At 50.5% G+C, this 59,618-nt stretch overlaps 2 protein-coding genes and 1 long non-coding RNA gene across 7 annotated transcripts; 2 read left to right on the top strand and 1 right to left on the bottom strand.

The window, feature by feature from the left end:
* Positions 1-8,271: 8,271 nt before the first annotated feature.
* rusf1 (RUS family member 1) lies at positions 8,272-21,866 on the top strand. 3 transcript variants are annotated; one of them, XM_088637294.1, is made up of 15 exons: positions 8,272-8,293; positions 11,957-12,118; positions 12,525-12,602; positions 13,645-13,759; positions 13,865-13,910; positions 15,612-15,644; positions 15,765-15,870; positions 16,442-16,543; positions 16,630-16,700; positions 19,399-19,583; positions 19,756-19,813; positions 20,175-20,239; positions 20,776-20,934; positions 21,019-21,084; positions 21,767-21,866. In XM_088637294.1, the coding sequence occupies exons 2-15, from the start codon at positions 11,978-11,980 to the stop codon at positions 21,850-21,852; spliced, it is 1,311 nt and encodes a 436-aa protein (XP_088493420.1). In that variant the 5' UTR covers positions 8,272-8,293; positions 11,957-11,977; the 3' UTR covers positions 21,853-21,866. The 3 variants fall into 3 exon arrangements, with proteins under 3 accessions (XP_088493420.1, XP_088493421.1, XP_088493419.1); XM_088637293.1 differs by lacking the exon at positions 8,272-8,293 and adding an exon at positions 9,389-9,622; XM_088637295.1 differs by lacking the exons at positions 8,272-8,293; positions 15,612-15,644 and adding an exon at positions 9,388-9,622.
* Positions 21,867-22,629: 763 nt separating this feature from the next.
* On the bottom strand, positions 22,630-47,172 carry LOC148659519 (protein NLRC3-like). 3 transcript variants are annotated; one of them, XR_015939709.1, is made up of 11 exons: positions 47,030-47,172; positions 40,936-41,184; positions 40,061-40,111; positions 36,189-37,950; positions 33,563-33,736; positions 30,071-30,244; positions 29,125-29,298; positions 28,709-28,887; positions 27,118-27,238; positions 26,053-26,103; positions 22,630-25,891 (listed from the first exon to the last, which is right to left on the bottom strand). XR_015939709.1 is itself a non-coding variant. In XM_088637270.1 (9 exons), coding segments are annotated over exons 1-9 (2,772 nt in total). In that variant the 5' UTR covers positions 47,037-47,172; the 3' UTR covers positions 26,959-27,236. The 3 variants fall into 3 exon arrangements, 2 of the variants coding, with proteins under 2 accessions (XP_088493396.1, XP_088493397.1); XM_088637270.1 differs by lacking the exons at positions 22,630-25,891; positions 26,053-26,103 and having other exon boundaries at positions 26,959-27,238; XM_088637271.1 differs by lacking the exons at positions 22,630-25,891; positions 26,053-26,103; positions 27,118-27,238; ... (1 more) ...; positions 29,125-29,298; positions 30,071-30,244 and adding an exon at positions 31,839-31,946.
* LOC148659520 (uncharacterized) lies at positions 33,131-33,980 on the top strand. The gene is made up of 2 exons (XR_015939725.1): positions 33,131-33,223; positions 33,260-33,980. It is a non-coding gene; the product is annotated as an uncharacterized LOC148659520 (long non-coding RNA).
* Positions 47,173-59,618: the final 12,446 nt, after the last annotated feature.

The raw sequence follows: 59,618 nt of genomic DNA, 5'->3' as shown, positions 1-59,618 counted from the left end.
GTCAGTGTGTGTGTGTATGTGTTTATTGTGTGCACTGTGTGTCAGTGTGGGAGGTATCGCTCTCACTGTGAGAACAATAGTGAAGAAAACAGGGAGGAGGGGGTGACAGGAGCAGGAGGAGGGGGTGAGAGGAGCCCCAGGAGCAGGAGCAGGAGGAGGAGCAGGAGGAGGGGGTGACAGGAGCAGGAGGAGGGGGTGACAGGAGCAGGAGCAGGAGGAGGGGGTGACAGGAGCAGGAGCAGGAGGAGGGGGTGACAGGAGCAGGAGGAGGAGGAGGGGGTGAGAGGAGGAGGGGGTGACAGGAGCCCCAGGAGCAGGAGGAGGGGGTGACAGGAGCAGGAGCAGGAGGAGGAGCAGGAGGAGGGGGTGACAGGAGCAGGAGGAGGAGGAGGGGGTGACAGGAGCAGGAGGAGGGGGTGACAGGAGCAGGAGCAGGGGGAGGGGGTGACAGGAGCCCCAGGAGCAGGAGGAGGGGGTGACAGGAGCCCCAGGAGCAGGAGGAGGGGGTGAAAGGAGCAGGAGCAGGGGGAGGGGGTGACAGGAGCAGGAGGAGGGGGTGACAGGAGCCCCAGGAGCAGGAGGAGGGGGTGAAAGGAGCAGGAGCAGGGGGAGGGGGTGACAGGAGCAGGGGGAGGGGGTGACAGGAGCAGGAGGAGGAGCAGGAGGAGGAGGAGGGGGTGACAGGAGCCCCAGGAGCAGGAGGAGGGGGTGACAGGAGCAGGAACAGGAGCAGGAGGAGGAGGAGGGGGTGACAGGAGCAGGAGCAGGAGCAGGAGGAGGGGGTGACAGGAGCCCCAGGAGCAGGAGCAGGAGGAGGAGCAGGAGGAGGGGGTGACAGGAGCAGGAGCAGGAGCAGGGGGAGGGGGTGACAGGAGCAGGAGCAGGAGGAGGAGGAGGGGGTGACAGGAGCCCCAGGAGCAGGGGGAGGGGGTGACAGGAGCAGGAGGAGCAGGAGCAGGAGGAGCAGGAGGAGGGGGTGACAGGAGCAGGAGCAGGAGGAGGAGCAGGAGGAGGGGGTGACAGGAGCAGGAGCAGGGGGAGGGGGTGACAGGAGCAGGAGCAGGAGCAGGAGCAGGGGGAGGGGGTGACAGGAGCCCCAGGAGCAGGAGGAGGAGCAGGAGGAGGGGGTGACAGGAGCAGGAGGAGGGGGTGACAGGAGCAGGAGCAGGAGGAGGGGGAGGGGGTGACAGGAGCAGGAGCAGGAGCAGGAGGGGGTGACAGGAGCCCCAGGAGCAGGAGGAGGAGGAGGGGGAGGGGGTGACAGGAGCAGGAGGAGGAGGAGGGGGTGACAGGAGCAGGAGGAGCAGGAGGGGGTGACAGGAGCCCCAGGAGCAGGAGGAGGAGCAGGAGGAGGGGGTGACAGGAGCAGGAGGAGGAGCGGGTGACAGGAGCAGGAGGAGGGGGTGACAGGAGCAGGAGAAGGGGGTGACAGGAGCAGGAGCAGGAGCAGGAGGAGGGGGTGACAGGAGCAGGAGCAGGAGGAGGGGGTGACAGGAGCAGGAGCAGGAGGAGCGGGTGACAGGAGCAGGAGCAGGAGGAGGGGGTGACAGGAGCCCCAGGAGCAGGAGCAGGAGCAGGAGGAGGGGGTGACAGGAGTAGGAGCAGGAGGAGGAGGAGGGGGTGACAGGAGCAGGAGGAGGAGCAGGAGGAGGGGGTGACAGGAGCAGGAGCAGGAGCAGGGGGAGGGGGTGACAGGAGCAGGAGCAGGAGCAGGAGGAGGGGGTGACAGGAGCAGGAGGAGGAGCAGGAGCAGGAGGAGGGGGTGACAGGAGCAGGAGCAGGAGCAGGAGGAGGGGGTGACAGGAGCAGGAGCAGGAGCAGGAGCAGGAGGAGGGGGTGACAGGAGCAGGAGCAGGAGGAGGGGGTGACAGGAGCAGGAGCAGGAGCAGGAGGAGGGGGTGACAGGAGCAGGAGCAGGAGGAGGAGGAGGGGGTGACAGGAGCAGGAGGAGGAGCAGGAGGAGGGGGTGACAGGAGCAGGAGCAGGAGCAGGAGGAGGGGGTGACAGGAGCAGGAGCAGGAGCAGGAGGAGGGGGTGACAGGAGCAGGAGGAGCAGGAGGAGGGGGTGACAGGAGCAGGAGCAGGAGCAGGAGGAGGGGGTGACAGGAGCAGGAGCAGGAGGAGGAGCAGGAGCAGGAGGAGGGGGTGACAGGAGCAGGAGCAGGAGCAGGAGGAGGGGGTGACAGGAGCAGGAGCAGGAGCAGGAGCAGGAGCAGGAGGAGGGGGTGACAGGAGCAGGAGCAGGAGGAGGGGGTGACAGGAGCAGGAGCAGGAGGAGGGGGAGGGGGTGACAGGAGCAGGAGGAGGAGCAGGAGGAGGGGGTGACAGGAGCAGGAGGAGGAGCAGGAGGAGGGGGTGACAGGAGCAGGAGCAGGAGCAGGAGGAGGGGGTGACAGGAGCAGGAGGAGGAGCGGGTGACAGGAGCAGGAGCAGGAGCAGGAGGAGGGGGTGACAGGAGCCCCAGGAGCAGGAGGAGGGGGTGACAGGAGCAGGAGGAGCAGGGGGAGGGGGTGACAGGAGCCCCAGGAGCAGGAGGAGGGGGTGACAGGAGCCCCAGGAGCAGGAGGAGGGGGTGACAGGAGCAGGAGCAGGAGGAGGAGGTGGAGCAGGAGCAGGAGGAGCAGGAGGAGCGGGTGACAGGAGCAGGAGGAGGAGGAGGGGGTGACAGGAGCAGGAGCAGGAGGAGGGGCAGGAGGAGGGGGTGACAGGAGCAGGAGCAGGGGGAGGGGGTGACAGGAGCAGGAGCAGGAGGAGGGGCAGGAGGAGGGGGTGACAGGAGCAGGAGGAGGAGCAGGAGGAGGGGGTGACAGGAGCCCCAGGAGCAGGAGCAGGAGGAGGGGCAGGAGGAGGGGGTGACAGGAGCAGGAGCAGGAGGAGGAGGAGGGGGTGACAGGAGCAGGAGCAGGAGCAGGAGGAGGGGGTGACAGGAGCAGGAGCAGGAGCAGGAGGAGGGGGTGACAGGAGCAGGAGGAGGAGCAGGAGGAGGAGCAGGAGCCCCAGGAGCAGGAGGAGGGGGTGACAGGAGCAGGAGCAGGGGGAGGGGGTGACAGGAGCAGGAGCAGGAGGAGGAGGAGGGGGTGACAGGAGCAGGAGCAGGAGCAGGAGGAGGGGGTGACAGGAGCAGGAGGAGGAGCAGGAGGAGGAGCAGGAGCCCCAGGAGCAGGAGGAGGGGGTGACAGGAGCAGGAGCAGGAGGAGGGGGTGACAGGAGCAGGAGCAGGAGGAGGGGGTGACAGGAGCAGGAGGAGGAGCAGGAGGAGGGGGTGACAGGAGCAGGAGGAGGGGGTGACAGGAGCAGGAGGAGCAGGAGGAGGGGGTGACAGGAGCAGGAGCAGGAGGAGGAGGAGGGGGTGACAGGAGCAGGAGCAGGAGGAGGAGGAGGGGGTGACAGGAGCAGGAGCAGGAGGAGGGGGTGACAGGAGCAGGAGGAGGAGCAGGAGGAGGGGGTGACAGGAGCAGGAGGAGGGGGTGACAGGAGCAGGAGGAGCAGGAGGAGGGGGTGACAGGAGCAGGAGCAGGAGGAGGAGGAGGGGGTGACAGGAGCAGGAGCAGGAGGAGGAGGAGGGGGTGACAGGAGCAGGAGCAGGAGGAGGGGGTGACAGGAGCAGGAGGAGGAGCAGGAGGAGGGGGTGACAGGAGCAGGGGGAGGGGGTGACAGGAGCAGGAGCAGGAGCAGGAGGAGGGGGTGACAGGAGCAGGAGCAGGAGCAGGAGGAGGGGGTGACAGGAGCAGGAGCAGGAGCAGGAGGAGGGGGTGACAGGAGCAGGAGGAGGAGCAGGAGGAGGAGCAGGAGCCCCAGGAGCAGGAGGAGGGGGTGACAGGAGCAGGAGGAGGGGGTGACAGGAGCAGGAGGAGCAGGAGGAGGGGGTGACAGGAGCAGGAGCAGGAGGAGGAGGAGGGGGTGACAGGAGCAGGAGCAGGAGGAGGAGGAGGGGGTGACAGGAGCAGGAGCAGGAGGAGGGGGTGACAGGAGCAGGAGGAGGAGCAGGAGGAGGGGGTGACAGGAGCAGGGGGAGGGGGTGACAGGAGCAGGAGCAGGAGCAGGAGGAGGGGGTGACAGGAGCAGGAGCAGGAGCAGGAGGAGGGGGTGACAGGAGCAGGAGCAGGAGCAGGAGGAGGGGGTGACAGGAGCAGGAGGAGGAGCAGGAGGAGGAGCAGGAGCCCCAGGAGCAGGAGGAGGGGGTGACAGGAGCAGGAGCAGGAGGAGGGGGTGACAGGAGCAGGAGCAGGAGGAGGGGGTGACAGGAGCAGGAGGAGGAGCAGGAGGAGGGGGTGACAGGAGCAGGAGGAGGGGGTGACAGGAGCAGGAGGAGCAGGAGGAGGGGGTGACAGGAGCAGGAGCAGGAGGAGGAGGAGGGGGTGACAGGAGCAGGAGCAGGAGGAGGAGGAGGGGGTGACAGGAGCAGGAGCAGGAGGAGGGGGTGACAGGAGCAGGAGGAGGAGCAGGAGGAGGGGGTGACAGGAGCAGGGGGAGGGGGTGACAGGAGCAGGAGCAGGAGGAGGAGCAGGAGGAGGGGGTGACAGGAGCAGGAGGAGGGGGTGACAGGAGCCCCAGGAGCAGGAGCAGGAGGAGGAGGAGGGGGTGACAGGAGCAGGAGCAGGAGGAGGGGGTGACAGGAGCCCCAGGAGCAGGAGGAGGGGGTGACAGGAGCCCCAGGAGCAGGAGCAGGAGCAGGAGCAGGAGGAGGGGGTGACAGGAGCCCCAGGAGCAGGAGCAGGAGGAGGAGCAGGAGGAGGGGGTGACAGGAGCAGGAGGAGGAGGAGGGGGTGACAGGAGCCCCAGGAGCAGGAGGAGGAGGAGGAGCAGGAGGAGGGGGTGACAGGAGCAGGAGGAGGAGGAGGGGGTGACAGGAGCAGGAGCAGGAGCAGGAGGAGGGGGTGACAGGAGCCCCAGGAGCAGGAGGAGGAGGAGGAGCAGGAGGAGGGGGTGACAGGAGCAGGAGGAGGAGGAGGGGGTGACAGGAGCCCCAGGAGCAGGAGCAGGAGCAGGAGGAGGAGGAGGGGGTGACAGGAGCCCCAGGAGCAGGAGCAGGAGGGGGTGACAGGAGCAGGAGCAGGAGCAGGAGGAGGGGGTGACAGGAGCAGGAGCAGGAGGAGGGGGTGACAGGAGCAGGAGCAGGAGCAGGAGGGGGTGACAGGAGCCCCAGGAGCAGGAGCAGGAGGAGGGGGTGACAGGAGCCCCAGGAGCAGGAGGAGGAGCAGGGGGAGGGGGTGACAGGAGCAGGAGGAGGGGGTGACAGGAGCAGGAGCAGGAGGAGGGGGTGACAGGAGCCCCAGGAGCAGGAGGAGGAGCAGGAGGAGGGGGTGACAGGAGCAGGAGCAGGAGGGGGTGACAGGAGCCCCAGGAGCAGGAGGAGGAGGGGGAGGGGGTGACAGGAGCAGGAGGAGGAGGAGGGGGTGACAGGAGCAGGAGGAGCAGGAGGGGGTGACAGGAGCCCCAGGAGCAGGAGCAGGAGCAGGAGGAGGAGGAGGGGGTGACAGGAGCCCCAGGAGCAGGAGGAGGGGGTGACAGGAGCCCCAGGAGCAGGAGGAGGAGCAGGAGGAGGGGGTGACAGGAGCCCCAGGAGCAGGAGGAGGAGGAGGGGGTGACAGGAGCAGGAGGAGGAGGGGGTGACAGGAGCAGGAGCAGGAGGAGGAGCGGGTGACAGGAGCCCCAGGAGCAGGAGCAGGAGGAGGGGGTGACAGGAGCAGGAGCAGGAGGAGGGGGTGACAGGAGCAGGAGCAGGAGGAGGGGGTGACAGGAGCAGGAGCAGGAGGAGCAGGAGGAGGGGGTGACAGGAGCAGGAGCAGGAGCAGGAGGAGGGGGTGACAGGAGCCCCAGGAGCAGGGGGAGGGGGTGACAGGAGCAGGAGCAGGAGCAGGAGGAGGGGGAGGGGGTGACAGGAGCAGGAGGAGGAGGAGGGGGTGACAGGAGCCCCAGGAGGAGCAGGAGGAGGGGGTGACAGGAGCCCCAGGAGCAGGAGCAGGAGGAGGGGGTGACAGGAGCCCCAGGAGCAGGAGCAGGAGCAGGAGGAGGGGGTGACAGGAGCAGGAGCAGGAGCAGGAGGGGGTGACAGGAGCCCCAGGAGCAGGAGGAGGAGGAGGGGGAGGGGGTGACAGGAGCAGGAGGAGGAGGAGGGGGTGACAGGAGCAGGAGGAGCAGGAGGGGGTGACAGGAGCCCCAGGAGCAGGAGGAGGGGGTGACAGGAGCAGGAGGAGGAGCGGGTGACAGGAGCAGGAGGAGGAGCGGGTGACAGGAGCAGGAGCAGGAGGAGGAGCAGGAGGAGGGGGTGACAGGAGCAGGAGGAGGAGGAGGGGGTGACAGGAGCAGGAGGAGCAGGAGGGGGTGACAGGAGCCCCAGGAGCAGGAGGAGGGGGTGACAGGAGCAGGAGGAGGAGCGGGTGACAGGAGCAGGAGCAGGAGGAGCAGGAGGGGGCTTGGCCTCAGGGCTGGTCACACAGAGGGGTCTCCTCATGTGGTAGAACAGAACGTTTTCACCCAGCAGCACCCAGCTCCACCCAGCTCCATCCCCACTGCACATCCACACCCGGGTCACATACAGGGGTGTGAGAAACTGTTTGGCCCCTTCCTGATTTCTTTTCTTTTTTTTTGCTTGTTTGTCACACTGAAATGTTTCAGATCATCAAACAAATTGAAATATTAGACAAAGATAACACAAGTAAACACAAAATGCAGTTTTTAAATGAAGGTTTTTATTATTAAGGGAAAAAACAATCCAAACCTACATGGCCCTGTGTGAAAAAATGATTGCCCCCTAAACCTAATAACTGGTTGGGCCACCCTTAGCAACAACTGCAATAAAGCATTTGCAATAACTGGCACGGAGTCTTTTACAGTGCTGTGGAGGAATTTTGGCCTACTCATCTTCGCAGAATTGTTGTTATTCAGCCACATTGGAGGGTTTTCAAGCCTTAACTGCTTTTTTAAGGTCAAGCCACAACATCTCAATCGGATTCAGGTCAGGACTTTGACTAGGCCACTCCAAAGTCTTCATTTTGTTTTACTTAAGCCATTCAGAGGTGGACTTGCTGGTGTGTTTTGGATCACTGTCCTGCTGCAGAACCCAAGTGCGCTTCAGCTCTGAGGTCACGAACAGATGGCCGGACATTCTCCTTCAGGATTTTTTGGTAGACAGCAGAATTCATGGTTCCATTTACCACAGCAAGTCTTCCAGGTCCTGAAGCAGCAAAACAGCTGCTTCCACCACCATATTTTACTGTTGGTATGATGTTCCTTTTCTGAAATGCTGTGTTACTTTTACGCTAGATGTAATGGGACACACACCTTCCAAAAAGTTCAACTTTTGTCTCATCAGTCCACAGAGCATTTTCCCAAAAGTCTTGGGGATCATCAAGATGTTTTCTGGCAAAACTGAGACGAGCCTTTATGGTCTTTTTGCTCAGCAGTGGTTTTCGTCTTGGAACTCTGCCATGCCCAGTCTCTTTCTTATGGTGGAGTCATGAACACTGACCTTAACTGAGGCAAGTGAAGCCTGCAGTTCTTTGGATGTTGTGGGGTTTTTTGTGACCTCTTGGATGAGTCGTCGCTGCGCTCTTGGGGTAATTTTGGTCGACCGGCCACTCCTGGGAAGGTTCACCACTGTTTCATGTTTTCGCCATTTCTGGATAATGGCTCTCACTGTACACACTCTCAAGCTTTAGAAATGGCTTTATAACCTTTTCCAGACTGATAAATCTCAATTACTCTGTTTCTCATTTGTTCCTGAATTTCTTTGGATCGCAGCATGATGTCTAGCTTTTGAGGATCTTTTGGTCTACTTCACTTTGTCAGGCAGGTCCTATTTAAGTGATTTCTTGATTGAGAACAGGTGTGGCAGTAATCAGGCCTGGGTGTGGCTAGAGAAATTGAACTCAGCTTTCCAAAGATGTGATAAACCACAGTTGATTTGTTTTAACAGGGGGGGACAATCACTTTTTCACACAGGGCCATGTAGGTTTGGATTTCTTTTCCCCTTAATAATACAAAAATTCATTTAAAAACTGCATTTTGTGTTTACTTGTGTTATCTTTGTCTAATATTTCAATTTGTTTGATGATCTGAAACATTTCAGTGTGACAAACAAGCAAAAAAATAAGAAATCAGGAAGAGGGCCAAACACTTTTTCACACTACTGTATTTTTATATGGGATTATAGATATAGATTATATACATATAGATGGGATTCCGACATAAACAAACTCTGCTTTTCATCAACGAGTACTGTGACTGTATACTGGAAACTTTTAGATAACCGGAACGATCATCTGGAAGAAACGATGTTGACAAGGCGAAGGTACTGTACCTGTCCAGTCGGGCAGGCATCCCTGTTTCCTGTCCTCCTCCCCCCTGAGCGCTGCTGGGAAGAGCTCCGACTGGAGAGTCCAGACAGGCGCTATATAAGTCTAAGCAATTATTAATTATTATTATTAATAATAAAGGACAACCACCTCATTCGGAAAGTTTTTAATCGATTAGCGTGTGATGTGTTACTAGGATGTGTACCGATCGTGAGAGGCGCTCTGTGACAAAGTTGATTCTGACCGGAAAGAAAACGGGCCGGTCGTGCCCGTGAGAGGGGGGGGCTAGACGAGAAGCTGATCAATATCGTGATTTTGTTAAGAACTGTGACACCTGAAGAGGTTACAGGTGCAATCACACCTGCTCTTCTGTCTTGGGCAAAAACTTCCACACCTAGTAATAGAATTCCCCTGCTGCCCGAGATCAAACTGTACAGTATTGGAGACATAAGGCCATAATCAATACATCCGAGCAACGATGGCCGAGAGATTCTGCCCCGTCATCAAGGAGCAAGTCAGATTAATGATCCCCTGAGTCCATTACTCTCCAGCACAAACTGAAGACATTCACTTTAAACCCCTGAGCAGCGGCGACGTCTGAGCAATCGGCTGGACCTGGACCGCGCCGGCGCCTCTCGTGAATCCGAGACTGAAGCGGGTCAGCAGCCGCCTCTTGTCGCGGTCCGGTCGGAGGGCGCTCTGTGCGAGTCCGCCCTGACCGGACACTGTGCTGCGTGTGCGAGTCCAGAGGGGTCATGATGTTGTTATGTTATTCCCATGCTGGCCAAATGACAGACCTGCCGGCAGAGTCCAGAACAAACACTCCTCTGAGCCTGGAAGAATTCTCTAATGAATTGCAGCTGTACTCGGATTCATCGAAAACATAAAACCTGCGCTCGGTTAGTTGGTTTACAGAGATCTTTTAGCGTTCAAACGACGCGCAACACCACCCAGCGCCTGTGCCGCGTCTAGTGTGTGTGTGTGTACACCCCTGTGGGTTACATTTGTAAATGAAGACTCCGCGAGGGCACAGCCCCCGTAGTGACGCAACACGGCGCGCCGCGCGGAGAAGTGACGCAATGCTTGACGTCATCAGTTCTTTCTCTCTCCCCCCCCCTGCATCGTTTCTCGCCGAAGCCGCGCGGATCGCTTGAGTGCTCGTGCTTGCAGTGGCCTTGCTGTCGGTCACTGGTCACTGGTCACTGGTCACTGGTCACTGGTCACTGGTCACTGGTCACTGGTCACTGGTCACTGGTCAGCGGCCGGACAGCGGCGGGGCCCCCGGCGGCCGAGCAGTGACGTGGCGCTCGCAGACCCGGAAGCAGGTCAGACAGCTGTCGTGCGCGAGTTCAGCATCCGCCGAGTCCTGGACTGGGCGCACTGGTGTAAATTTAAACTTTCTCCATCTGGACTGGGCGCACTGGTGTAAATGTAAAGGTTCTCCCTCTGGGCTGGACGCACTGGTCTGGAATCGAACAGGACTCTGTCCAGACGGGACGCCGAGGCTGGACAGCTGGACACGATAGTGACCCCCTGAGCTACAGCTGTCTGTCTGTCTGTCTGTCTGTCTGTCTGTCTGTCTGTCTGTCTGTCTGTCTGTCTGTCTGTCTGTCTGTGCGTTTACTGACCGTCACATCTGTCTTGAACAGTCTTCATGCATTGATGTCATAAACAGTGTACTGGGACTGTAGCTCCTATTGTAACAGACTGGTCTACTGTACTGGGACTGTAGCTCCTATTGTAACAGACTGGTCTCCTGTACTGGGACTGTAGCTCCTATTGTAACAGACTGTTCTACTGTACTGGGACTGGAGCTCCTATTGTAACAGACTGGTCTACTGCACTGGGACTGGAGCTCCTATTGTAACAGGACTGTCCTACTGTACTGGGACTGTAGCTCCTATTGTAACAGACTGGTCTACTGTACTGGGACTGTAGCTCCTATTGTAACAGACTGGTCTCCTGTACTGGGACTGTAGCTCCTATTGTAACAGACTGTTCTACTGTACTGGGACTGGAGCTCCTATTGTAACAGACTGGTCTACTGCACTGGGACTGGAGCTCCTATTGTAACAGGACTGTCCTACTGTACTGGGACTGTAGCTCCTATTGTAACAGACTGGTCTACTGTACTGGGACTGTAGCTCCTATTGTAACAGACTGGTCTACTGTACTGGGACTGTAGCTCCTATTGTAACGGGACTGGTCTACTGTACTGGGACTGTAGCTCCTATTGTAACAGACTGTCCTACTGTACTGGGACTGTAGCTCCTATTGTAACAGGACTGGTCTACTGTACTGGGACTGTAGCTCCTATTGTAACAGGACTGGTCTGCTGTACTGGGACTGTAGCTCCTATTGTAACAGGACTGGTCTACTGTACTGGGACTGTAGCTCCTATTGTAACAGACTGGTCTACTGTACTGGGACTGTAGCTTCTATTGTAAAAGACTGTTCTACTGTACTGGGACTGTAGCTCCTATTGTAACTGGACTGGTCTACTGTACTGGGACTGGAGCTCCTATTGTAACAGACTGGTCTACTGTACTGGGACTGTAGCTCCTATTGTAACAGACTGGTCTACTGTACTGGGACTGTAGCTCCTATTGTAACAGGACTGGCCTACTTTACTGGGACTGTAGCCCCTATTGTAACAGGACTGGTCTACTGTACTGGGACTGTAGCTCCTATTGTAACAGACTGGTCTACTGTACTGGGACTGTAGCTCCCCTTGTAACAGGACTGTCCTACTGTACTGGGACTGTAGCCCCTATTGTAACAGACTGTTCTACTGTACTGGGACTGTAGCTCCTATTGTAACAGACTGGTCTACTGTACTGGGACTGTAGCTCCTATTGTAACAGACTGGTCTACTGTACTGGGACTGTAGCTCCTATTGTAACAGGACTGGTCTACTGTACTGGGACTGTAGCCCCTATTGTAACAGGACTGGTCTACTGTACTGGGACTGTAGCTCCTATTGTAAGAGACTGGTCTACTGTACTGGGACTGTAGCTCCTATTGTAACAGACTGTCCTACTGTATTGGGACTGTAGCCCCTATTGTAACAGGACTGGTCTACTGTACTGGGACTGTAGCTCCTATTGTAAGAGACTGGTCTACTGTACTGGGACTGTAGCTCCTATTGTAACAGACTGTCCTACTGTACTGGGACTGTAGCTCCTATTGTAACAGGACTGGTCTACTTTACTGGGACTGTAGCCCCTATTGTAACAGGACTGGTCTACTGTACTGGGACTGTAGCTCCTATTGTAACAGGACTGGTCTACTTTACTGGGACTGTAGCCCCTATTGTAACAGGACTGGTCTACTGTATTGGGACTGTAGCTCCTATTGTAACAGGACTGTTCTACTGCACTGGGACTGTAGCCCCTATTGTAACAGGACTGTCCTACTGCACTGGGACTGTAGCCCCTATTGTAACAGGACTGTCCTACTGCACTGGGACTGTAGCTCCTATTGTAACAGGACTGGTCTACTGTACTGGGACTGTAGCTCCTATTGTAACAGGACTGTCCTACTGTACTGGGACTGTAGCTCGTACTGTAACAGACTGGTGTACTGTACTGGGACTGTAGCTCCTATTGTAATAGACTGGTGTACTGTACTGGGAGTGAAGTAGGACTGTGTTGTAACAGGTCTCAGCCCCAGCAGGAGGGATGGATGAGGACCGGGAGGTCGTCGTGGCGACAGAGAGCTATGGCTCTCAGGAGAGGTGGAGGTACCAGCTGAAGGGTGGAAGGATAGCGAAGCAGAGACAGAGGAGCAGAGTCACAAACCCTCTGGTCAGCAGTTTCAAAGTAAGTCTGTGTTTGTGAGTCTGTCCATCAGTGGCTCAGTGTGAGTCAGTCAGTCTGTGAGTCTGTCCATCAGTGGCTCAGTGTGAGTCTGTCCATCCGTGGGTCAGTGTGAGTCTGTCCATCCGTGGGTCAGTGTGAGTCTGTCCATCAGTGGTCAGTGTGAGTCAGTCTGACTGTGAGTCTGTCCATCAGTGGCTCAGTGTGAGTCTGTCCATCAGTGGTCAGTGTGAGTCAGCGTGACTGTGAGTCTGTCCATCAGTGGGTCAGTGTGAGTCTGTCCATCAGTGGGTCAGTGTGAGTCAGTCTGACTGTTGTGTATCAGTTGTTTATGGATATTAACCTGTCTGTCTTTGAATGTTTGTGTACAGAGATAGTATTTTTTATCTGTTATCCTGTCTGCCCCCAGAGTGTGTTCCTGCCACAGGGCTATCCTGACAGTGTCAGTGAGGACTATCTACAGTACCAGTGCTGGGATACACTGCAGGTCAGTGTTAATGTACTGGAGTGTCCAGTCAGTCTGTCTGTATTAACCCCTCTCTCTCTCAGTGCAGTGTTAATGTACTGGAGTGTCCAGTCAGTGTGTCTGTATTAACCCCTCTCTCTCTCAGTGCAGTATTAATGTACTGGAGTGTCCAGTCAGTGTGTGTGTATTAACCCCTCTCTCTCTCAGTGCAGTGTTAATGTACTGGAGTGTCCAGTCAGTGTCTGTATTAACCCCTCTCTCTCTCAGTGCAGTGTTAATGTACTGGAGTGTCCAGTCAGTGTGTGTGTATTAACCCCTCTCTCTCAGTGCAGTGTTAATGTACTGGAGTGTCCAGTCAGTGTGTCTGTATTAACCCCTCTCTCTCTCTCAGTGCAGTGTTAATGTACTGGAGTGTCCAGTCAGTGTGTGTGTATTAACCCCTCTCTCTCTCAGTGCAGTGTTAATGTACTGGAGTGTCCAGTCAGTGTCTGTATTAACCCCTCTCTCTCTCAGTGCAGTGTTAATGTACTGGAGTGTCCAGTCAGTGTGTGTGTATTAACCCCTCTCTCTCAGTGCAGTGTTAATGTACTGGAGTGTCCAGTCAGTGTGTCTGTATTAACCCCTCTCTCTCTCAGTGCAGTGTTAATGTACTGGAGTGTCCTGTCAGTGTGTGTGTATTAACCCCTCTCTCTCTCAGTGCAGTGTTAATGTACTGGAGTGTCCAGTCAGTGTGTGTGTGTATGAACCCCTCTCTCTCTCAGTGCAGTGTTAATGTACTGGAGTGTCAGTCAGTGTGTCTGTATTAACCCCTCTCTCTCTCTCAGTGCAGTGTTAATGTACTGGAGTGTCAGTCAGTGTGTATTAACCCCTCTCTCTCAGTGCAGTGTTAATGTACTGGAGTGTCCAGTCAGTGTGTCTGTATGAACCCCTCTCTCTCTCAGTGCAGTGTTAATGTACTGGAGTGTCCAGTCAGTGTGTCTGTATTAACCCCTCTCTCTCTCAGTGCAGTGTTAATGTACTGGAGTGTCCAATCAGTGTGTGTATTAACCCCTCTCTCTCTCAGGCCTTCTCCAGCTCTCTCTCTGGGACTCTGGCTACACAGGCCTCCCTGCGGGGGGTTGGTGTTGGAAACAGTGATGCCACAGTCGCTGCAGCGACAGTGACCTGGTTACTGAGAGGTGCGTGGCCGTGTTTCTGGAGCAATCTCTCTGTGTGTTTAAACATGTGATAACGAGCTCATGTTTGCTCTCTCCATCTCTGCTGTGTCTCTGCCTCTGTGACAGATGGTACGGGCATGCTGGGCCGGATCCTCTTCGCCTGGATGAAAGGGTGAGTGTCCTCGCAGTGGCACTGCCACCCTGTGGACAGGCGTGAAACTGCAGGGCGGGAATCGGATTCCAGTTCATAGGGAGAAAAGCTCAGCTGATCTGAGTGGGGCTGGAGCTGGGCTGGAGCTGGGCTGGGGCTATGTTGGAGCTGAGCTGGGTTGATCTGAGCTGAGCTGAGCTGGAGCTGAGCTGGGCTGAACTGAGCTGAGCTGAGTGGGGCTGGAGCTGGGCTGGAGCTGGGCTGGAGCTGGGCTGGGGCTGGGGCTGGGCTGGGACTATGTTGGAGCTGGAGCTGGGTTGATCTGAGCTGAGTGGGGCTGGAGCTGAGCTGGGCTGAACTGAGCTGGGCTGAGTTGAGCTGATCTGAGCTGAGCTGGGCTGGAGCTGATCTGAGTGGGGCTGGACTGTACTGGACTTACCTGAACTGAGCTGAGCGGGGTTGGAGCTGGGCTGGGCTTGACTGAACTGTGCTGAACTGTGCTGAACTGTGCTGGGCTGAGCTGGGCTGAGCTGGGCTGGGCTGGAGCTGGGATTGATCTGATCTGAGCTGATCTGAGCTGATCTGAGCTGATCTGGGCTGGAGCAGAGCTGAGCTGAGCGGGGTTGGAGCTGGGCTTGAGTGAACTGTGCTGAACTGTGCTGGGCTGGGCTGGAGCTGGGCTGGAGCTGGGCTGGAGCTGGGCTGGAGCTGGGCTGATCTGAGCTGAGCGGGCCTGGGGCTGAGCTGGGCTGAGCTGGGCTGGAGCTGGGCTGAGCTGGGCTGGAGCTGGGCTGGAGCTGGGCTGGAGCTGGGCTGAGTGGGGCTGGAAATGGGCTGGAGCGGGGCTGAAGCTGGGCTGATCTGAGCTGAGCGGGGCTGGAGCTGGGCTGATCTGAGCTGAGTGGTGCTGGGGCTGAGCTGGGCTGAGGTCACACCTGAAGAAGGCTCCATGGCCGAAACGTTGTGTTCTCTTTCTTCTTTTTTTTCAGCATGGAATAAACCTATTACTTGTTCCTTTGCAGCCTACGCATGCTGACGCAGCTACCCACCTCAATGTCTCTGTGTTTGATTGGTCAGGCCCTGGCTCACCGAGTCTATGATTGATTGGCCAGGCCCTGGCTCACTATCTCTGTGATTGATTTGCCAGGCCCTGGCTCACCGAGTCTATGATTGATTGGCCGGTCCCTGGCTCACTGAGTCTATGATTGATTGGCCAGGCCCTGGCTCAGTGTTTCTGTGTTTGATTGGTCAGGCCCTGGCTCACGGAGTCTATGATTGATTGGCCAGGCCCTGGCTCACTGTCTCTGTGATTTATTGGTCAGGCCCTGGCTCACTGTCTCTGTGATTTATTGGTCAGGCCCTGGCTCACTGTCTCTGTGATTTATTGGTCAGGCCCTGGCTCACTGTCTCTGTGATTGATTGGTCAGGCCCTGGCTCACTGTCTCTGTGATTGATTGGTCAGGCCCTGGATTACTGTCTCTGTGATTGATTGGTCAGGCCCTGGATTACTGTCTCTGTGATTTATTGGTCAGGCCCTGGCTCACTGTCTCTGTGATTTATTGGTCAGGCCCTGGCTCACTGTCTCTGTGATTTATTGGCCAGGCCCTGGCTCACTGTCTCTGTGATTGATTGGCCAGGCCCTGGCCCACTGTCTCTGTGTTTGATTGCCCAGGTCTTGGGGAAGCTGTGTCAGTACCTGTGTTTCCTGTTTCTCTGTTTCAGGAGCAAACTGGACTGTGACGCCAAGCGTTGGAGGTGAGATGTGTCTGTTCAGGAGTTCTGATCGACTGGTTGGGGACACGGGTTCACCCACTGCCCTTTCTGTCCCACAGTGCCTCAGTCTCAGAGCCCGGATCTCTCTCTCTCCTCTCCCAGGCTGTTTGCTGATGTCCTCAATGACATCGCCTTGTTCATGGAGATTGTAGCTCCCGCCTTCCCATCAGGCTTCACACTGATTGTCTGTATCGCTGGAGTCTTTAAGGTAAATCAGCTGAGACAGTCTCTCTCAGTGCAGTGTTAATGTATTGGAGTGTCCAGTCAGTGTGTCTGTGTGATCCCCTCTCTCTCTCAGTGCAGTGTTAATGTACTGGAGTGTCCAGTCAGTGTGTCCGTATGAACCCCTCTCTCTCTCAGTGCAGTGTTAATGTACTGGAGTGTCCAGTCAGTGTGTCTGTATGAACCCCTCTCTCTCTCAGTGCAGTGTTAATGTACTGGAGTGTCCAGTCAGTGTGTGTGTATTAACCCCTCTACTCTCAGTGCAGTGTTAATGTACTGGAGTGTCCAGTCAGTGTGTCTGTATTAACCCCTCTCTCTCTCAGTGCAGTGTTAATGTACTGGAGTGTCCAGTCAGTGTGTCTGTATTAACCCCTCTCTCTCAGTGCAGTGTTAATGTACTGGAGTGTCCAGTCAGTGTGTCTGTATTAACCCCTCTCTCTCTCAGTGCAGTGTTAATGTACTGGAGTGTCCAGTCAGTGTGTCTGTATTAACCCCTCTCTCTCTCAGTGCAGTGTTAATGTACTGCAGTGTCCAGTCAGTGTCTCTCTCTCTCTCAGTCTCTGGTTGGGGTGGCAGGTGGAGCTACTCGTGCTGCTCTGACTGTCCATCAGGCCCGGAGAGACAATATGGCGGATGTTTCTGCTAAAGATGGGAGTCAGGTCTGTTGTTCTGATTCTTTTCATTGTGTTCTTGCAGTTGTTGTTGTTATTTTTGGTGTTTTTAATATGATTATTTTCATGAACAGGAAACACTGGTCAATCTGGCAGGTCTCCTGGTCAGTTTCCTGCTCATCCCCCTGGTGACAGACAGTCCAGCGTGAGTCCAGTGTGTATAGTGTACAGTATAGTGTGCAGTGACTGCAGTGTCCAGTGTGTGTGTATAGTGTACAGTATAGTGTGCAGTGACTGCAGTGTCCAGTGTGTATATTGTGTACAGTATAGTGTGCAGTGACTGCAGTGTCCAGTGTGTGTGTGTATAGTGTACAGTATAGTGTGCAGTGACTGCAGTGTCCAGTGTGTATATTGTGTACAGTATAGTGTGCAGTGACTGCAGTGTCCAGTGTGTATATAGTGTACAGTATAGTGTGCAGTGACTGCAGTGTCCAGTGTGTATATTGTGTACAGTATAGTGTGCAGTGACTGCAGTGTCCAGTGTGTATATAGTGTACAGTATAGTGTGCAGTGACTGCAGTGTCCAGTGTGTATATAGTGTACAGTATAGTGTGCAGTGACTGTACTGTCCAGTGTGTGTATAGTGTACAGTATAGTGTACAGTATCTGCAGTGTCCAGTGTGTATAGTGTACAGTGTGGTGTACAGCATCTGCAGTGTCCAGTGTGTGTATATAGTGTACAGTATAGTGTGCAGTGACTGCGGTGTCCAGTGTGTGTATAGTGTACAGTATAGTGTGCAGTGACTGTAGTGTCCAGTGTGTGTATAGTGTACAGTATAGTGTACAGTATCTGCAGTGTCCAGTGTGTATAGTGTACAGTGTGGTGTACAGCGTCTGTAGTGTCCAGTGTGTGTATAGTGTACAGTGCAGTGTAATATGTAGTGAACTGTCTGTGTACAGTGTACAGTATAGTGTACTGTGTGCTGTATAGTGTCCTGTGTGTATACAGTGTGCTGTATTGCGTGCTGTATAATGTACTGTGTGCTGTGCACTGTGTATATACTCAGTACTGTGTGCTGTATAGTATACTGTGTGCTGTGTGCTGTATAGTGTACTGTGTGTTTTGTGCTATGTATATACTGTGTGCCATGTGCTGTATAGTGTACTGTGTGCTGTGTATATTCTGTACTGTGTATATACTGTGTGCTGTGTGTATGCTGTGTGCTGTGTGTAAACTGTGTATATACTGTGTGCTTTGTGTGTGCTGTGTGTATACTGTGTGCTTTGTGTATATTGTGTATTTTCTGTATGCTGTGTGTATACTGTGTGCTGTGTATACTGTGCTGTGTGTACACTGTGCACTCTGACACGTCTCACCTGTCTTCCAGGGTCTCCTTGTGTACACTGTGTGTCTCGCCTGTCTTCCAGGGTCTCCTTGTGTACACTGTGTATATACTGTGTGTACACTGTGTGTATACTGTGTGCCTTTCCTGTCTTCCAGGTTGTCCTTGTGTGTGCTGTGTGCTGTGTGCTGTGTGCTGTGTGCTGTGTGCTGTGTATATGCTGTGTGCTGTGTATATGCTGTGTGCTGTGTATATGCTGTGTGCTGTGTGCTGTGTGCTGTGTGCTGTGTGCTGTGTGCTGTGTGCTGTGTGCTGTGTGCTGTGTGCTGTGTATATACTGTGTGCTGTGTATATACAGTACTGTGTGCTGTATACTGTGTGCTGTGTATATGCTGTGTGCTGTGTATATACAGTGCTGTGTGCTGTGTGCTGTGTGCTGTGTGCTGTGTGCTGTGTGCTGTGTGCTGTGTGCTGTGTGCTGTGTGCTGTGTGCTGTGTATATACTGTGTGCTGTGTGCTGTGTGCTGTGTATATACTGTGTGCTGTGTGCTGTGTGCTGTGTGCTGTGTGCTGTGTGCTGTGTGCTGTGTGCTGTGTGCTGTGTGCTGTGTGCTGTGTGCTGTGTGCTGTGTATATACTGTGTGCTGTGTGCTGTGTGCTGTGTGCTGTGTGCTGTGTATATGCTGTGTATATGCTGTGTGCTGTGTATATGCTGTGTGCTGTGTGCTGTGTGCTGTGTGCTGTGTATATACTGTGTGCTGTGTGCTGTGTGCTGTGTGCTGTGTGCTGTGTGCTGTGTGCTGTGTGCTGTGTGCTGTGTGCTGTGTATATGCTGTGTGCTGTGTATATACTGTGTGCTGTGTGCTGTGTATATACTGTGTGCTGTGTGCTGTGTGCTGTGTGCTGTGTGCTGTGTGCTGTGTGCTGTGTGCTGTGTGCTGTATACTGTGTGCTGTGTATATACTGTGTGCTGTGTGCTGTGTGCTGTGTATATGCTGTGTGCTGTGTATATACAGTACTGTGTGCTGTGTGCTGTGTGCTGTGTGCTGTGTGCTGTGTGCTGTGTGCTGTGTGCTGTGTATATACTGTGTGCTGTGTATGTGCTGTGTGCTGTGTGCTGTGTGCTGTGTGCTGTGTGCTGTGTATGTGCTGTGTGCTGTGTGCTGTGTGCTGTGTGCTGTGTATGTGCTGTGTGCTGTGTATATACAGTACTGTGTGCTGTGTGCTGTGTGCTGTGTGCTGTGTGCTGTGTGCTGTGTGCTGTGTATATACTGTGTGCTGTGTGCTGTGTGCTGTGTGCTGTGTGCTGTGTGCTGTGTGCTGTGTGCTGTGTGCTGTGTATATGCTGTGTGCTGTGTGCTGTGTGCTGTGTGCTGTGTGCTGTGTGCTGTGTGCTGTGTGCTGTGTGCTGTGTGCTGTGTATATGCTGTGTGCTGTGTATATACAGTACTGTGTGCTGTGTGCTGTGTGCTGTGTGCTGTGTGCTGTGTATATACTGTGTGCTGTGTGCTGTGTATATACTGTGTGCTGTGTATATACTGTGTGCTGTGTGTCTTCCAGGTTATCCTTGCTCTTGTTCTTCTTCTTCACTTGCTTACATCTCTTTGCCAATTACCGGGCTGTCCGCTCCGTTGTCATGGAAACACTGAATGAGGCCCGCCTGTCTATCCTCGTCCACCAGTACTTGCAGGACAGACGTGTTTTAAGCCCTAAGGCGGCCAATCAGAAAGAGCCTGTGTTTCCAGGTGAGTGAGATGCTTCTTTAATGGATATTGTTTGCTGTGCAGGGCTCTGTGCAGAGTCAGTATCTCTCTCTGACTGCGCAGGGCTCTGTGCAGAGTCAGTATCTCTCTCTGACTGCGCAGGGCTCTGTTTCTTTAATATTTTTTTCTCTTTGTGTACTTCTGTGTGTTCCAGACTTGAAGAAGAGAGTTCAGATCAGGCTTGGAGTGAGTCTGGCAGAAGTGGTGGACAGGTAGTTCTGCCTGTGTGTGTTTTGTGATTGTGTGTGTGTGTTAGTGTCTATGCCTATTTGTGTAAGTGTGGCTGTGTGCAAATCTTTCTGGCAGGATACAGTGATCAGTTTTTGAAAGCTGTAGTAAAACACAGCGATGCACAATATTTCACTCTGTGAACTCAACACAAGGACTCACAGTCAACAGATCTTCGCAGGAAGCTCTGTGGCTGACCTCAGCGGTGGGCTGTGGTGCACGGCCAGTCTGTGTCTTACTCCGGAGCAGAACCGCGACTCCCGGTCTGTGGCGCCGCTGGAGGGGAGAGGCCAGTGGAGTGTGTTCCTGGTTCTGCTTCCCTGACCCCTGTCTCTGTCTCTGCAGTCCAGAGGAGCTTCAGCTGGTCTTAAGAAACAACAACAAGTCTTATCTGATCAGAGTGAAGCAGGGTGAGAGCTGTCTCTCTCTCTCAGTGCAGTGTTAATGTACTGGAGTGTCCAGTCAGTGTGTGTGTATTAACCCCTCTCTTTCTCAGTGCAGTGTTAATGTACTGGAGTGTCCAGTCAGTGTGTGTGTGTATTAACCCCTCTCTCTCTCAGTGCAGTGTTAATGTACTGGAGTGTCCAGTCAGTGTGTCTGTATTAACCCCTCTCTCTCTCTCAGTGCAGTGTTAGTGTACTGGAGTGTTCAGTCAGTGTGTCTGTATTAACCCCTCTCTCTCTCAGTGCAGTGTTAATGTACTGGAGTGTCCAGTCAGTGTGTCTGTATTAACCCCTCTCTCTCTCTCAGTGCAGTGTTAATGTACTGGAGTGTCCAGTCAGTGTGTCTGTATTAACCCCTCTCTCTCTCTCAGTGCAGTGTTAATGTACTGGAGTGTCCAGTCAGTGTGTCTGTATTAACCCCTCTCTCTCTCAGTGCAGTGTTAATGTACTGGAGTGTCCAGTCAGTGTGTGTGTATTAACCCCTCTCTCTCTGTCTCCCTCAGGTGCTGTGTGTGTGTGTCTGGGACAGGGAGTCTCTGTGCATGAGGAGCTGCAGGCTGTGTTCCATGCCGTGTGTCTCAGTGCAGTGTTGGATCCCAGCTGGGCTGGACTTGGACCTCTGGGCTCGCTGAGAGAGAGCAGCTCGCAGTCCCACACGCAGGGTGAGTGCTCTGTGAGTGCCAGGCCAGTCTTGCTGTCACGTCTTTGCTCATATCTCTCACTTTCCTTTCTTATCTTGCGCTCAGATGTTTGGGGAATGGTGTCCGAGAGTCACAAAGTGATAGACCAACTATTCCCTTCTTTCTTCAAAGGTAGGTCGGCTTTCATCTCCTCTGTATAATGCCAGTGTGTCCTCTTCTGAAGTACTGTCTGCTACTCTGCAAGGAATCACAGCACAGTTGTGCCTACTCCAGTCAGAGGTCAAAGCTTACAGTTAACACAGTCACTTAACGTTCTGGAGTGTCCAGTCAGTGTGTCTGTATTAACCCCTCTCTCTCTCAGTGCAGTGTTAATGTACTGGAGTGTCCAGTCAGTGTGTCTGTATTAACCCCTCTCTCTCTCAGTGCAGTGTTAATGTACTGGAGTGTCCAGTCAGTGTGTGTGTATTAGCCCCTCTCTCTCTCAGTGCAGTGTTAATGTACTGGAGTGTCCAGTCAGTGTGTCTGTATTAACCCCTCTCTCTCTCAGTGTAGTGTTAATGTACTGGAGTGTCCAGTCAGTGTGTGTGTATTAACCCCTCTCTCTCTCTCAGTGCAGTGTTAATGTACTGGGTGTCCAGTCAGTGTGTCTGTATTAACCCCTCTCTCTCTCTCAGTGCAGTGTTAATGTACAGGAGTGTCCAGTCAGTGTGTGTGTATTAACCCCTCTCTCTCTCTCAGTGCAGTGTTAATGTACTGGAGTGTCCAGTCAGTGTGTGTATTAACCCCTCTCTCTCTCAGTGCAGTGTTAATGTACTGGAGTGTCCAGTCAGTGGTCAGTTTCTTTTGGTTTCAGCTTTGCAGGAGGAGGGCTGGCAGACAGACCGGACTCTGCTGGACTGGGACGAGTGGAGAGCAGACTGGAGGAAGAAAATTAAATGAGATTGTTCTGTGGATCTGAAGGTGTTGTTTTTCTTTGTGGTTGGGTGGGTGTCTGTACTTCAGCTGAGTCTGACAGTGTGATTTCAGTGTTGAGCTGAACGGTGTGAGAGCCTGACTGTGTGTTTATCTGAAGGCGGTTTGTAAAGCAGGGGAGTGTGGAGACGTTGACGGGCTGTAGTTACTCCCAGCTGAGCTCCCTGCCTGGTGCCCGTGAGCCTCTCGGTGCCTGCACTGGGGTCAGGGGTCAGCGGCTGGACTTGAGGAACCCCTGAACCCCAGGAGCGCTGCGCAGGCCCTCTGCCCTCCCGCCCAGTGCTGCTCTCCGTCTTGCTGTTACTGTCGTCTCTCATCTCCTATTGTAGCGTTACTAGGGTACACCGCGCTGGGGTCACGCTCTTCTAGGGTTCATTCATCACCCCACTTCCCATGAGCACAGAAAACAAACACGCAGCATGTAGCCGAGTAACCCCCCTACTGTAGCATGTCCCTCGGTTACCAGCTGCCCGTTTCAGACGCTGGGGGGCTCCGACGTTGGCGTCGCATTGAAGAACTCGGGAAGAGATGAGAATTCAGCACCAGGGCTTCTCGCAGTGAGATTACAAATCGCCGCCCCAGTAAGAGCCGTACAGGACCTGCGAGATTGTCTGCAGCACAGCGCGGACCGCGGTTCGCAGCTACACAGGTCTGACACCACCAGGCTTCACAATTACACACCTGCTGGCAGACGTGCCGGAACAGGCCCGGTTACTGTGTGGCTAAATCAAATGCAGAACAACGCAGCAGCAGCAGTTGCGGGCAATGAAATGTCTTTTCTACGAGCTCACTGGGGGGGTAAAATCACAGCATTAAAGTTACAAAATAAGGTTCCATAAGAATAGATATTGCGATAGAAATTGAATAAGATCAACTCAGCCAGAGCTCAGTATGAGTCGAGCTGTGATGTGTCCAGGGTGTGCAGTGTGATGAAGACAGTGAAGACTGTGTGTCCATGTAGCCATTGCAGGTGACCTGCTGAAGGAGCTGCAGGTTGGTGTTTAGCAGTCTTACTGCCTGGAGGTAGAAGCTGTTCTGTAGTCTGTTGGACCTGGTCCGAATGCTTCGGTACCGTTTACCAGATGGTCTTTCATGAGTGGACGGAATGATGCATGTAGCACTGGACCATCAGAATAATAATAATAATGATTGCTTAGCACTTCTATAGCGCCTGTCTGGACACTTCACTCAAAGCGCTTTACAGTAATGGGGATCCCCTCCACCCCCACCAGTGTGTACCCCACCTGGATGATGCTCCAGTCCTCTCACACACACACCATGTCTCAGTGGAGGAGAGCAGAGCGATTAGGACAGGTCAGAGGTTATTAGGAGGCCATGATTGGTAAAGAGCAGGGGGACACCGGGGCAACACCCTGACTCTTAAGAGACACCCCAGGATTGTTAATGACCACAGAGAGTCAGGACCCCGGTTTCACGTCTCATCAGAAGGACGGCGCCTTTTTTACAATATAGTGTCCCCGTCACTGTACTGAGGCATCAGGACCCACACAGACTGCAGGGTGAGAGCGCCCCCTACTGGCCCCACTATAGATAGAAACCTGAGAGCTCAGGTGCTCCTAGAGCTGAGAAAGCTCCTCCACCGGACTGTTGCGTCTCTTTTCCTTTCAGCAAGAAGGGGAAACTCGGCCTGCTCCTGTGCAGCCTGCTCTCGTTGTCTCTCTCCTGTGAAAATACAAGCTCACACTCCCTGTACCAAATCCGATTCCCGCTGGGCTGAGACTGAGATCTGTTGATGTGAGGGCTCAGGTCTTTGGAACAGGTTATGCGTAAGGAAGCACAGAGAAACCGAGTAAAGAGGTTTGGGACATACTGACACCACACGCCTCACAAGGATTTGCTAGCGCTGCTGCTGATGTTGCTGGTGAGGCAGCACTCTTTCTGCTTCTGCCTGCGGTGTGTGACTGCTGGGCTGAGGAGCCGTGAATGTGTTGCAGAAACTGACTTCTGTTCCTGCACAGTCGCAGGACTGTTTTCTGTGGACTGTGATGATGCTGTGCCTGCGTGTGGGGCCGGCGTGAGCTTTGTAAAACACCGAAGAGCGATCCTCTAAGACCTGCCCAGGAGAATGATCACTGAGGGAATATCAATTAGGGAATATTTGTTTTTCTCTTTTTTGTGAACACTGAAGGCCATTTCTTTTTAAGATGCGGCAGCAACAAGATCCAGAAAAACACTATAGAAGTGTAAGGAATTATTATAATTATTATTATTATTTTTATTATATAATTCATTTGAATAGGCAGACACAATACAGGATTAAAAAAATATTCACATCCTGTATATTCGCCCCCATTTTAACACCAGTGATGTTAGAGCACCCTGAGTGTTAGATTCTTCCTGTGAGACTGGTTGTGAAATATTTCCACTCTCTCTTGTCACCCACAAGGACGCCAGACCCCTGTCTACAGTTAATGAGGGCGCTTCCTCTCCAGGATACGATCACTTTATTAGCCCTATATAATTTCTTGCATTAGGAATTTGTCTTGTCACAGACCCCAGCTTGCTCTCCATGAGACACACAGGGAGAGAAGCTGGGGGTCAGAGCGTGGGGTCACACATTTATACAGCGCCCCTGGAGCAGCTGGGGTTCAGGGGCCTGGCTCAGGGGCCCAATGGAGTAGGATTCCTCTGCAGGCCGCGGGATTCAAACTGGCAACCTCCCCAGCCACAGGCACAGGCACAGATCCTGAACCCCGGAGCCACCACTCCACCCCATCCTTGTGTGTGCTGGGATATCCGAGCTCATTCTCTTCCCAGCTCCAGGGTTCGGGATCACACTGTTCTGTACGAGCGAGTCAGAGTGTGACTGGAGGACTGTCGCCCAGTGTTGTGCGGTGGACAGATTCTGGAGTGTTCTGTTACTCAGTCTGACCACCAGGTCTGTTCTGGGGAGTATGAAGACCTGATGTACCTACATGCTCGGCTTTCTATCCTCCCCTCACTAGTTTGTAACTGGACTGGACTCTCCTGGGCTGGGCTGTACTGGACTGGACTGAGCTCTCCTGGGCTGGGCTGTACTGGACTGGAGTGGGCTATACTGGACTGAGCTCTCCTGGGCTGGGCTGTACTGGACTGGAGTGGGCTAGACTGGACTGGGCTCTCCTGGGCTGGGCTGTACTGGACTGGAGTGGACTGGGCTATACTGGACTGTACTGTACTGGGCTCTCCTCGGCCGGGCTGTACTGGACTGTACTGGACTGGGCTCTCCTCGGCCGGGCTGTACTGGGATGTACTGGACTGGGCTCTCCTGGGCCGGGCTGTACTGGACTGTACTGGACTGGGCTCTCCTCGGCCGGGCTGTACTGGGATGTACTGTACTGGGCTCTCCTGGGCCGGGCTGTACTGGACTGTACTGGACTGGGCTCTCCTCGGCCGGGCTGTACTGGGATGTACTGTACTGGGCTCTCCTGGGCCGGGCTGTACTGGACTGTACTGGACTGGGCTCTCCTGGGCCGGGCTGTACTGGACTGGGCTCTCCTGGGCCGGGCTGTACTGGACTGTACTGGACTGGGCTCTCCTCGGCCGGGCTGTACTGGGATGTACTGGACTGGGCTCTCCTGGGCCGGGCTGTACTGGACTGTACTGGACTGGGCTCTCCTCGGCCGGGCTGTACTGGGATGTACTGGACTGGGCTCTCCTGGGCCGGGCTGTACTGGACTGTACTGGACTGGGCTCTCCTCGGCCGGGCTGTACTGGGATGTACTGGACTGGGCTCTCCTCGGCCGGGCTGTACTGGACTGTACTGGACTGGGCTCTCCTTGGCCGGGCTGTACTGGGATGTACTGGACTGTACTGGTCTCTCCTGGGCCGGGCTGTACTGGACTGTACTGGACTGTCCCACAGGAGGCGGAACCGGACAGCAGCTCTCTGGGACCCCCCCTGCGCCCCCCAACAGAGAGGTCTCTTCTGTATCATTCACTTCGATTTCACCACTCTGATGTGGGTTCGTCTCCAGTGGCCTCAGTTACTTCAGACGCTGCAGCACCTTTGGAACAAGTAGAGGTTCGTCATCATAATTTCACAGCCTACAGTTCGGTAAAGTTAATTGTGTCTGTTTCCTGGATAAAATGAGTCGGTCTGGCCTTGGGATTTATTGAGAGAAAATTTAGTAAAATAAGTAAGAAAAAAACGTTTTTGGAAACTGACCTGCAGACATACTGAATGAAGAGTTCCCCATCGATCTGCTATCCGGTTCAGCTGTCACAAACAATGATGGGAAAGATTCAAGGTAAACAGGAAACAGCTGCAACATTTGTGGCATCAGAAAATGTCAAATTCAATCAGAATGAGATCTGAAGAACCTGTCAGTTGTTCAAATGTTTTGTTTTCAATGTCATGTGTCTCCCTTCTCTTTCACCTCATGGCTCCTTTCAGAGTAATCTTTAGACACTACACAGGCTGCCTGCCGAAGGAAATACGGGGATACTGGGGTTTGGGATACTGGGGTCTGGGATTCTAGGATCTGGGGTTTGGGATCTGGGATATGGGGATACTGGGGTCTGGGATATGGGGCTACTGGGATACTGGGGTCTGAGGTCTGGGGTGCAGACAGCGTCTCACCCCGTCTTTCCACTGGCTGCCAGCCCCAATCACAGGCTGGAGTGGAGCCTCCTTCAGGTGAGAGAGATGAGGTCAGTTATAAAAGCCATGTGATGTGGAGCACTTGGGTCCTTTCCACCGCAACATTGCGCGCTCCTTAGGATTTCAGATGCCCTGCAGTTTCCACGGGCGCCGGCCCTGGTCTGGACTGTGGACGAGCTGTTTTCTCTTCGGGATGATCCCAGTGGGGCTGTCCGAGACAGAGGTTCCCCGCCAGCGGCGCCTGGGACCCCCACAACGTCGCCCCCCGCAGGATGGGACCGGTAGGAACAGGCCATTTATTCTCACAGAGGAAGCAGGGCACTGCAGAGCTTCTCGTGCCTATGTCTGTCCTCCCCCACAGGGCTTCTCGGGATACTGCAGGGCTGTCCAGCCAACACAGCACTTAATATAACATCTAGACTGGCAACGTACACAAGAGAGAACGCAAGGATGAGAGGCTGTAGAGTGGTGTTGTACCGCGCGGTCAAGTTTTATTGGATTGAACTTCGTTCAGTAGGAGTGACGTGATTAACGTCTTTGTGTGTTTACGTTGAGCTGGGCACGAACTTCAAGCTCGTGGTATCAGCATGCAAAGCCCAGTACTGATCTACACTCTTCCAAGCCACACACCTCAGCTTGGAAGAGTCCCCAGGTCTCCAGCCTCTGTTCATGCTGTGCCGGAGGACTTGAGCTGTTCTCTCTCCTCAACGGGGCCTCGTCAGGACAGATCATCAGGACACACGTGGGAGTTCTGATGGAAAAATCGAATATACACACTTAAACACTTGAATTCAACTGTTCTTCTAGATGAGTATAAATGTGATTATTTAATGCATACTGTTCATGCATGGAAGTAACTGAACACGTACTTCCACTTTATGCATACTTGATTTTGATGGAGGTGGAAATTTGTTTTGTATTCGGAGATGCACCTGGAGAAAGCAGGTCAGCTCACTGATCCAGACATTGTAGAATCTAGCCTGGGTTTCCTGAACACGACTGTGACTGGGAATCTCTAGCAACAGGCACAGTAGGGTGGGAACATCTCACAAGCCTCTTGACTCAACTCACAAGCCTCCTGACTCATCTCAGACCTCCTGACTCATCTCAGACCTCCTGACTCATCTCACAGACCTCCTGACTCATCTCACAGACCTCCTGACTCATCTCACAGACCTCCTGACTCATCTCAGACCTCCTGACTCATCTCAGACCTCCTGACTCATCTCACAAGCCACCTGACTCATCTCACAGACCTCCTGACTCATCTCACAAGCCACCTGACTCATCTCACAGACCTCCTGACTCATCTCACAGACCTCCTGACTCATCTCACAGACCTCCTGACTCATCTCACAGACCTCCTGACTCATCTCAGACCTCCTGACTCATCTCACAGACCTCCTGACTCATCTCACAGACCTCCTGACTCATCTCAGACCTCCTGACTCATCTCACAGACCTCCTGACTCATCTCACAGACCTCCTGACTCATCTCAGACCTCCTGACTCATCTCACAGACCTCCTGACTCATCTCAGACCTCCTGACTCATCTCAGACCTCCTGACTCATCTCACAGACCTCCTGACTCATCTCACAGGCCTCCTGACTCATCTCAGACCTCCTGACTCATCTCAGACCTCCTGACTCATCTCACAGACCTCCTGACTCATCTCACAAGCCTCCTGACTCATCTCACAGACCTCCTGACTCATCTCACAGACCTCCTGACTCATCTCACAGACCTCCTGACTCATCTCAGACCTCCTGACTCATCTCACAGACCTCCTGACTCATCTCAGACCTCCTGACTCATCTCAGACCTCCTGACTCATCTCACAGACCTCCTGACTCATCTCACAGACCTCCTGACTCATCCCACAAGCCTCCTGACTCATCCCACAAGCCTCTGTGCCAGTTCACTTTAAATGTCTTGCAGAAAGTTGCTGGTACTTGCAGGTGTTTCCTTGCTGTGTGAAGCGCGTCTGTACAGCTGGTCTGCTCAATAGGAATCCAAACGTTTATTTGCCACAAGGTGATTGAGCAGACCCAGCGGTTTTATGTCATTTGGAGGCAAAAGAGCGTTGTTCTAATTGCCCACAGTAGAATTTCAAAGATTTTCTATCTTGTAATATGTCTGAAGGTGTGACTGGTCATTGTTATATTGACATCTGTTCTTTAAAATTCCCACGTACAGTAAATCGCCCAGTGTTCACTTACAGTATCTCAATGATGTTAATTTCGAATTGGGGTCCCGCAGAGCTGCGGACAGCAGCTTCACCGCGGTGTCCCCCAGGTTATTCTCTCCCAGGTTCAGCACTCGGAGACTGTAGTGTTCTGAGTGAAGAGTCCAGGCCAGGTCTCTGCAGCACCTGTCTGTGAGCCCACAGTCTGACAGCCTGTCGGCACGGAGGAAGAGAGACAGCTCAAAACGCTGCACAGCTCATGTGCGTCCTGACCTGTGGACCAGCAGCCCTTATTTACCGAAGAGAAGATCACTTTGTTGACCGGACACAGTTTCTTGCAGGAGGAATCTCCCTTTTCGCGTCCCCCAGCTTGCTCTCCACGAGACACACAGGCACACAGACGGGGAGAGAGAAGCTGGGGGTCAGAGCGCAGGGTCAGTCTTCACCTACCCAAGAGACCTTAATTTACAGTCGGGGTTCCTCAGGACTGCGAACAGCAGCTTGGCCCCCGAGTCCCCCAGCCTGTTGGAGCTCAGGTCCAGCACTCGCAGGCAGAAGTCTGGCGATGCGATGGCAGAGGCCAGATCTTCACAAGCTCTTGCTGAAAGCCCACAGTCTGACAGGCTGCAGACAAAAGACCAGAATCCATCTCAGCGATAACATACGCCCTCGTGTTATTACCCAGCTCAGTGGGTTTCTGGAGATAACAGGTCATTTGAGTTCCCTTAAAACGTGCAGCTAGGTTCTCCGTCTCCAGACAGGAGCAGAGAAGAGTGCTGGGAGATCCTGGCAGGGCGGTTCAATCAGGACATTGACTGGCGCCCCTGCAGGCACTGCTCTGCTCTGTGACTGTCTGGACACTGGCAGAGGAGTCGGGGACTGTGGCCAGGACTCGAGTCTCACCAAGCTGCGTTAAGGTCTCCTGGCTGGGTGGAGACTGGGGGGTGTGTCCTCTCTGCTCAGGCCAGTCCCTTCTTCTACTGCCTCTTGAAAACTCAGGCTCTCCAGCGGAAACGCTGGGTCTCTTTTCTCCTCCTGTCAGCATGGATTAACCCTTCACCCGTTCAGCTGGAGAGCTCAGCTGAGCCGAATCGTTTCTGTACACACAGTCACGAAGGGCACCGAGAGGTGCTGCGATTAGGATCCTGTATTGGTGTGGTGGGCTAATTGAACAAGGACCAATTCCCAATCTGTCATGGAAAGGGGGCATGGGGTCAGAACTGAAAACAATGTAGGACAGAAAACAGGAAAGGAAGTGGATCTGAGTGGATGTGGCCTCTTTTCAGAAACGGCTGGAGGACGTATAGTTCTCTAGTCTCCTGTGCCCGGTGAAACCTCTCTGCTGATGGTGTTCCAAACAGGAAACGCTTCTGGGACTGGCCGAGCGCTCACTTGCCTCAGGATCGTTAAGTTACACCTGGGACCCTGCAGGGCTGCGGACAAGAGCTTCACCCCTGAGTCGCCCAGTTTATTGTAACTCAGATCCAGCTCTGTCAGCCTGGAGCGCGGAGCCTGGAGCGCGGAGGCCAGGGGCCCACAGCATCTCTCCGTGAGTCTGCAGTCCTCCAACCTGCAGGCAAAGACAGGAGACAGCGCTCTCACTGGGTCAACACGAAGGCTCTCCTCTCCTCTCCTGACTCCACACCTCCTGATGGGCCTCTCTGTCTGTCCCCTGCTCCCTCCTCCTGCTCCTCCTCTCACACAGCTCTCCTGACTCCACACCTCCTGATGGGCCACTCTGTCTGTCCCCTGCTCCCTCCTCCTGCTCCTCCTCTCACACAGCTCTCCTGACTCCACACCTCCTGATGGGCCACTCTGTCTGTCCCCTGCTCCCTCCTCCTGCTCCTCCTCTCACACAGCTCTCCTCTCCTCTCCTGACTCCACACCTCCTGATGGGCCTCTCTGTCTGTCCCCTGCTCTCTCCTCCTGCTCCTCCTCTCACACAGCTCTCCTCTCTTCTCCTGACTCCACACCTCCTGATGGGCCTCTCTGTCTGTCCCCTGCTCCCTCCTCCTGCTCCTCCTCTCACACAGCTCTCCTGACTCCACACCTCCTGATGGGCCTCTCTGTCTGTCCCCTGCTCCCTCCTCCTGCTCCTCCTCTCACACAGCTCTCCTGACTCCACACCTCCTGATGGGCCTCTCTGTCTGTCCCCTGCTCCCTCCTCCTGCTCCTCCTCTCACACAGCTCTCCTGACTCCACACCTCCTGATGGGCCACTCTGTCTGTCCCCTGCTCCCTCCTCCTGCTCCTCCTCTCACACAGCTCTCCTGACTCCACACCTCCTGATGGGCCTCTCTGTCTGTCCCCTGCTCCCTCCTCCTGCTCCTCCTCTCACACAGCTCTCCTGACTCCACACCTCCTGATGGGCCACTCTGTCTGTCCCCTGCTCCCTCCTCCTGCTCCTCCTCTCACACAGCTCTCCTGACTCCACACCTCCTGATGGGCCACTCTGTCTGTCCCCTGCTCCCTCCTCCTGCTCCTCCTCTCACACAGCTCTTGTCCTCCTGCTGTCTGCCCTGTCTCTCTCACACCTGAAGAAGGCTCCATGGCCAAAACGTTGTGTTTTCTCTCTTCTCTTTTCAGCAGGACAAAACCTTTACTTGTTCCTTTGCAGACTACGCCTGCTGACGCAGCTCCCCACCTGAACTAATATACTGTACACACTAGTCCTGCTGTATATACTGTACCACCACTGGTTTTGCCAGGTTTAATTTGTGTGTCCTCTTTTCTTTATTTTTCAGCTGCCTTTTTCCCGCCTCTCAGATGGATGTGGCTAATTTTGTCACCTCTCCGTGTCGTTATGGTGGAAGATTCTCTTTGGAATCTGTTTCGTTCACGGATAGAAATATTTTCTAACGTTATCGCATTGCAATAAATCTGATTACTGCCACAGGCGCAGGCTGCCAGGGAACAAGTACAGGGTTTAGTCCTGCTGAGAAGAGAAGAAAGGAAACGCAGCGTTTCGTCTGTGGAGGCTTCTCCAGGGGTGGAGGGCAGGGGGTGGGTGTGGAGCCACTTCTCTCCCACCCGGAAAGGACTCCACAGCTGAAACGTTGTGTTTCCCTGCTTCTCTTCAGCAGGACTGGACCTTTCCCTTGTTCCTTTTCCATGTTGCACAAAAACAGATGCAACACTGGTCTTTCAATGCGGGACGTTTCTCTTTCTAACCTTTTGAGAGCCGTAGTGTGGAAGATGGATGAGACTTTGGTGCTGGAGACTGCCAATATCTCACTTTCCATCATACCAGCAGGGAGCTTTTGGTTTTAGTTCCTAATAGAAGTCAAGACCACAGAAGACTTTGACTTATAAAGCTGCAAAGGGCGATACCTTTGTCTACTACATATAGATGTTGTTTACATGATGTTTTAGGGATACTGTATGTGTTACAAGTGCAATATAACGATATCATTTGTTTTTTACACATTTGTAGTTTTAATTTGCGCATTTCCAATTTATTGCACTTATGTCATTATGAAGCTGAATGACAACTTCATTTATTTGAATTGACATATTCCAATAGTTTGACACCATGAAAACATCTGATTTTTGTGCTCTTGTACAAAGCGTTTGAAGCCACCCCTCCCTCTGAAGAATCACCCCAGGGTGTCTGGTCAGGAGGGCGTTGGCGCTCTGCTGGCTTATCGAGTGGACGTGTTGAGACAGCTCAGAGTGGGGCCGACACAGCCTGCGCCTGGGGGCCCTGTGTGCCCGCCTCAGCAGAGACTCTTCCTCTCTTGTTGCTATAAACTCTGAAGATGACGGTGGGCTCCTGGAGAATGAAAGGAGTCTCCTGCCCTTTGAATTGGGCATAAAACAGAGAGCCGGAGGTCCTCATGTTACCGGCTGTGCCAGGAAAGTGTACCTGGTGAGCCTGCCTGGCACTCTCTCTTTCTGTTTAAAGAGTCACTGCAGGCTGGGGCCGTGCGACGCAGCTGTGTCACACAGCAGGAGTGACAGATGTGACACAGGTGTGATACACAGTAGGTGTGACAGATGTGACACAAGTGTGATATACAGCAGGAGTGACAGGTGTGACACAAGTGTGATATACAGTAGGTGTGACAGGTGTGATATACAGCAGGAGTGACAGATGTGACACAGGTGTGATAAACAGCAGGTGTGACAGTTGTGAGACAGGTGTGATATACAGTAGGTGTGACAGATGTGACACAAGTGTGATATACAGCAGGTGTGACAGATGTGAGACAAGTGTGATATACAGCAGGAGTGACAGATGTGACACAGGTGTGATATACAGCAGGAGTGACAGGTGTGACACAAGTGTGATATACAGTAGGTGTGACAGATGTGACAGGTGTGACACACAGTAGGTGTGACAGATGTGAGACAAGGGTGACAGGTGTGACACACAGTAGGTGTGACAGATGTGACACAGGTGTGACACACAGTAGGTGTGACAGATGTGAGACAAGTGTGACAGGTGTGATATACAGTAGGTGTGACAGATGTGAGACAAGGGTGACAGGTGTGATATACAGTAGGTGTGACAGATGTGACACACAGTAGGTGTGACAGATGTGACACAGGTGTGATATACAGTAGGTGTGACAGATGTGAGACAGGTGTGACACACAGTAGGTGTGACAGATGTGAGACAAGTGTGACACAGGTGTGATATACAGTAGGTGTGACAGATGTGAGACAAGTGTGACACAGGTGTGATATACAGTAGGTGTGACAGATGTGAGACAAGTGTGACACAGGTGTGATATACAGTAGGTGTGACAGATGTGAGACAGGTGTGACACAGGTTAAGTTGTACAGTAATTCCTCTGCCTTGGGTGTCACATCTCCTTGGACCAGCGCTGTACTGCTCACTATCATGTGTTCCTTTGCCACACAAACCAGCCTCGTGTTTCTCTTACTTCAGTTTTTCTAATTCACAGCTGGACTCCCTCAGAGCCGCGGACAGCATGTTCACTCCTGAGTCCCCCAGGCTGTTGTAGCTCAGATCCAGCTCCCTGAGGCGGCAGTGTGGTGACTGAAGGTTAGAGGCCAGATCTTCACAGCATCGCTCTGTCAGGCCACAGCTCAGCATCCTGCAGACAGAATAACAGCAGCACAGCTTAATACCTGCACCGATCACTCACCACTAATGCAGGGCAAGATCCCATCAGTGATGTCTAAGACCATCCCATCCCTGTACAGGAGCTCAAAATGTCTCCAGCAATGACCAGTGCTGAGCTAATGGATTCTGCTGTTCAGTCAGGTTCCTGTCCGGTGTGTCCTGTCGATCTCTCTCATCTCTCTGTGCACCACTTTACAAATGCGGATTTCATCTGACCCCTTTTCATGCTTATTGTAAATCAATTTGTAAATGTAATTATAAATCAGTACACTACGGATAATATCACAGATACATCCAATGTGATGGGTGAGCCCATTGTTTGGAGTAAACAGTAAGTGTTGGAGTTTGGGAGAGACAGATGACAATTCCAGCCACATCAATGTACAGATTGTGTGAGTCTGTGTAAGAGTGTGTGTGCTCTGTGTGTGTAAGAGTGTGTGTCTTTGTGTGTGTGTGCTCTATGTGAATGTGTAAGAGTGTGTGTGTGTGTGTGTGTGTGTGTGCTCTGTGTGTGTAAGAGGGTGTGTCTTTGTGTGTGTGTGTGTGTGTGTGTGTGTCTTTGTGTGTGTGTAAGAGTGTGTGCTCTGTGTGAATGTGTAAGAGTGTGTGTGTGTGTGCGTGCTCTGTGTGTGTAAGAGGGTGTGTCTTTGTGTGTGTGTGTGTGTGTCTGTGTGTGTGTGAATGTGTGTGTGTGAATGTGTGTGTGTGAATGTGTGTGTGTGTGTGAATGTGTGTGTGTGTGTGTGTGAATGTGTGTGAATGTGTGTGAATGTGTAAGAGTGTGTGTAAGAGTGTGTGCTCTGTGTGTGAATGTGTGTGTGTGTCTTTGTGTGTGTGTGAATGTGTGTGAATGTGTAAGAGTGGGGTGTTGCCAGGTTCGGATATCTTTTGCTCCCTGATTTCTGTGCTCTCACAGTCTTGACCCCAGCCTGTTTGCACCTCACAGCACCAGCCCCTGAATCCCGTCTCTGCCATCTGATCGCTGCCTTCAAAGCCAGTGCAGCAGATCACCGAGGCGTTTCGATGGGCAAACACTAAACACTGCTTGTCAGCAGAAGAGTCTCAGTGGTGTCCACAAGGGGACACGATCCGGGGGTCTGTGAAGGAGGCATTTCCTTCATAACGTGTGCATACGGGGGCCAAAGCAGATGAAGCACTGACTCGATTCATGAATACAAAATGACGCTTTTTATACAAAATCACAAACAGAAAACCCACCCAGAACAGTTCCATGGCATATATGGTGTAAAGCCACACACCGTACAGCTCTTACACCAAGAATTGTAAGAGTATTCTTGGGCTCCTTTGATCCTTGTTTCAGCAGACACCATGTGCTTCTAGATTGTGTTCATCATGGCAGAAGCAGATATCGGATGCTCTCAGTCCTGGTCAGGCTCCGCCCTCTCGTTCCGGGCGCGCAACCAGCTCACACTTAAGTTGCAGTTAGTCATTTTCCATTATTCTAGCGGGATAATGAGTCAATGGTGTTAGTAAATTATTCACACAGTAAAAGCAAACTAGTGAAATAAGAGAAATAAACGTTTGATCCCTCTCAACCCAGCGGTGACACGTGCTGCTGGGAGGCGCTTGGTCCTGTATTAGACCTGCTGCTGAGACCAACCCGGACCGCCTGCTCGTCCAGCAGGACGGTGAGCACGGAGATTGAACACCGAATGGCTGAAAAGGCAGGGCTTTTGTATTTTGGATCAGCCAGATCAACGTCTGAGATGTTACGGCATGACTCTTCCTGGTAGGAATCCCTCGGACGTCACGGCAGTCTAGTTGACGTCACAGTGGCTCGAGGAGGCCGTCTCAGGGTTGGCATACTTATTCACACAGAGATGTTGACTTCGGAGTCACATAAGCTGAATATATTTTCTGCCTTTGTATGATACACGTAAGTTGGTGATCCCTGTCTTTTCTGAATGCATTTTAAGACCTTCACGAAAATCTTCTGTGTTCTGTATTTGAAGTGAGTCAGAGAGCACAGGGGTTCGTCCCGCCCGCTGCTCACCAGCTCACCCCAGCCCTGAGCACTTCCAGAAAACGACATCGCTGTGGCCAATCAACCACCCACGGCACTTCACTAAACACCACGCCCTCCACCTCCCGTAATACTCAACCCCGCGGTGCCCTCTGCCCGGTATCGGCCTCTCCTTATCTCGGCCTCTCATCCGTTCGTTCTTTTCGGATTCGAACCTCGGACCTCGCCTTCGACCACGTCTACTGCCTGGCCCCTTTGGGATAAGAGTGCCTAGCCCTTCCGCTGGCCTGCTGGCCTGTGGCAGGCCGCCATGGAACAGCTGAAGATTAATTCCACACCGAAGGACAAAGGAAAGGGATCCAGTACCAGCTCTTGGCCTTGGAGTCTTTATTAAAGAAAGTTCTTGAAGAAAATAGTTGTAAAAAACTGACGTACGTACCTTAGAGATTTTGATATCTTTGCCAGAGGCAGCAGTCTCCGAGCACACTCTTCGGACGTAGCGTACTGGCTCATGTCCAGGTCATCGATCTCACTCTCAGACAGCAGGGAGAAATAGGCGAGTGCGGAACACTGGGAGGGGGAGAGTCTTTGCCTTGAGAGTTTTCCTGTTTCCAGAGTGGCGTTAAATTCATCCATTAATGACTTGTCCTTCAGTTCACTCAGACAGTGGAAAAGGTTCAGGCATCTTTCAGGAGAGGAGGTTTCTCTAATGAGCTTCTTGATGAATCCCGCTGTCTTCTCGATGTCACTGGAGTGGTCTTCTGTGTTTGACAGAAATCCCTTCAACAGATCCTGGTTCGTCTCCATTCCCATTCCCAGCAGGAATCGGACAAAGAGATCAAGGTGGCCATTTCTGCTCTTGTTGGCCTTAATCAGAGCAGCTTCATTCAAACCGAACAAGGACTTTTTCCCGAAAGTGGGAAAGTCCCCAAATGTTTTCTTCAGTGGGTTAATATTGCTTTTTTGATAGGAACCGAAAACATACAGAGCTGCAAAATACTCCTGGACGGTCAGATGTAAAAAGCAGTAGGCCTTTTCCTGAAATAAGGATGAATTTTGTTTGAATATTTCCCTACACACCCCTGAATAAAGCGAAGAATTGTTTATATCGATGCCGTATTCTTTCAGATCTTTGTCATAAAATACAATGTTGCTTTCTTCCAGACTTTCAAATGCCAGCCTTCCCAGTTTAAGAATCGCTTCCTTGTTCGCTTCAAGGACATTCTCTTTCTTTTCCTTCTCTTCCTTGGCTGTCAGTAGGACAAGAAGGAAGTTTGTATAGAAATCAGTCAATGTCCTTGGATTGTCCCTGTTGTCCGCTTCCAATGTGTGCTCCAAAACCGTTACTACAATCCAGCAGAAAACAGGGACATAGCACATCATGTGGAGACTCCTGAGGGTCTTTATATGAGCGATGACGTCTTCTGCCAGAGCTTCGTTTCCACACTTCTTCCGGATGTACTCTTCCTTCTGCTGGTCTTCAAAGCCCTGCACCTCCGTCACCCTGCTGACGAGCTCCGCAGGGATCAGACCGGCCGCGGCCGGCCTGGACGTGATCCAGACCGAGGCCTCGATCAGGAGGTTCCCCTTGAGGAGGTTTGTGAAGAGGGTGTCCACTGACGTCGGCTTTCTTGAGCCCGACCACCTCTGGTTCATCCTGAACTTCAGAGGAAGCCTGGTTTCGTCCAGTCCATCGAAGACGAACAAGACCTTGCACTGGTCAAACACGTGAGAAGACTGGATCTCCGGGCAGAAACACTGAACCAGCTCCAGTAAACTCATTTCCGACCTGATCAAGTTCAACTCGCAGAACGGGAAGAAGAAAACGAAGTCGATGTCCTGGTTCTCGCGCCCGGCGGCCCAGTCGTGAATGAATTTCCGCACGGAGAACGTCTTCCCGATGTCCGCGACTCCCTTCATCAGGACGGTCCTGATGGGTCTGGCCTGCCCCGGCATCGGCGTGAAGATATCGGCACACCTGATGCGGCGCAGCGCCGGCGTCCTGCTCCTGGAGACGGTCTCCAGCTGCCTGACCTCGTGCCCACGGTCCACCTCGGCAGAGCTGCCCTCCGTTATCCACACGTGTGTGAAGACGTCATCCAGGAGGGTCTGCTCTCCCGGCTGAGCAACCCCCTCAGACACGACTTCAAACCTCCTCTTCAGGGCTGCCTTGTGTTTGTCTCTCAGCGTCTGCAGCCACCCTGGAACAGACGGGACGCCCTTCGTCACAGAAGGTCACTGGTATCATTTCCTGTGCAATCAGCGCCCAGGAATGACACGATTGCAGCAGAGAGAAAGAATTCCTCTAGAAAACAAGCTGAAAACAAACCTCAATTCCACAGGCATCTCCCACTGCTGCTCTTACTAGATCACGATTTAGATCGATTCAGTTTTTAGATCCTTTTAAGTTATATAAAAGAAACAAATGAACATACATATTTCATGGGATTTTAGACCCAGCAGAATAAAACTCCCCGTGATGGAAGTGACAAATGTGTGTCGCTAGAGCTACTGTGCGTAACGGGTCAGATGAAAGAAACGACAGGAGAAGACCACCCGCAGTCCAGATACAACATATTTCGTGTTTAGGAACAAGTAAAGGTTTATTCCTGCTGAAAGGAGAAGAAAAGAAACACAACGTTTCGGCTGTGGAGCCTTCTTCTTGTGAGACAGACAGGGCAGACAGCAGAGGTGAAACAGCACAGGAGATCAAGAGCTGGGAGAGGGGAGGAGCGAGGGGTGGGAGCAGGGGACAGAAAGAGGCCGGGAGAGGGGAGAGGGGAGAGGCAGAGAGGCCACTCAGGTGGTGCGGAGTTGAGGGAGGTGAAGAGAGGGGTGGAGGTGAAGCCTTCATTAGAATAGAGGAGATGACAGAAACAAGTCTGTCGCTGAGAGAAGGGAGAAGGTGTTTCTGATGTCCTTCTGCTGTGGGAGTTAAGAAACCCTTCTTTGAGAACCCAAATTTGGTATTTAGTACCACCGTAGAAAAAGATTATTGCTGCTTTCCATAAGGTTAAGTATTGCTTTCTCAGGAACACGGCAATTAAGATGCTCATCAAGGACCATGAGCTAAGGAATGAGCTTCTAGGTCATTGAATGAAATCCAGTTCTCTCTGTCTCTATGATCAAACACGAGAAAAATGATTGCCCGTTTCACCGTTTGACAAACAAACCGAATAATAAATAGCCTCACACTTGAAATATACTGTGAATTACTCATAGATCACTGCTTGTAAGTCCGCTGAATTACTGCAGAAACACGTGATCAGTTCTTCTCTGGTGGATTGTTGTTAACGGTGTAGAGAAAAGTTATTTAATAATGGCTGAAATGACTAAGAAACTGCGCTTCGTATTTTATTAAAAAGAGAAAAAGGAAACACATGCCCCTGTTTTACTGGTCAGGTCTCAGAGAAAAGCAGGAAAATGAATGAAAACTGATAATAATAGACTATTTTATATAGCACCTATAAAGGTGGTTTCTCAAAGTGCTTTACAGAACAACAAGTACAAGACACAAGATAAGCATGCTGAGAATACACAGTGAGAGGAGACAGATGATGGGGGTACCGAGTACAGTAGGAGCAGAGAGATGAAGAACAGAACCAGGTCAGTCCAGGCTCTTCTGAAGAACAGGTTTGAGTCTGGATCTGAAGAGGTTTAGAGAAGGAGACTCTCTGATGTCCTTGGGGAGAGAGTTCCAGAGCTTGGGGGCGCAGCAGGAGAAGCCCTGTCACCCCTAGAGTGTCGAGGGGCTTGGGGGACAGACAGGAGAGCAGAATCAGAGGAGCGAAGGTGGTGAAGGGCGACAGCAGCTCAGACAGGTACTGAGGCGCCCAGCCAAGCAGAGCCTTACAGGTGAGCAGGAGGATTTCGAAATCGACACGAAACCTGACAGAAAGCCAGTGCAGGGACTCCAGGACAGGAGTGATGGGATCACTGCCTTCCAATGATGTTCCATTGTGTTGACTTACAAATGAAATACCTGTTTTTCACACAAATGTGAATGTGCAGAATGAGCTCTTCTGGGTAATTTTCAAGACGTTTCAGTAAAATCCAAACCATGCTGCAGAAACATTTAGACAGCTCTTGAAGATTTGTCACCCCTCCAACAGGGGGCGTTATAGACAGCCTCAATTCTGAAGGTGATCAGAAATCTAGGTTCATACCGTTTGTCTCTGTGATTGTTGTCAATTCAATTTATTTTTATATAGCGCCTCTCACAACAAGGTTGCCCCAAGGCGCTTCGCAACGCTGTGACAATACAGAAAGAAAGCTGTCTAGATGTGCTGAGGAGGAAGCAGCCGGACCAACCTGTGAGGGGCGTTTGTGAAGCTGGAGCAAGGAGACATCCCGCTGAGGGATCTGTAAAGATACAGAGAGAGTGTTCACTCTGCAGCCTCGCCGGGGACTGGTTTGGGTTTTATATGAGATCAGGTCTCTGGATGGGCCAGCTCCACTCTCTCGTCACAGACCGCAGCCTGGTCTCCAGGAGACACACACACACAGGGAGAGGAGCTGGGGGTCAGAGCGCAGGGTCAGACATTTACACAGCACCCCTGGAGCAGCTGGGGTTAAGGGCCTCGCTCGGGGGCACAATGGAGGAGGATTCCTCTGCAGGCCGTGGGATTCGAACCGGCAACCTCCCAGTCACAGGCACAGATCCTAAGACATTTCCGAAGGTGTGAGTGAGTGTCTCCTGGTGCAGCCCAGACCTGCGCGCGCAGCTCAGACAGCACAGGGGCGGGGCGCTGGCTCTGGGGCTCAGGACCTGCGTCTGTGGCTGGGAGGTTGCCAGTTCGAATCCCATGGCCAAGACAGACTCCTCATATGAGAGACTGTAGATGGCCGATCAAGGGATCTGATCTTGATATTATTATTGGAACATTCCCATAATGTACATATTGTAAATTTCATGTCATACTGGAAATAAATTGAATAATGTATAAAACATGTATTCGGTTGGGATTTTAACTCCCGATCGAAAGTGGTTTGATTGATTTCCCCTGCCCATCTCGAAATATCTTGTTTCTCTAACTAGAGCAAGACTCAAGAGCAGGACCTGGCGTCTTGAAGAAAGAGGGTTTTTTCAGGTGATCGTGAGGAAGGCCTGTCCACCACCTCACTGAATAGCCATTCAGAGGACCGGAGGTGATGGGAGTCAAGAGGAAAAAAACTGAAACTCTCACCCAGGTCGTGGACGAGGTGACTGTAGTCTCTCTGCAGGACTGAGTAAAACGCGTCTTTCATGGTCTCTCCCCCGGAGTCCAGGGCTGAGTACAGCTCTCTCATTCTGTCCTGAGGGGTGGCCGCAGCGAGGACTCTGGAGTAGCTCTCCTGGTGGATCATGCCCACCGAGAGCAGCTCATCCGCCAGCGGTCCGACCTGGGTCACCCGCTGGATGAGGGCAGCCCTGTGGCGATCTGCGAACTCAGCGCCTGGCGGGAAGGAGCAGAAATATGGGAGAGGTGGAGGGAGTTTGTTCTGACACTTGGACACTTCGATGCAGCTGGAGTCACGTCTTCGTGTCGCACTTTCTTCACCCCACCCGTGTCATCGGCAGGGCCCTCACCCGAGCCAGAAACAGACGCCGGACCATCTACTCAATCAGGAACTCCCGGTCTCACAGCCGCATTCCTGTGGTGCTTCCCTTCCATCCCAACACGCTCTCTACCCCCAGGACCACTAACGACAGCTTTCCCATCCTACAGGATGATCCCTCCATTGGGGCCCTCTTTCCTGACCTCCCCATCATCTCATATCGCCGACCACCTAATCACAGCTCCCTTGACCACCCTCAGCAACCATCCACACCAGGCACTTTCCCCTGCAACAGAGCTCCCTGTATAACCTGCAAGCACACATCTAACACCACACTCATTCAAGGCCCCTCAGGACTATTCCGGATCACCCAGAGGGCATCTTGTACCTCCAGCAACCTTATTTACTGTATCTCTTGCAGTAAATGCCCAGCCATCTATGTTGGGGAAACAGGAAGGAGACTCGGAGACCGCTTCAGAGAACACGTCAGGGCTGTGAAGATTAAAGATCTCTCCAAGCCCATTGTTTCTCATTTCACCTCTGACGGCCACGACCACTCTAATCTCTCCGTCTGTGTTCTCAAAGACGGTTTTCTTAACTCCTATTGCAGAAAGACATCAGAAACAACAATTATCCTGAAACTTGGTTCACACCTCCCCCCTTCTCTCAATGACAGACTCGTTTCCTTCTAATCCTCTCTTTTCTCATGCAGGTTTCGACTCCACCCCTCTCTTCACCTCCCTCGACTCCACACCACCTGAGTGGCCTCTCTGCCTCTCCCCTCTCCCGGCCTCTTTCTGTCCCCTGCTCCTGCCTCTCCCTCTCCCAGCTCTTTATCTCCTGTACTGTTTCACCTCTGCTGTCTGCCCTGTCTGTCTCACACCTGAAGAAGGCTCCACAGCCGAAACGTTGTGTTTCTTTTCTTCTCCTTTCAGAAAGGAATAAACCTTGTTCCCTTGCAGACTATGCCTGCTGACACAGCTGCCTGCTTGAACTACTTTCAGCTGCAGCAATGTAGATGAGTTTAGTCAGTGGCAGGGGCAGAGTTCAGTAATCTGACAGCTGGCAGGAAGAAACTGTCTCTCAATCTGGACATTCGTACCTTTATGCTCCTGTAATGCTCACCAGAGGGCAGGAGGGGAGAACAGTGAGGAACCAGGATGACTGGTGTCCTTAGCGATACTTCCAGCCTTCCTGAGGCAGCGAGTTGTAAACATGTCCACAGTAGAGGGAAGCTGTACCTCAATAATGGACGGGGCTGGGCTGACCCGATCACCCCCTGTAATGCCTTCCAGTCAGACAGCGAGCTGCTGCCAAGCCACACTGTAACCCCACACGCGAGCACGCTCTCGATAGCGCACCTGGAACATGTGGTCAGGACCACTGAAGACAGTCCAAATTTCTTTAGCTGTCTGAGGCAGCGAAGGTGCTGCTGTGCCTTCTCTGTCGCTCCAGGTACATGCTGGGACCACGTTAGATCACTAGTGATGAAGGGACCCAGGAACGTGAAGCTGCTCACCATCTCTACAGCCACCCCACTGATGTGAACAGGGCTGCAGTCGCCACCCTGTTTTCTAACATCGTAGGCCGGCTCCTTGGTTTTGCTTTGGTTATTGAGGGAGAGATTATTCTCAAGGCACCACTCCAGCAGGCTCCTGACCTCATCCCTGTAGGCCGTCTCATCATTACTGGTGATTGGCCAACGATGGTAGTGTCATCGGCATATCTGTAGATGGAGCTGGAGCTGTGAGCTCACTTTAAATATTAAAAGTCAAGCATGCTGATTCTGCAAAGAACTGTACTTTTACTCCACTACATTCCTCGTTCCTCCTGGGACGCTGAAGTCTACAGGGGCCTGGATTCTGAGTGGGCGAGGAAGAGGCGCATACACAAAGTATCTGTGCGCTTAGTGTACCTTTCTGAAGCCCAGCTCACAGCCACAGTGAAGTCTTTGACCCTATCCACTCCATTGTAGGCCCCCCGACTACAAGTGTCAATTCGCTTCTAACTCTACACTTTCCTTCACTAAAAACCACTTTTTTAATCATTTCTCAGAATATCACAAATGCACGTGATCTCCATTTTCCTCTTCACACAATCATTATTATTTTTTACAACAGGGCAACTATTTCGTAATAAACAAAGCATAATGCTGACAACAGCACTTCAGACAAACTGCACAATGGGGGTATTTTAAATATTTTATCCAGCAAAATCAAAACACAACACTATGAACCGTACATCACCACAAACAGCACAGAGAGAAGGTCCGAAGACCATCGGTGATAATCGATTCTCCAGCAAAATGCAATCGCAAAAGCAAAAGAGAGTAGATCCCTTCCCTTCGAAAAAGTGAATTTTGTAGAGTAAAACTTTCCCATGTGGAAAATACAGGAAACAAAAAGGAAATGGCTGCTGAAGGCCCCACAACTTTTCAAACCGACCAGCTAACGAGAAAGCTGATGTCATAGGAAGAACCAGCTGTCAGTCATCGAATTCTGACCATTTAGAGATGTTTCAGGGAGGGCTTTAGTGAAGAGAGAGTTCTTAGCTGTCCTTGCTCCTTGCCTGTCTTTTCCATTTAGTTTTTATTCTATCAAGATATTGAAGATTGATCACCGTAGCCTCTTGTCAATCTGTCATATATACACACCAGAAGTGTTAAAAAACTTTATGTAACTTTGCATTAAATTGTGCAATTTATTTCACATCTCTAGGAAGGAGAAGAAAATCATTCCAGGACCTGCCTTCATAAAAACCCATGCCACTCCATGCCAATGTTTACTGTGACAGAGTGCCTGTTTTTTATTTCTTCTGATGGACATGAAATACTCCAGTATTTTCCTCTACCATTCTGGTATGTTTGGGAGTGTGTTTGTGATACAAATGAAGTGTGAGTGATACTTGCCCTTTTTTGTTCCCCTAAAACCGCTGCAGTGTTTCCCCAGTGGGTATTGTGTTGTGTTGGTCAAGATGGCCGCCGGTCACCTTTCCTGTTGGAAGTATCCCACAATGCTCCCACAAATGGTCTTAAGGGGAAAGGTGACTGGTGGCCATCCATAAATAACAGGTGTAAGATTATTTGTTTTGTTTTGAGTGGATATATAACTGGTGCATGACTCTGTTAAAATGTATACGTTTTTATGGATGGTTAAATACTTTATTTGTATCAAATCGCCCGTCTCTCTTAGAGGTCTGTGAAAAGACGTGAGTGGGTCCCTTTAAGAGGCTGGTCCTTGGAGAGGAGGGGCTATAAAAGGGACTGGGAGAGCTCAGTATGGGGAGGGTGTCTTGAAGGGAAGGTGTGCAGAGAGTATCCCTGTGAGGGGTTTTATCCCTGTTTTGATGGCAATAAATCCAGTTTTGTTTGCGTTTAAAGACTGCTGCTTGGGTTTCTGATCTTTGACCTGGTTGCTTGAAACTTTCTATGCAAGTGAGAAGATGTGTTGGAGAAGAACTGGAAAGAGAAATTTTCATCCTCTGTGTTCCACAACCCGACATATTGCCTTCTGAGGAAGGACAATAAAATGCGTTTTCTGTTTTTTCCTGTTTTTGACATTTATCTCTAGTGTGTGAACTGAAGGGTTCAGAAGGGATCTCCAGGGTGCTCTCTTTAGTTCAAGACCCTAATCATGTCCCTGCTGTTTATGTTTTCCAAGCTAATTTAAAATATTAAAGACTCCATCCATTCCAGGAGGGTCTCCAAACCCCCATTCGTCAAGCACAGCAGCACTGAAAGAGGACGAGCTGCACTGTGCATGTGAGCACCATCACCCACCTGCGGTCTCATCTCAAACATCTGAAAGGATCAGAGATGCTTCTGTTTGCTCACCAAGGGCCAAGAGACCATCAGGTCATCCCCTGCCGAAATGTGGAGGTATGTGGTTTTTTTTTTCTTTAACGGTTTGCTTTAATTTAAGTAGTGGCTGTGTTTCAATAGCCATGTTTGATTTGAGTTGATTTAGAAAGAGAGCTAATGATACTGGATACTGGCCCCTGTGGCCCCATACTGAGACAAGACAGGATCCCTTGATGGGCCATCTACAGTCTCTCGTGTGAGGAGTCTGTCTTGTCACAGACCCCAGCCTGCCCTCCAGGAGACACACACACACACACACACACAGGGAGAGAAGCTGGGGGTCAGAGTGCAGGGTCAGACATTTATACAGCACCCCTGGAGCAGCTGGGGTTTAGGGGCCCAACGGAGTAGGATTCCTCTGCCAGCCGTGGGATTCGAACTGGCAACCTCCCAGCCACAGGGACAGGTCCTGAGCCCCAGAGCCACCACACTGTTGACTTAAAACTGATCTAAATATAGTTTTTTCTCAGTGATTAATGGCAAGTGAGGTAGAAAACGTTTTTGATAGAATCAAAACAAATGATTGTAATGATTTTCCTAATAAAAATCACAAATGTTGGAAATAAACTACATTCATAAATGCTGGACTTGTACAAAACCACTTGCAAAGTAAGAATATTTATCTCTGAGTTTTAGTGAGGAACATCCTTTTAATTATATTTTAATATTCAAGGCCTTTTTTTACATAAATATTTACTAACTCTTGCCAATACGTCTTTTTATAAGAGTATTCTATTCATGCTAAAAAATAAAGTATCTGCATTACAGGTCACTTCCTATTTTCTTGACTACTTGCAGATCTTTCTAACACTAGTAAATATATGATCTTTCACTGGCACAACGTTATCAAATTGTGCAGGAACAAAGTTCTCTGCACATTACTATGGTACAGTAAATAGACATGACAGATGCAGTCAGTAGTCAATGTTAAACTAGGTAATCAAATTGCAGCATGTGATTGATACATGACTCAAAGGTACTTGAAGTTTTTAAGATATGTTGCATGATCTGTTTGGACTTCCAACGTGTAGATGAGAAAAGGTCTCTAAAAACAAACTTGTTACATACTCTGTTTATAATTGTTTTTCATTCTGAACATATTGTAAAGACACAGGAAGCAGTTTAACTGCTGGGCTGCAGTAGCTGGAGACTTGGAGCAGCGTAGTCAGGAGCTGAGGCCGTGTTTGGTTCAGTCAGTCAGTCAGTCAGTCAGTCAGTCAGTCAGTCAGTCAGTCAGTCAGTCAGTCAGTCAGTCAGTCAGTCAGTCAGTCAGTCAGTCAGTCAGTCAGTCAGTCAGTCAGTCAGTCAGTCAGTCAGTCAGTCAGTCAGTCAGTCAGTCAGTCAGTCAGTCAGTCAGTCAGTCAGTCAGTCAGTCAGTCAGTCAGTCAGTCAGTCAGTCAGTCAGTCAGTCAGTCAGTCAGTCAGTCAGTCAGTCAGTCAGTCAGTCAACTACAATATTCCTATTCATGATCTTAAAGACAAGACACTGAGTTATAAATCAACAGGTCAGATCAACTGACTTCTTACTCCCTCTGAAGACTCTGGACAAGAGCCCTTCTTACAGTTAACTTCAAATGGGCCATCGCCCACATAATTACTCACTGAAATTGTCAGCATTTATAATAAAATGTACACTGAGCATCCAAACCCTATCCTAGCTTTTGAAGTCCTGTACTTGCAGACTCGCAGTGTGTTGGACTGAACCTCATATGTACAGTATTGAGGTTTAACTGTATATAATCCAGCTCCCCACACAGAAGTTAGAGCCAATATGTTGTGCTCCGTACAATTTACATCCTGTTACAACACTCTCTGCAGTTTTCTAGTCTAACCTGTGACCCGTGCCTTTGACGAAGAAAATACTGTCTTCAGCTCTGACTTACCTGACATAAGGAGTCCAACGGCACACAGAGCAGATTACCTGGTCTTGGAGTTCCTTGACACTAGACGACAAAAACAAGTAAATCACTTCAGAAAGGCCAGAACTAGGAGGCAGGCTGTGGGCGTCATCACCTGGATTACAGCCAATTTCCCTGCAGCAGGAGGAGCTTGGTCGGCAGCCAGTTCAATGGCTCCTTCAGTTTGAATGTAATCAACGCAGGCATGTAAACAATGACTGGAGATGTGCAATAAATAAATCATACTGAGGTAGAGGGTGATGGTGTAGGTGTGGTCTGAGGGGAATGGCTAAATGTCAATGTCGCCAATCGCACTGCTTGTGGGTAGAAGCTGTTGAGGAATCTGGTGGCCAGTGTCCAGATGCTCTTGTATCTCTGGCCTGAGGGCACTGGGGTGAAGAGCTAATTTTTTCTGAGTTGCTTTTCTTACTGACCGACTGTTTGGTTGATCGTTGTCCACACCCTTCCTCCCTACTCGCAGAGCAATAGCAAGCAGTTGTAGGGAAAACCGGTTCAGGGACGCCAAATATGTAATCATAGTGGCTCTCTGAAGGCACCAGTTCTGTAGGGTTTGGGCATTTACTGAGACAATTATTAATTGTAGCAGTAAATCACAAAGTTGATTCTTTTGATGGCTTTAGAATCCAACCATGTGACATAACTCAAACAACGCGCACACACAGGTACTAATACACGAGGATACATTTATTAATACATAGAATATGCATATAAACCTAACAGATCTTATCGAGAGGGTTATCAGAATACAAAAGATATATATTCAGTCAGTTACGAAGTGTTACACATATCAAGAGGACATACGTTCAGTACATCATTCATTGAGACCGTTTCGTAAAGTGAACTTGGTTACAACTTCTACATCAGATACTCAAAACAAGTACATAACTCTTAGGAATTAAATTGATATCAACTGGTTGGGATAACAATTGAATTCTCGAGCTGTAATGCAGTGAAGTTGAATACTCATCCAATCTCTGGGGATTCAGATCTCCTGCGGCACAAAGAAACAGTTGCAGGCCGTTGCTGTCCAATCCGCGCTCTCTGGCTCGGTGCCAGGCTGTGCTGTGCTGCTTGCGATGGTGCGCTGCTGATGCTCACTGTTGGCTTTAACTAGCAAAGTTTGTGCACAGGAGAAAAGATGACTGTGGGTCCCAGCAAGTCAGGAAGAGGACCGGTTCGTTCCTGATGAAGAGCTAGTTCTGAATAGTAATTCAGCTGTCCACAGTTCCGACCTGTTCACGAGGCCTGCTGCTGGTTACTCTCTGGCAACCTCCACTCTAGACTCTTCGAACAAAGGAAAGTTCTGGCACTCAGACAAACTGGCCGTTCCGTGGTTGTCCGGGCTGAGTCTCAGGATGGTCAGGAGGCGCGCTGCGAGAATGTCCTGCCCTTGGGAGCCTTCTGCTCCTGGGCCGTCCTGCCCTGGAATTCTCCTTTGAATTCCCTTTAGAACAGTCCACAGAATCCTCTCCAGAATCTTACTGAATCTTGTTGAATCTCCCTTTCTGAATCTGAATCTGAATCTGAATCTGAATCTCTGTGCTGCCTGTGCTTACCTGGAGGAACTTCAGCTCATTGATTGGCTGAAAGTTCCATGGGCATCAGAGTCCCACGTGGGTTACTCGGCCCTGCCAGTCCCTGATTGGTTGATCAAGGTGAGATATGAGTCACTTAGTCCTGACACTTAGTAATGCAGTCCAGATGTCCAACTGGCACTCCCTAGACAGATAGGCGCCAATGGATAACCATTGATCATGATAGCCAGGCTTAGCTAAGTGCATCCCCCTTTGGGAGCTGTCCTTGGACCTTAAATCACCTTGCATGAATGGTTTCTCTGTGGCTGCACCACAGAGATGAACAGAGAAATGAGGCCTCATTTGGGAAGCTCAGAAACACTTAATTCTGCCTTATTAATAAGCCTCGCCGCTACATATCCCCCCTTTTTGAAGGTCACGAGGTCCTGAGGCGTTGTTGCCTTCAAAACAAAACAGAGTTAAGTGATGTCCCTTGCCATTAGAACATTAATCTTAAATGTCTACATTACTCCTCGAGAATTCATACCGGAACCAGCATTGGATACAAACAGGATGAATAACATCTGGAGTATGTATAAACACGGTAGGAGACATCATCTCAGTCTAGGAATTACACATCAGGAAGTTCACTGTCAATATCTGATATTTGGGGAGAAGTCACTTCCTTTCTTTTGACATGCTACCTTTGACTCATTCATGCTACCCAGAGTACATCTTGATGTGAGAGTACATCATTCAGAGTACACTGTCAGTCATGATCCAGCTGCCCGGCAGCAGTGTTACAATAACACCAGTTCCTGTTCCCAGCCCCCGATAAACCACAACACCTGTGTTGGGTATCTGCTAGGGTGGTTTGGAGGTTTGTTCCATTAAAGCAAACTAACTACCTGTACCTCTTCAGGGCTTACTGTTTCTTGGATTTCTATCCAATTCAATAGTATGGCACCTGAAGGCATCCATGACCTCAAGTTTGGTCTTATGTTGTCTGGTTCCAGACCGTACAGTGTTAAGTTCAAGCTGTTCTATGGCCTCCTCGGGAACTTACAGGAAAACTATTGGTTAGGTAGCTGCATTGTGGTAGCTGTATCATACCTGTCACAAGTCACAGTGTCTGTTAAATGTGGTGTGCTGACCAGCCATTTACTTCCCACCTGCTCTTCATGGGGTTCATTAACCTCCCTCTGCTCGTTAGTAGCTTTACACCCTTCATTGGTGAATCGTTTAGACACAGCCAATGGATAGCTTTGGCAGCCATACCCATCTCAAGATTTGGAACCGAATTCAATCTTGGATTGCCTTCTGGGTGAGCTATGAGCGATGGGGTTAATGTCACATACTCCTCTACTGAGAAGAGTGGAATCAAGTGGGTTGGGAATTGTGCCATGTCTAGACTAGCTACAGTGGCACTAAGCTCCCTTAACAGGTCTTGTGTCAACATTCTGGCCTGTTGCACACAAGCATAAACCCACTGTATAACACCGGCAATCATGTCCACTGGTTGGGGAATAAGGTTTAACCCTGTTGCATAGGAAGTTGCCTTTAGGGTTTTCCCTAAGCTTTCCAACTTTTGCTGCTGTCGATAGTCTGTCACTACCCTCTGCCATCTCTGACACCTGCCTTCTTGGGGCAGTCAGGGTGAGAGTGCCAGTAGCACACAAACCTACCAGAAAAAGCAAACGTACAACAGTGGCGGCAGCAATCAGTCCTCCCAAAAGTCTTTTCGGGTGGCTGATCCCAGTCATCTCCTTCTGAGTGACTGTTGCCTTTCTAAGCTGGCGCAGCGTGTACATGGTGTCTTTCTCAGTATGCCCTGTGGCATCTTGGGCACCAACATCCTGGAAATCTGTGGAGATCTGACGCAGCTGCTGATGCTGCTCCTCCTTTTCCAGGGCATTTGCTTTTTCGATTTGTTCATGCCTGTGCTCTAGGAACCCTGCAGGGGGCGGCGCAGCGGTGGAGCATGCCTGACCCTCGGCTGAGTGGTCATCTGGAGCACCTGAGTGATCTGGGATTATCCCATTCTCACTGTTCAGGTCCACCCTGCACACTTCCTGATTGAGGAATCCCTCTATCGGCATGTTTACAATCGTTCGCTGGGCGTGGGTGTAGGTGTGTCCACAATGTGTGACATCAAACACATTTCAACCTCAGTGTCAATCAGTGTCTCGCTGGGTAAGACATCTCCCATGGCAGCCTTGAGGTAAAAGCCTCTTGCTTTTCCTCTGTGTTTTACTGCCTGCTCTGTGACTTCAGGGGTGGAGTCAGCACTCACTTGGGAGTGGCTGACCTTATCCAGGCAGGAACTCTTCCGCTCAATCAGATAGACTGAGGGAGGGAGAGGGGGCGGGTCTCCGCCTCCTCCAGTGGAGAGTATCAGCTCATTCACGCTTCCGGCAGCCTTGGGGAGCGGTTGTCCCTGTCCTAATAAAGCTTGTTCAAGCCTGGCCAGGCGGGCGGCTACTGAATCCTTTTGTTCAGCTTTTTCTAGCCCTTTCCCTCCCCCGGTGTTCTCATGGCACTTAGGGCGCTGGGTGCGGTCCTGTGTGAGTGCTTTGGAACGGGGCTTAGCCAGCTCAGGAGCCTGTGCTCCTTCGAGCAGGGGGGAATTAACCCTCCTGGCTCTGACGGCGAACACAGTCGCTTTAGCAGCTTTTTGCTCAGAGCGACTTTGGACATCATACTCCCAGGCTTTCTGCACGAATCTCTTAATATCAGTCATTTTCATGGTCTGTGCATCTGTATGCATTAAGATCATCTTTCTGACTGATGGGTGGAGATTCGCAATGAATAAACCCTTGAAATGTGTGTTCTCTTCGCAACCCTCATCATTTCGCCCTGCAAAATAAGTTCGTCTAAGTCTCTCGTAATATTCGCGAGGGGACTCTGCTCTCTCGTGCTTAATGTTAAGAGCGGCGGCTAGCGCAGCAGTCGGGTCAATACGCACTGTATTCTTCGATAAGTGCTTGACACAGCTGCTCAAAGTCATTGCAGACTTCTTTCATCTGCCTAGCCATCCACTCATGTACAGCTCTGCTGGTAGTTTTTCTAACCAGAAACACTTTCTCCTGTTCTGTGGCGTTTGGCAGGTACTGCAGGTTATACCTGAGGTCCTGAATATAACTCTCGATATTATTCTCTGACACTGCGGGGTCAAATCTCTCTATGTCCTTCGCTAGCTCTCTCAGAGAATGGAGATTTCTTCTAGCGTCTCCGCTGACGGAGATATGGAAGAGATCGTGGTCAGACCTGTCGCTGCTAGAGAGAGTGCTTAATAGCGACTCGAATTCAGACCTTTTAGCAACCATCGTTAAACTTAAAGAGTATTACGTTTAAGTACGAAATCACAGTTTTACCACAGAAAACCACAAGATCAAGTATGCAATCAACCCGGTAGATTGCAAAAGATCACAAAACAATCAAGCACTGCTTAAAGAGCAAGGGGAACTTTTTCTTTCGGCTTTCAGCACACTGTATTGTCGTGTATGAAACCCGCGGCGTTTTATATGAATTATTCCGCTTGGTTGACTCATTTCAGTCTTGCCACGCCCGTGCCAGGGACGCCAAATATGTAGGGAAAACCGGTTCAGGGACGCCAAATATGTAAGTTTTACTTTGATATATGGGGGTATGGAATCAATACTTTATCAGTCAGCCACAAATAATAATCAGAGCTCATGTTGGGATTGTATTGCTATAAAAGATGCTCATGGGAGTAATCCCCTTTAATAGAGGTGATTATTTAGGTTTATTGGCATGGGTAAATAGTTCTGCTTTTAGTCTGAGTGTAACTCAGATGTATTAGAATGGAAATAACCGTATGCTCCTCGCTATAATCACAGTTTTAGGCCATTCTCTATTAGGGTGATAGACAGCTGTTTAGGTGAGCAAAGACTAAACAGTACTTGTATTCTAGACAATTATTAGCAAATTAATGACTTAGCAAAGCACATCTATGCTGAAAAAATATATATCATAATTATAATCCAGATGATTGGGGCATTGGTGCATGGCTACAGTCTGTGCTAGGAACATGGAGAGGGTCTCTGGTTCAATACATATTTGTGGGTCTGGTATTATTAGTTATGATCATACTGTTAATATCCTGCTTGAAAAACATGTGGACTAAAGCTGCTGCTTCTGTGCTAATTGTACGCCCTGAAGGGATCATGAAGGTCAAAAAATGAAAGGTTCTCTTATCTAGTGGCAGAACAATGGGTAGAACAATATAGATTTAAGGGGGGTTACCCTTGGGAGTGATTCCCCTAGATGCAAATGATTATTGTGGTTTGTTTGTTCATAATAAGATGTTTTGCAGGAACAGAACAAAGAGACATTTTACAACTTTAGCTAGAATTGTTCTGCAAAACGGCACAGCTGAGGCAGGGGGACAATGTGTAGATTTTTTTATTCCCCAGCTGTTGACCAATCTTGTAAAACCCCTAAGATTATGCTGGGCTCCAGCCCACAGGGATTTACCTGTGCTGTAAGAACTAATGCATGCATAAGGACTATAAAGACGCTGAAGCATGACAATGGCAATGTAAGGGGAGATGGTCAAAATGAGTTTAGCCCTGACCAGTTTAGCCCTTACCTAAAAAATCACATTACCTGGACTGATTCTCCTGTTAAAGTAGCAGTTTACCTGCCTTCTAGGGTTAATCACTCTTATTGCTATGAAAATAAAGGTCGTGGCCCCTCAGTAGGAAGAACAGGAGGCTGTAGCGCCACGGTTACTAACCATACTTTATCTGACAGAACTATGGTTTTGATGGATTGGTATTGGCAATGTGGTGCGAAAGTTTATGATAGCCTTCCTCCCCAGTGGAGAGGAGTGTGTGCTCTAGTCACGTTGCACCACTCCATTCTCATTGTCCCAGTAAACTCTTAATTGTTAAATTCAACGAAGCCCCTTCAGAGGGAGTCAAGGGTTAAATTAGCTCTCAGTTGGGCTGACAGATATGGTCCAGATATGTCTAAAATACCAGAGGACAATAGACTATTTACTGCAGCTGAAATGACTTTCCTCAGGGCTGAGTATTCAGGCAGTAGCTAATACCCGCTGGTTACAAATTACTCGCTATGAAATGTACTCTTTTATTAATATCATGTTAGAAGGCTTAGATGCTATCAAACAAGAATTAAGAGGAGTTAGATTAATGGCACTTCAGAACAGGTTCGTGTTGGACCTTCAGAATGCAGCATCTGGAAGAGTCTGTGCTTTAGGAGGAGACTCCTGTTGTACATATATTCCAACTAATGACGATTACGGAAATCTTACGCTCGCTATTCAGCATTTGAAAGAACTAAAAGACAAGGTGAATAAAGAGAGAGGCATTAAAGATTCAAAAGATCTTATCTCCTGGTTAGAATCACTGTTTGGGCAAGGGTTTTTCTTTAAGTTACTAACACTGATTATAGGGGCTGTGATACTTGTCTTCCTGTATTTATGTTGCTGTACGACTTGTATTATTCCAATGCTTCGAAATATGGTAATGAATATGTTTGCGCATCAGTATGTTCTGATAAGAACGCAAGAATCCGAAGTATGGGAGCCTCCTGGGAGTCCATATGAAGAATCTAACTTTTAATCATTTTCAAGAATTAAAGGAGGGAATTGAAATGGAAATCTAATAAGTAAATTGATTCTTAAAGCTTTAGGAAAATATCTAACAAGGATGTACTGTAACTGCTGTGCTATGTGCAGATTTTTAGAAGACGGTGTGTCAACAAATTACGCACTGTCTAGGTTACTTTTAGAAGACAGTGTATCAAAACAGCATGTACTGTCTGGGTCATTAGATTAGCCGAAGGTAACTGATAAGCTTTGCAAAAAAATATATTGGTGCTTCTTTTTTTTGTTTTTATGATGTAATCTGTTTTTGTACTAAGGAAAGGGGAAGTATTAGAAACGACAAAATGCTGAACTTTCGTTTATACTGCAACATCTTAAAAAAACCCTGTACTGCTTGTAACGAGATGAGTCTCAAATGCACACTGCAGAGTGGCAACAGGGCTCCCAAAATTGCAATATTGAAATAAAGACCTTACTCAGGTGAGAACTCTCTCGTGGCTTCCTTGATAGCTATTTTTCCAAGACATCCCCAAAACAAAAGGAATGAGTGGGAAACAATCAAGACAACGGAGAGAAGCACTTGCATTTGAATGAGTTTCAAGCATGCTTGGGTGCTCGTGTGATCTGAGTGACTCAGTTTTGGAATACAACTGTCGCGTGGTGCACCGCGACCTCCAGGCACCCCGGAGTTTCTGAAAAAAAATTTTCTGCGATTTTCACGAAACCACTTTTCTTCAACTTGAATTGGGCTAAAAATCCATCCCTGAAAATAAAAATTCTCTGAGTAGTGTGGAAATGCTGATCCTTACCCTGCCTGGGTTGTCCACTGAGCATTTCAGCGAACTCTATCTGAAGTTCTCTGGGCATGGGATTTTGACATATTCCCCAAACCAAAAGGAATGAGTGGGAAACAATCAAGACAACAGATAGAACCACTTGCATTTGAATGAGTTTCAAGCATGCTTGGGTACTCGTGTGATCTGAGTGACTCAGTTTTGGAATACAACTGTCGCGTGGTGCACCGCGACCTCCAGGCACCCCGGAGTTTCTGAAAAAAAATTTTCTGCGATTTTCACGAAACCACTTTTCTTCAACTTGAATTGGGCTAAAAATCCATCCCTGAAAATAAAAATTCTCTGAGTAGTGTGGAAATGCTGATCCTTACCCTGCCTGGGTTGTCCACTGAGCATTTCCACGAACTCTATCTGAAGTTCTCTGGGCATGGGATTTTGACATATTCCCCAAACCAAAAGGAATGAGTGGGAAACAATCAAGACAACAGATAGAAGCACTTGCATTAGAATGAGTTTCAAGCATGCTTGGGTGCTCGTGTGACCTGAGTGACTCAGTTTTGGAATACAACTGTCGCGTGTTGCACCGCAACCTCCAGGCACCCCGGAGTTTCTGAAAAAAAATTTTCTGCGATTTTCACGAAACCACTTTTCTTCAACTTGAATTGGGCTAAAAATCCATCCCTGAAAATAAAAATTCTCTGAGTAGTGTGGAAATGCTGATCCTTACCCTGCCTGGGTTGTCCACTGAGCATTTCCGCGAACTCTATCTGAAGTTCTCTGGGCATGGGATTTTGACATATTCCCCAAACCAAAAGGAATGAGTGGGAAACAATCAAGACAACAGATAGAAGCACTTGCATTTGAATGAGTTTCAAGCATGCTTGGGTGCTCGTGTGATCTGAGTGACTCAGTTTTGGAATACAACTGTCGCGTGGTGCACTGCGACCTCCAGGCACCCCGGAGTTTCTGAAAAAAAATTTCTGCGATTTTCACGAAACCACTTTTCTTCAACTTGAATTGGGCTAAAAATCCATCCCTGAAAATAAAAATTCTCTGAGTAGTGTGGAAATGCTAATCCTTACCCTGCCTGGGTTGTCCACTGAGCATTTCCGCGAACTCTATCTGAAGTTCTCTGGGCATGGGATTTTGACATATTCCCCAAACCAAAAGGAATGAGTGGGAAACAATCAAGACAACAGATAGAAGCACTTGCATTTGAATGAGTTTCAAGCATGCTTGGGTGCTCGTGTGATCTGAGTGACTCAGTTTTGGAATACAACTGTCGCGTGGTGCACCGCGACCTCCAGGCACCCCGGAGTTTCTGAAAAAAAATTTTCTGCGATTTTCACGAAACCACTTTTCTTCAACTTGAATTGGGCTAAAAATCCATCCCTGAAAATAAAAATTCTCTTAGTAGTGTGGAAACGCTGATCCTTACCCTGCCTGGGTTGTCCACTGAGCATTTCCGCGAACTCTATCTGAAGTTCTCTGGGCATGGGATTTTGACATATTCCCCAAACCAAAAGGAATGAGTGGGAAACAATCAAGACAACAGATAGAAGCACTTGCATTTGAATGAGTTTCAAGCATGCTTGGGTGCTCGTGTGATCTGAGTGACTCAGTTTTGGAATACAACTGTCGCGTGGTGCACCGCGACCTCCAGGCACCCCGGAGTTTCTGAAAAAAAATTTTCTGCGATTTTCACGAAACCACTTTTCTTCAACTTGAATTGGGCTAAAAATCCATCCCTGAAAATAAAAATTCTCTGAGTAGTGTGGAAATGCTGATCCTTACCCTGCCTGGGTTGTCCACTGAGCATTTCCGCGAACTCTATCTGAAGTTCTCTGGGCATGGGATTTTGACATATTCCCCAAACCAAAAGGAATGAGTGGGAAACAATCAAGACAACAGATAGAAGCACTTGCATTTGAATTAGTTTCAAGCATGCTTGGGTACTCGTGTGATCTGAGTGACTCAGTTTTGGAATACAACTGTCGCGTGGTGCACCGCGACCTCCAGGCACCCCGGAGTTTCTGAAAAAAAATTTTCTGCGATTTTCACGAAAACACTTTACTTCAACTTGAATTGGGCTAAAAATCCATCCCTGAAAATAAAAATTATCTTAGTAGTGTGGAAATGCTGATCCTTACCCTGCCTGGGTTGTCCACTGAGCATTTCCGCGAACTCTATCTGAAGTTCTCTGGGCATGGGATTTTGACATATTCCCCAAACCAAAAGGAATGAGTGGGAAACAATCAAGACAACAGATAGAAGCACTTGCATTTGAATGAGTTTCAAGCATGCTTGGGTACTCGTGTGATCTGAGTGACTCAGTTTTGGAATACAACTGTCGCGTGGTGCACCGCGACCTCCAGGCACCCCGGAGTTTCTGAAAAAAAAATTTCTGCGATTTTCACGAAACCACTTTTCTTCATCTTGAATTGGGCTAAAAATCCATCCCTGAAAATAAAAATTCTCTGAGTAGTGTGGAAATGCTGATCCTTACCCTGCCTGGGTTGTCCACTGAGCATTTCAGCGAACTCTATCTGAAGTTCTCTGGGCATGGGATTTTGACATATTCCCCAAACCAAAAGGAATGAGTGGGAAACAATCAAGACAACAGATAGAAGCACTTGCATTTGAATGAGTTTCAAGCATGCTTGGGTACTCGTGTGATCTGAGTGACTCAGTTTTGGAATACAACTGTCGCGTGGTGCACCGCGACCTCCAGGCACCCCGGAGTTTCTGAAAAAAAATTTTCTGCGATTTTCACGAAACCACTTTTCTTCAACTTGAATTGGGCTAAAAATCCATCCCTGAAAATAAAAATTCTCTGAGTAGTTTGGAAATGCTGATCCTTACCCTGCCTGGGTTGTCCACTGAGCATTTCCACGAACTCTATCTGAAGTTCTCTGGGCATGGGATTTTGACATATTCCCCAAACCAAAAGGAATGAGTGGGAAACAATCAAGACAACAGATAGAAGCACTTGCATTTGAATGAGTTTCAAGCATGCTTGGGTACTCGTGTGATCTGAGTGACTCAGTTTTGGAATACAACTGTCGCGTGGTGCACCGCGACCTCCAGGCACCCCGGAGTTTCTGAAAAAAAATTTTCTGCGATTTTCACGAAACCACTTTTCTTCAACTTGAATTGGGCTAAAAATCCATCCCTGAAAATAAAAATTCTCTTAGTAGTGTGGAAATGCTGATCCTTACCCTGCCTGGGTTGTCCACTGAGCATCTCCGCGAACTCTATCTGAAGTTCTCTGGGCATGGGATTTTGACATATTCCCCAAACCAAAAGGAATGAGTGGGAAACAATCAAGACAACACATAGGAGCACTTGCATTTGAATGAGTTTCAAGCATGCTTGGGTGCTCGTGTGATCTGAGTGACTCAGTTTTGGAATACAACTGTCGCGTGTTGCACCGCAACCTCCAGGCACCCCGGAGTTTCTGAAAAAAAATTTTCTGCGATTTTCACGAAACCACTTTTCTTCAACTTGAATTGGGCTAAAAATCCATCCCTGAAAATAAAAATTCTCTGAGTAGTGTGGAAATGCTGATCCTTACCCTGCCTGGGTTGTCCACTGAGCATTTCCGCGAACTCTATCTGAAGTTCTCTGGGCATGGGATTTTGACATATTCCCCAAACCAAAAGGAATGAGTGAGAAACAATCAAGACAACAGATAGAAGCACTTGCATTTGAATGAGTTTCAAGCATGCTTGGGTACTCGTGTGATCTGAGTGACTCAGTTTTGGAATACAACTGTCGCGTGGTGCACCGCGACCTCCAGGCACCCCGGAGTTTCTGAAAAAAAATTTTCTGCGATTTTCACGAAACCACTTTTCTTCAACTTGAATTGGGCTAAAAATCCATCCCTGAAAATAAAAATTCTCTTAGTAGTGTGGAAACGCTGATCCTTACCCTGCCTGGGTTGTCCACTGAGCATTTCCGCGAACTCTATCTGAAGTTCTCTGGGCATGGGATTTTGACATATTCCCCAAACCAAAAGGAATGAGTGGGAAACAATCAAGACAACAGATAGAACCACGTGCATTTGAATGAGTTTCAAGCATGCTTGGGTACTCGTGTGATCTGAGTGACTCAGTTTTGGAATACAACTGTCGCGTGGTGCACCGCGACCTCCAGGCACCCCGGAGTTTCTGAAAAAAAATTTTCTGCGATTTTCACGAAACCACTTTTCTTCAACTTGAATTGGGCTAAAAATCCATCCCTGAAAATAAAAATTCTCTGAGTAGTGTGGAAATGCTGATCCTTACCCTGCCTGGGTTGTCCACTGAGCATTTCCGCGAACTCTATCTGAAGTTCTCTGGGCATGGGATTTTGACATATTCCCCAAACCAAAAGGAATGAGTGGGAAACAATCAAGACAACAGATAGAAGCACTTGCATTTGAATGAGTTTCAAGCATGCTTGGGTGCTCGTGTGATCTGAGTGACTCAGTTTTGGAATACAACTGTCGCGTGGTGCACCGCGACCTCCAGGCACCCCGGAGTTTCTGAAAAAAAATTTTCTGCGATTTTCACGAAACCACTTTTCTTCAACTTGAATTGGGCTAAAAATCCATCCCTGAAAATAAAAATTATCTTAGTAGTGTGGAAATGCTGATCCTTACCCTGCCTGGG

The sequence above is a fragment of the Lepisosteus platostomus genome, chromosome 6, assembly GCF_059453375.1.
Source record: "Lepisosteus platostomus isolate fLepPlt1 chromosome 6, fLepPlt1.hap1, whole genome shotgun sequence".
NCBI classification, from domain to species: domain Eukaryota; kingdom Metazoa; phylum Chordata; class Actinopteri; order Semionotiformes; family Lepisosteidae; genus Lepisosteus; species Lepisosteus platostomus.
Note: the sequence above shows the minus strand (reverse complement) of the source record. Positions and strands in the feature narration are given on the sequence as shown.

Excerpts from the sequence above, each read along its gene's own strand:
- rusf1 (XM_088637294.1), top strand. The coding sequence starts at position 11,978 with ATGGATGAGGACCGGGAGGTCGTCGTGGCGACAGAGAGCTATGGCTCT. Across the intron at positions 16,701-19,398 it reads CTGGTGACAGACAGTCCAGC|GTTATCCTTGCTCTTGTTCT; the intron begins GTGAGTCCAGTG and ends TGTGTCTTCCAG. Across the intron at positions 20,240-20,775 it reads TCTGATCAGAGTGAAGCAGG|GTGCTGTGTGTGTGTGTCTG; the intron begins GTGAGAGCTGTC and ends TGTCTCCCTCAG.
- LOC148659519 (XM_088637270.1), bottom strand. Across the intron at positions 30,245-33,562 it reads TGTGAATTAGAAAAACTGAA|GTTGGAGGACTGCAGACTCA; the intron begins GTAAGAGAAACA and ends CTTTGCCTGCAG. Across the intron at positions 29,299-30,070 it reads TGTAACTTAACGATCCTGAG|CCTGTCAGACTGTGGGCTTT; the intron begins GCAAGTGAGCGC and ends TTTTGTCTGCAG.